Consider the following 61,592-nt stretch of genomic DNA (forward strand, 5'->3'; position numbering starts at 1 on the left):
CAACATGCCTTGCATGTTATGTTGCATTTTTCAGTTTTTCTTCTAATTACATATGCATGCAATTGCATGCTGAGTGTTAATTTGCTGGGACCACCGGGCCTAGGGAGGTGTCCTACAGTACGAGATATTTGGCCCACCTGTAGATACGTGGCAAGGTATAAACCCTAAGAGCTTGAATTGAACCAACTATCATGACTGTTCAAACACTTGCTAAAGTTTGAGAGCATGCAATACTGGAGGCTACAAAAACAACATCTCTTGAATTAGCTAAAGGCGTCTTAAGCATGAGTTAACCACCACCTCAAAATTCAATTGTTTTATATAAAAGAAAGAACGTATGAAAAGGAAATGGAAAAGGAAAACCAAAAGATAATGTTGTTTTGGTACGTTGCTTCGGTTCTTCTTGTTTATTGAAAATGTGACTTTATCCCTTTAAATTTAAATTTTTTTACATAAAATTCACAATAATATATTTTTCTAACATAAACCTGATGACTCTCCACCTAAGCAAATTACCTAATTGAGATTGTGCGCCATATTTAATATTATTTGGATTCCCCAAATTACCCACAATTAAGTCATTATAGCATTTTATGTTGATATCAAAATTAAAATGGAAAGCTTTTTTATTTTCTTGTAACGTGTGTAATGACTTTGAAATTTTAATTGACGTAGGAATAAAAATTCAAAACGTTTTGAATTCAACAATAAATTTTCAGATTAATGTACCCTATTGATTTAATAAAAACCATGTTTTTGATTTCTTTAAAACAAAAAGGGTAAAAAATGAAGTGTCTAGTATGTTTTGTTTTATTTTTCGAATATCAATGTACCTATTTTTTTGGTTTTGAAAAGATTAGTGTACCTCCTTAGTACTAATAGTTTTGGTCATTTTGAAAAATAATGCACCTGTTATCAAAATTTTGAATCTAGAAAATATAGGTAAATTAGTATAAGATTTCATACATGTTTATCATGGATCCTGAGCCTCTATTAGGTGGCATATTGTTAATATTTCTCATTTAAATTAGTGAATCTACAAAATATAAGTAAATTAGTATAATATTTCATACATGTTTATCATGCATTCCGAACCTCTATTAGTAGGCATATTATCGATATTTCTCATATAAATATACTTATTAACCATACTATTGATATTTCTCAGATAAATATACTTATTATTTAATCTACAAAATATAGGTAAATTTGTTGGTATAATATATTAATAGTATAGGGGCTTGTTGCTCATCATAATTAGGGTGAGTTATGATAACCTTTATTGACTTAATTAAGGAGTTGTGGGATAAGTTGTAAATATATTGTAATAATAGGTCACTTATTTGCCTACGTGTCAGTTTATTTGAAAATTGGATTCTACTTGGAGATTTAAATTTATGTGGGTTTTTGTTTATGAAATGCAACTTGTCCGGACTATCTAAAGAACCCTTTTGTTTATGCATGTAGTTTTTGCTTGTTTGGTGAGAAAGTAACGGAATAGGATTTTGATGTGATAAAATGGAGGGTGAAACAATAGAACCAACTAGCTCCATCGAGTTCTAACCGAGAAATTAAAACAACAAATTGAACAATTTTAAAAAGGCATTCAATATATATAGGAATATGCCGGTTATTCTTTTCACTAAGGCTCTTCATTAGCCTCGTCATTGACTCAATTAATCTGTAATCTATTAGGAAAAGTATTTTCCATTGATTAAATGAATAACATTACACTTTGGGTATTTATACAAGAGCTGTTAAAGCTAACAGAAAATAAAACCTCCAAAACTAACTGAGATTTCTTATCCTCTTAAGTAATATCTCTTGTAAGTCTAATTACTTTTTTGTCCTTAATATCCCCCCCCCCCCCCCCCAAAAAAAACGAAACTGTGGAACTCACAGTTGACGTTTGTGTCTCAGAAGCAAGAACCTGGACTTGGATAGAGACTTGGTACAAATATCAGCTATTTGACCCTGTGTACAAATAAAATGCACATAGACTTGATTGGCCAAAACCTTTTCACGAATGTAATGATAATCGATCTCAACATGCTTGGTCCGAGTATGAAAGATAGGATTCTTGGCTAAGTAGATTGCAGAGACATTATCACACCGTAACTGTGGAGAACAAGGCAGATGATAAGCAATATCAACAAGTAATTTGCATATCCAAGTAATTTCAGCAGCTGTATTTGCAAGGGATCAATATTCATCTTCGGTTGATGATCTAGCAACAGTTGATTGCTTCTTAGCACGTGAACTCCCAAAAAATATGCAGTAACCACCAATGGATCTTATGTCCCAAGAACACCCTGCCTAATCAGCATATGAAAAAGCTTGAATAGAAAGAGCTTTGGAACACTTGGAGAACCATAAACCAAGATCAAGGGAACCATTGAGATATCTAAAGATGCGTTTAACAACTTGCATGTGTGAAACTCGAGGACTGTGCATGAACTGAGACACCAAGTTGACTACAAAACTGAGATCAGGTCTTGTCTAGGTTAGATATTGAAGAGCTCAAACTAATGATCGATATTCAGAAGCATTTTCAAGAAGATGAGATGAGTCATCAAGCTTGGTTATACTAAAAGGAGTGCTGCAAGGTTTAGCTCCTTCCATTTTTGCTTTTGTTAAGAGATCCAAGATGTACTTGGTTTGAGATATAAAGAAACATGAGGAAGATCTTTTGACTTCAATGCTAAGAAAATAATGAAGTGCTCTAAGATCCTTAATGGGAAATAGAGCACTGAGTTGTGCTATAACTTCTTGATAAGCTGCAAGGGATGAACCAGTTACCAATATGTCATCAACATAAACTAGGATGAATACCAAAGTGGGAGATCTCTTCACAAACAAGGAATGATCACTTTGAGAATCTGTGAACCCAAGAGAGTGCAAAGCATTATGAAGCTTGTCATACCAAGCTCGAGGAGCTTGTTTTAAACCATAGAAGGATTTGTGAAGTTGACAAACATGATGGGGTTTATCTGGATCTTCAAAGCTAGGTGGTTGTTGCATAAACACTGATTCAATAAGTGTCACATGTAAAAAAGCATCGCTGACATCTAATTGATTTAGGAACCAATCAAATTGAGCTACAAGAGTGAGAATGAGTCTAATGGTGACAGGTTTTGCAACTGGACTGAAGGTTTCAATGTAGGCCAAGCCCTCTTGTTGGTGAAACCCTTTTGCTACCAATCGAGCTTTATACCTGTTAATGGAGCCATCTGGTTTTCGTTTTAGCATAAAAACCCACTTACATCCCACAAGATTGTGAGAAAAAGAAGGGGGTACAAAAGACCAAGTACCAGTATTAGGCATGCATTAAACTCCTTTTGCATTACTGTGTGCCAATGAGAATGTTTTGAAGCTTGTAAGTAGGTTGTAGAGACATAGTCAACTGCAAAATGAGAAGGAATAAGGTGTTTAGTTGTAGGTAGGGCTTTATGTTTGAAAATGCCTAACTTGGATTGTGTTTGCATTGGGTGAATATTGATAGGAAAGGAAAACTGTGAAGAGGGTGAATGTATTGCAGGAGTTGATAAGGTTGCAAAATTTGATGGATCTGATGTGGGAATGGAATTGGATGTGAAGACAGTATTTGAGGGAGCTAGTGGAATTATAGGTTTAGATATAGGTACAGGGTTTGGGGGAAAGTATGAAAAGTTAGGGAAGATGGAATAAGAGATTGGGATAATGGTGAGGCAACATGTTGTGATAGTAAAGGTTGCAAGGTATGAAAGGGAAATGTCAACTCATCAAATAGCACATGCCTTGAGATATACATTATGTGAATAGCTAGATGTAGACACAAATAGCCCTTGTGATTTAAGCTATACCCCAAGAAGACACAGGGCTTGCTTTTGGTATCCAATTAGGAAGTTGTATATGGCTTTAACCAAGGGAAACAACTGCAGCCAAAAACCTTGAGTGATTTATAATATGGACTTTCTTGAAGAGAGACTGCCAAGGAGAAGATCTAGAAATAGTGGGTAATCTGTTGATAAGGTAAACTGAGGTAGCAAAAGCTTCAACCCAATAAGCACGAGGCACCTTAGATGTTGTCAAAAGTGTTCGAGCAATCTCAACTATATGCCTGTGCTTGCATTCTGCACACCCATTTTGCTCTGGCATGTGAGGATAAGTAAGCTGATGTTGAATTCCATGTGCATCTAAGAACTTAGAGAAAGCAATACTCATAAATTCTCCACCAGAATCAGACCTTAGTGCAACAATTTTAGTACTAAGAGAATTTTCAACAAGTGATTTCCATTGCATAAAAGTAGAGAGTACATCAGATTTACACTTTAAGGGATAGAACCAACAATATATGGTATAGTCATCTATGAAAATGACATAATACCGAAAGCCATGGTGAGAAACTACTGTGATGGTCCCCAGACATCCGTATGGACAAGTTTTAAAAGCTTGCTTGTAGTACAAGTAGAACTAGAAAATGGAAGTTTAGAACATTTCCCTATTGCACAATATGAACAAAAAGTTTTATTTGATCCATTAACAACAGAAATACAAGATTGAGAGTTCAACGTATTTATGATCTTAACATAAGGGTGGCCCAATCTTTGATGCCAAAGATGCATTGAAGCTTTGACAGTTGCAGTGAATGCTTGATGAGAATTAGCACAAGAGGATGATGAATGAAAATGACAGAAGCCATGTTTAACTGGACCTTTAAAAAGCATCATCCCCAAAGAAAGATCCTTCATAGTGAAGTGAAAAGGATAAAGATGCATGGAACACCAATTGTCAAGGAGAAATTGATTTGCAGATAAAAGATTATGCTTTAAATCAGGGACATGTAAGACATGCTTCAGAGCAAAAGTATTATGTGAAGTATGTAAAGATGATGAACCTGAGTGGAGAATAGGTAAACCTTTGCCATCTCCAATATATACTTGCTTATGACCATTGTATGCTTCTGGATTCTGAAGATTTGCATAGGAGTTCGTCATATGCGAGCTTGCACCAGAGTCAACAATCCAAGTAGGTGTCGAATTGGAAGTGCTGGTAACCGTAGCATAATGAGAAGATTTACCACTGTAGTTTTGATCCATGCAATGAGGACAATCACAAGCTTTATGATCGAGTTGGCGATAGATTTGGCAAGAAATCTTTCTATTTGAAGAGTAAGTATTGCGAGCTCTGCGATTGAATCTTTGATTGTTGTTACGAGAATAGTTGTTCCTGCCATTATTTTTGAATCTGTAGTTACCATGAGTTTGATAATTACCTCGATTGTGACTATGATAATTGCGTTCCCCAAGGCGACCTTGATTGTTGAAATTTGGAACATGCTGAGCAACAAAGGCTTTAGTATTAGGGTTTGTAGGTAAGGGAAAAATACTAGCAAAGGAATTATATGCTTGAAAAAGGGTAGCTGAAGTAGTTTTCTTCTGATTTGTGAGTTGAATCTCTTTGCTAAGAAGTAACCCATGCAATTCATCAATAGTCGTGGATCCAATGCGAAACTGAATAACGTCCACAACAAGAGTCAAATTCAGGGGGTAATCCATGGAGAGTGATTGAGATGAGTTCGGAATTGTCAACTAGAGCGCCGACACTAACAAGTGCATCTGCGATTTCGTCAAATTTTTGGAGATATTGAGTAGTAGCTATGTCACATTTAACAAGATTGCGAAGACGAGATCGAAGCTCATGAATGTGAGATTGAGAAGCAGTCGCAAGTCGCAATTCTAGTTTTGCCCAAAGCTCTCGAGCAGAGGTCACACCAACCGTGTAAGGGATGAGAGAGTAAAAAAATGTTGAATTGATCCAGATAAGAATGTTTTGATCATTCTCAAACCCGGTAACATAGGTTGGATTGAGAGTTGCAGTTCAATTTCTTAACGAATCAAGAAGAAATTTGGGCGGCACCGCCATAGTGTTGTTGATGAGTCTAGTGAGATTGTAACGACGGAAGATCGAAGAAAACAAAGCTCCATGTTAGGTAATTTGTAGTGGTGAGCTTGATTGGACCCATAGATCCAATATTCTGGATCGTGATTGAAGTAGAAATCGCAGAATTAGGGTTGGAAATTGCATCAGGAATTGGATGAATTTGAGAATCTGATCTTGAAGAATGAGATGCAGAGGTCGCCATAGCTGTAAGAAGAAGAAGATCTCGCGATCAAGAGCTTGGAAGCGATCGATTAATCGGAGAAGATGAAGAAGATTAGGAGGTGCAGAGAGAAGCAGGAAAAGAGGATCGAAGCATTGTCGTGAGACTATAGGCGGTTGATACCATATTAGGAAAAGTATTTTCCATTGATTAAATGAATAACATTACACTTTGGGTATTTATACAAGAGCTGTTTAAGCTAATAGAAAATAAAACCTCCAAAACTAACTAAGATTCCTTATCCTCTAAGTAATATCTCTTGTAGGTGTAATTACAATTTTGTCCTTATTAGAATCATTGCTGTAATTATTGTATGTACTATAGAAATGTAATTTTAAATTTTAATTGTAATTAATATTTTGTACTAATGAATACGAGCAGCCATATTTCTACTTATAGTATCCAAATATTAATTCCTTCAATTGTGTCGTTGTGTGGATTATGTTAATTTCATAACGGTCCGTATGTAGCTCAATTGATACGAATGAGATCAAACCTAACAATAAAATTGTTTAGACACACAAGTTATCAATGTTTGGTTGAAGTTGAGGTTTTACTTTAAAAACAACTGGCAGTATAGAGAGAGTAATTTAACTCCTTGTAAGGACTTTTAAAGTCTTTTAATTATTCGATCGAGGATTTACACTTTCAATACGTATTCTCACGTGTAAATTCACACTCTCGATACTATAAATAGTAACCATCCTAATTTTAATTTATAGATGCTTTGATATTTTCCCCATGTTAAGTTCGTCCACAGTCCACACCATAAAAGACCAAAGTTTGGAATCGTATATCTTAAAAACTGAGTAGATTAACTAAAATAGTATCCATATTGTGATAAGATTAGTGTTAATCAAATAAATAAGACTATACCAAATAGTAAGGGAACGATTCAAAGGGTGGGCAATAAAGTTGACTTGGATGGCACAAAATGGTGTGGTGACAAGATATGTTATTCGAGAATCGATATGGGAATTATTTAGAGGAGACATTTGGCTTAGCTTTTTAAAAAGATGTGTTTTGTGATGTGTTTTAGTGCAAATTTGATGTGACTCTGATTTGATAGTGCATACGTTTGTGCCTGCAGACTATTGACGTTGATATAGCTTAGCTAGCTAATTGCTTTGTTAAGTTCTAAGATTGGAGGAGAACGTTTAAAATCCTAACCTTAAACTAATTGTCTCCAATTTTTACAGTAGAAATGATAATCAATTTTGGGGAGAGTATTTTTTTTAAGGTAATAGAATTTATTAAGAAACAATTAAGAATGTACATAGGACATGCACGTCAAACGTAACCACGAGGTCACCCACGCTAAAAAAAACACCTCACAAATTCACAATTACAAACTCATCACGTATACAATACAATTTCCTAACCATCACGAAGGTCCACATTTAACCAACAAGAAAGATAACAACCTTGCAAGTCGTAGAACCACTGCAACAACATCATGAGGAAAAGATTGCACCACCTTTGATCTTGCAATTGTAAGCAAAGAAGCATTGCTATGAGTTACTTCTAACAAATGTAGAGCTTCTTCCTTGTATTCCTTTGTGTTAGAGTATAATGTTGTATGGTTGAGATCTTGCCATTTGTAATTAGATTAGGTGGTTTGTTAGATTAGTTAGTTTGTTAGGAAGTCTAATAGAGTGACTAGTTCACTATAAATACATACTTTTGTAATTACTTCAACATTAAGTAAACAATTTAGAAACCTCTTTTACCTTCTTACTTCTCTCTTTGTTCTCTGCTACTCTCTCTCTCATAACTATGGTTTCTATTTCTTCATATTAACATGGTATCAAGAGCCAAAGAAGCTTAATCGCAAAATTTCTTCGATCCTTTGTTCTTTGCTTCCGCTATCTACGATCTCTCTGGGATTTTTCCTCTGTGATTTCCTCAAATTGGCATTTATTTGAGGCTTGTAAGTTTCTTCTCGTACCTCCCTGTGTCCAAGTTCTGACTACTGCTGCTACTGTTCCCGCACTCATCCTCTGGCAAATCTCTTTCTTCTTGATGCCCATAATTTGTTTTTTAGGGATCTTGCTTCCGTTTCTGACTGACCATAAGGTATTGGTTGAGTCTTCTCTATTTTTCTGGGCATCTCCGATTGCCTATATCTACATTCTACATTCAACAAAGTTTGGCATACCAAGTGTTTGATCTTTTGCCTCAGTTAAATTTTCTGCAATTTCTTAACATGGTCGCTGCAAATTAGTTGCAAATCTTGCAATCACCAATTACTAGCTTGATTTCTTTGGTCTCTACATCCGTTTTTGTCAAGTTGGATGAGACCAATTACCTTCAATGGCATTTTCTGTTGCAGTTGATGCTTGAGGGCCATGGCATTATGGGATTCGTTGACAGATCAAATTTGTGTCCTCCTTAGTCTGTAGCAACCTCTGCACATTCTGTACTCACAAATGGGCCATCAGCTAGCCATGAATCAGATGAGTTTAAAGCATGGAAATCACAAGATTATGCTTTGATGTTGCTACTTACTGCAACTCTCTCTTCATCCGTTATTTCATGTGTAATTGGTAGCAAGAGTTCTCGAGAGATGTGAGTTCGTCTTCAAAACCAGTTTTTCTTACCAAGTATAAAAAGTAGTATAATCAAGCTACAAAGTGATCTTTACAACATGAAGAAAGGATCAAATTCAATTTCCCAATATCTTCGAAGGCTTAAAAAAGCAAGGGATGGACTTTATGTTCTTGGTGTCACATTTGATGATGAAGACTTTGTGATCATTGCATTGAATGGACTACCTGCAAAATACAACACATTCAACTGTGTAATCCGGGGGCATGAGAGTGTCATTTCACCCAAGGACTTTCGTGCATAATTGCTCGCTGAGGAAGCCATTATGGATTGTGCTTCTGTGACACCCCTTATGTCTGATGTGGTAACTCAATATGATAACTATGAAACACAAGGTTCTTTCTTTTCTCTCTCTAGCTCTCAGTTGCATGCTGGTTTTAATGATGGTTATCATGCTCAATACAAGTTTAGTTCATGCCAGTCAAGCTATGACAATATTGTTGATGGTTATAATAGTGTACAAAAACTTTCGATTCAAGAATCGTGGTAAAAGGAGGTTCCATTACGATAATGGTGCAACCTAAAAGTCTTTTCCTCATTTTTCACCTGGAATTCTTGGCTCCCCTCCATCTCCATATCATTGCCACTTGAAATTACTACATGTCAAATTTGTTCACAAAAGAGCCATCTTGCTACCCATTGTTCTGCTCAAATTACCAACTCATCAATTACTCGAGATACGAACTTGCAAGATCAGCTTCGAGTTTTTGATTCAATGGATTCTGTCGAGCAGGACTATGTTATGGTCAATTCCACAATGAAAATTGAGGAGCAGGCATCTAGTTTTAGTGCAAAAAGTTCACAAACTAGCGAATCAGCTAAATTACCAACATCTTGTGATTCAACTCCATTACTGGAAGTGCAAAAACTATCTATATTGCACCCTTCTACTAGGCTCCATCTGGTACATCAATTTGCAAAGGTTCTTATAGACATGTCACAGGAAAAGTATAATGCAGGATCCTTTCTTGAATTTTTTGTTCAACTTGTTGTTTTGGCCATATGGGAGAAATATATTCAAACTGTTGCACATTAATTCAGAGGATATTATGTGTCTTGCTTATGCAATGGTGGCGATATATTTGATATTCAATTGGGCTACCATATGGGCATTTGTGATAAGGGAGGTGGCACCAACAACCTCACTCTCCAACTGCAGGGAATACCACACTAATGTTCTTTGACAACATGATGAAATACTACATTTGTGATGATACTGCTTCAACCTCATGATTGGGCGCCCCAATCTTGAGTTTGAGGGGGATGTTAGAGTATAATGTTGTATGGATGAGATCTTGCCATTTGTAATTAGATTAGGTGGTTTGTTAGATTAGTTAGTTTGTTAGGAAGTCTGTTAGAATGACTAGTTCACTATAAATACATACTCTTGTAATTACTTCAACATTAAGTAAACAATTCAGAAACCTCTTTTACCTTCTTACTTCTCTCTCTGTTCTTTGTTACTCTCTCTCTCATTACTATGGTTTCTATTTCTTCATATTAACACTTTGACATGCACACAAACCAAAATCTAAACAAATGGAATCTGACCCAGCTATAACTCCAGCAAGAATAGGCTTTGGAGAATGAAAAGACGTATGTATAAAGTATAATACTCATTTCTTATGAACGGTTGGAATCCGAAAATAAATAGGCACATAGTGGCCATATTTTAGTAGCCAAGGTAAAAACAAAAGCCAACTTTAACTCTAAATGATAGCCGCTACTTAAAGATCTGAGTTTAATTCGTATGCCATAGCCATCACAAATGCTCTCCTCAACAAAGTAAAAAAGCGACCACAACAACGAAAACTCTTTTTGCCACAGTTAAAGAGCAACTTTAACTAGGAAAAAAAAAAACATGAAAAAAAATAGAACAACTAAGAGAGATTGTTGTCGATGGCGACTGAGGAATTTTTTTCTCTAGATAGCGGCTCTTTTCACATGAATAAGAGCTTGTTTGGAAGTGCTTTTAAAATGACTGAAAGTGCTTATGGTTAAAATATTTTTGGAAACAATCCTTAGTAAAAATACTAGTAAATCCTGGAAAAGCACTTAAAGTGCTTTTTGGAAGAACCACATAACTGGTGCTTCTTGTATAAAGCACTTAAAGTGTTTTTAGAACCCAAAAATATTTTATCTAAAAGCGCTTTTAGTCATTTAAAAAATACAACCAAACGAGCCCTAATTTTATGGAGAGTCATTATATGAAATGAAATATATGCATCTCTTTTTTTTCATGTATCATCTTCAATCTTTTCTTATACACCTTTCTTAATTTGTTGTGTTTAGATTTCAGGCAATCATGATGAACAAACAGTTTCCACCAACAAAATAAAAATACCACATACACCCTCCAGTTTCCCACTAACACCGAGGGAGTAACGCATCTTGACAAAAAATAAAAGTATCAAACGATAACCTTAATGCATAAGTGAATTGAAATTCACCAAAAATATGAGAACAACTCAAAGTTTATTGAAATGAATAATATGAAAGATAACAAACCCTAGTACCGTAATGGTTTGTTTATATAATGTCTCTAGCCCTAGACTTTCTAAGAGAACAAAAATGAGAAACAAATTAAGAAAATAACAATATACCGAAAATATTACAATATCTTAAATTTGCAAAACTTGAATTTTACTTCTAAATTTGTGCCTTTCAAGTTGTTCTTCGATCCACTCTACCATCTCATCTACATCAAAAGAGTCTACGTACTAGAATCAATCATCTACACAAAACCTTATTGTAAATTAAATGTGAACTTTACATGCATCAAACAACTCATAATCTTTATGAAGACCACGTAACCTAGCACATCTCTTATTGACAACTCTGACCAGATTGTATCTGGCCAGCAATAACTCAGTTCAGCTTTTGCTTCCTTGGTTCTCCTTCTATATCCATTACTTTCCATTTTTCAACAATGTCATTGGATGGTTAGACGAATATGGGGTATGACTTGTGTCACAATTCACAAATGGCTGGCCATAATTCCATGTCTTTTTGGATGACGGGTACATATACAATGCCTAGGTACATATATATAGGTAGAGACCCCAGTCGGATATCCACAGATAGACCTACATACTGCATGGCTGGCCCTAATTTCCTTGTACATTTGGACATGCATGAATATGATTAGGCAGAGGGAGGACCTACTGCGTCTTTTAACACAAAACCATGTTACCATTGTCCGTTGAAACGGGGATCGTCTTTTGCCATGTGAGTTTGTCTAACATTATTATAAGCACTACTCTTTAAAATATCACGATCAAATTATACAACACCTTGCTAGCTAGCTAGTAGCTTAGTTTTTTTTATGTTTTCAATAAATAGTTTCTCCAATGTATATATAAGTTGTTCTTTCATTTGAATGCCACGTTCGAATGACATGTCATAATCAATGGCGGTTTTTTGAGAAGTGAAACGTGCAATTGCACGGGCCCCAAATTTAAAAGGGCTCCGAAAAAATTTTGCCATCTAATATTTATACGTTTTGCCAAAATCACCCACATGTATTATATATTTCCTTACCCACTTTTTCTTGAAATTTTAATAACATAATTTTCCTTTTATAAAATACTTCTAAGCCCTAATAAAAAACCATAAGAATAAAATGAAAAAGAAAATAGAAAAAAAATGAAGAGCCCAAAACCTCTAATCTTCCTTCCCCTCTACTCTCTCTTTCACCCGCTACTCTCTCTTCCCTTCTTTCCAAATCATTTTATCCCTATGACTGATAGCTACGGGAAAGATTTGCAACGGATATGGTGAGGGGCTTCAATTTTTTACAATAATCTCCAAAAGTTTGAAATCTCATAGTTCTTGATATCGATGGTCTTTATATTTGTATCTAGTAAGGGGAGAGAGAAAGAGAGAAGAAGAGAAAGGGAGAAAAAAATTTGGGCAGGGCGAGGAGAGAAAGTGCATTGGTGAGTTTGGTTGCTTTTGGCTAATGAGTTGCAATGCTACGACGCTATATGACTGTTGAATTTGTGCTTTTTTCTTCATTCAGTTTTTGTTTTAAATTTTAAAAATAAGAATATTTTAGGACTAACAGTGGGCGGGAAATGAGGATTATGTTTCTTGCACTTTTTGTGGTGGGCGGTGATATAATATGGGTGGAGAAGTAAGACAAATGTATAAAAATTTGGAGTGAACTATGAGATATTTGGAGTGCCAATAACACTTTTTTTTTATAATTTTATTATATAATAATGCTATATATTCAAGTGGAACTTTATAATTAGAGCTTTTGAAGCTTTTTTTTCCTTATTTGGTCGTTTAAGATTAAACTGATTTTGATTATTTAGTGAATGTTATGTTTGTAACTCTTTTTACTTATTGTTTAAAGACATTTTGTAAACTTATAATCAGTGTATCCTAAAGTTTGTTTCTTTTTTTTAACAAACTGTATTATCTCACTAAAGGGGAGGGGTTGGGCTAAGTCTCACAATGAGCTAGCAATAATGTGGTTCAAATTCACATTTGGCGAGAATTAAACCTAAGACCTCTCACTTACAAATGAAGAGAAATACCACTATAAGTAGTACTAAGTGGCAGCACTGGCGGATCCATTAAGAAGGGGTCAGCTGACCCCCCGAACTTCGGTGAACGTCCATAGATACCTTAGGTGTCAATCCTCCAAACTTCGGTGAATGTCCATGGATACCTTGAGTGCTACCCTTTTAAAGATTAGAGTTGGCTTCATACATGCCTTCCAACCAACTTCAGGCCTACCAAAACCTGATGAATGTCCATGAATACCTTGGGTGATGCCCCTTGCATACATTAACAGGTGTGTAGTATGCATTTCCAAATAACTTCAGACCTACTAAGACTCAATGAAATGGCAATAACATGCTATTTCTGGTATAAAAAAATTTGCGCGCTGCGCACACTATTCTTACTGACCCCCCTAATATTATTTCCTTGATCCACCACTGAATAGCAGTCCTAAAGTTTGTTTTGATTTAAGTTATTTGTTTTTAGCATCAATACATTGTCCTATTTGTTTTTTTTTTTTATGAAAAATTACGATCTTAAGAAGGGACCTTTTTAAAAAAATTTGTACAAGCCCCTGAAATCTCATAAACAACCTTGGTCATAATCTTTCTTATCTTTTGGACATGTAGAAGACAAATAATATATGCCCAACCAAATAATTATTAGAAACCAACCATTTCTCTATCCCCGACTCTCTCCCCCCAAAACCAAACCCTAATTGAAATTTCAAGCGTGCGCCGCCCTTACTCTGACTTAGGTTGGTGGCTGCCTCTTCTTTCATCTCCTCATCTTAGCCTCTCTCTCACATTCCCAACACCTCTATTTCTCGTCCCCCTTCTCACACTTCCTTCAACCATCTCCCCTCCCCGACCTTTTTTTATGGCTAATCTTTGTCTTCTCCTTTCAAAGGTGCTACCCAACACATCCTCTCCTCCATCTTCAACCACTTTTCATGGCTTTATTGGAACCTTTGCCTGTTAGAACCCAAATCTCAAACCCTAACTTAAACCTTAACTATTGCACATAGAAGAGAAGGAAGGAGGAAGATAGAAGGAGTAGAGCTCCAATATTTTTGTATCGATTTGTTTTGTAAAATTATGTTCTAACTTTTACATCCAAAGCATGAGCTTATATATCAGTTTCCACTAAAATAAATTGCCAGCTGGCAATAACTAATCACTCCCTAATACTCATATTTAGTCTGCTATTACATCACTAATTGTGATCGAAATATAGGATCATAACAATACTTCCCCCTTGAAGAACAACCTTGTCCTTAAGGTTGAAAATTGAAAAACTTATTTGAACGAGCAGATGAGTCTTGCAATAGAAGGGAAGCTGCAGAGACTGCAAATACAATCTGTAGGTACCTCACAACTTGAGGAGATGAGCCTGACAACACCCCTGAACTGGTTATGGAAGCTCCCCACAACTTGGTAAGTGAGCACTTGTTACCTGTAGCTTCTTCATAAATTTTAACCCACGATATCATTTTAATTTCCATGCTAGTTGCCAAAAAACATTTAGCAGCATCAAATGGAAAGAATGGGCCAACTCTCAGGGAACTTGCCAGAAGATTTTCAACCAATGCAGCTACTATAGCAATTGGACCATTGCTAAGAATTATAGCCTTAGAGATGGTTCTGAGCTTGATATCCTCAAGAGCAGGACGAGTAGTCTGATTGAGAAGAGACTGCCGAAGATTAACTATCCTCTTCTTAGGCCCAACATACCATTCATTGCTCCGAATGTAGCCATCCTTCACCACGCCATAGTAGGAGAAGCCACCCATGGGAGTGATGTCTTTCTCAGTCATCTTCCCTTCGTGGAAGCACATCTCATAGCTTTTTTCAATGATACTGGGACCACCTAATGTCTGATTGTCGTAAAACTCCATTTTCTAAAATAAGCTGATGGATGGGACTAGCCTATATTGGATATTGAAAACTGCAATTCTTTCTGAATCATTGAAATCATTGAACTTTAAACCGTCATAAGCAACACCAATATTATGAATGGAAGATTTAGAGGACCTGAGCAAACACAAAGCTTCAACCATGTCCTTCATCACCTCTGTTAAGGTGTATGGTTGGCATTTGAATACATAAGGTGGCTGAGTAGTATCAAGTTCCAAAAATTTAAACAGCTCATTTTGCCAACTTACACTTACGGTAAGACAAATATGCAAAGACCATGCAAAGACAAATATGATGGACATCCTTCCTGAAGAATAGGCAAAGAAATAACACCAGCAGCAACCAAATGAAATAACACCAGTAGCAACCAATACTTTGCAGATACGTCCATAATCGTACAACCATGCATAAACACTAGCACCATCAACTCTTAGATTTGGCCTGAATACTATTACCTCTTCACTACCAAAAGTGAGCATCTGAATACTTCTGCCGGTTTTCTTATGATGCAACTCTAGCTCTACCAAAATCCATCTTTTACCAATCACATAAGAAAAAACTTGATGACTAACACAATGCTGCTCAGGTACAGTCACATATGGTGTTGTCCGAGATTTCCATTGCTCCTTGAAATGCATTCCATAAACCAAGAAAAATAAGATTGAAGCAGTAATTGTTCCATCCTGCAAAAGAATCTTAAAGTCAATCTCTAAATTCAAGAGACTTGTTAGACTGTTGGTAACCATGGAAATGATTTCCTTGATTTTGAGAGGATCATTTCGATGTTTATGGCTAAGCATTGCAAACACTTCCTCTTCTTGTCTGAAATGTCCATCTTGAAGCCCTTTCAAGTTAGCATATTTTTCCAAGAGCCTGATCATGGTTGTATCGGAGAACGAGTGCACCAACAAGAGCACAATTTGACCAAAAACATGATTGTTACATGCTTCTGTAATATTTGTAACAAGTTCCAGACCCTTGTAGCAGACCACTTCCTGAGACAACGCAGGGTTTAGAGTGTTAGAAAAGATATGGAGCCTATTATCATTCTTACTTTTCTGAACAAATATCGATACATATAGGTCCTTCCCTTTACTGATTGTATCATTAAGAGCACTAGCAGCAGCCACAGTTGAGTCCTCTTTGTCAAAATGAACAAACCTAAAACCCTTTCTCTTCCCATTTTCTTCTACTACCTTGAAAGAGAGGAGAATACAGGGCCTCTCCATCAACCATATTGCATAATTCCTCTTATTGAACTTGTTCCTCTGATTGAAGACAACCATTTGATAAGATATATTGTCACAAGGATCAGTTAGAGTGTGACACCAACCCGGTTGCTGGAAAATCTGGTCATTAGCTACGCAATTAGGAAAGAAAATAGCATCAAGATGTATATCAACCCTATGACACAATTCCTGATTCAATTTCGATAACAAGTTGGTGAAAATAAAATAGTCAAGCTAGGAAATGGCCTTGATTGTGAACGCACAGATGTGTAACAGTGATAAGCAGAAGAACTACTTGATAGCATTGATATGACCCAAAGTCCCATTCTCCTCAGTAAAACTAGCTGCAAGATCTTTAGGTAAATAACGACAAACAAGTACAACAATATCCAAAGCTTCTAGGTTGTTACTCAATGACATATTCTCCTTATTATGCCTCTTAGACATATCATCAAACAGATGCAATGCATATAAATTTTTCTTCACAAATTTACCCACAAGATACCAATTAACCCATCCAAATTTATCTTTTAGGTATGCACCATAGTAAGCAGTCAAAAGAGAAGGGAATTTAGCCTCCGGAGTTGCTGAAATGATACTCAAATTAAGAACTACCTCAGGTCCATTTTTCGTAGTATCAGAGAACGAGTGCTCATGGAGTAGCCGCAGAGCAGAGGTCATCGTTAAAGCATGAATCCCTGTTTTCGATCTCAGAAGCAAAACTGTAGCTACAGCGGAGTTTTTCGAGTGTGGCTTGACGGCCGAAGTTGTAAGTGCATGCAACAACGGTGAAGATGAGAGCAGCAATGGAGCTTAGACTGCTGACGGACTAAGCTGCGATTGGGCTCCTTCAGCACAGATTGGGCTCCGAGTTAGATGGGTCAGATTAATTACAGGAGAACCATGATGATCGCCCGCAAGAGGGTCAGAGATACCTTCCTCGACACCTCGAAAGAACATGTCACGACAAAATTATGTAAGAGAGTCGGCGAATGCCTGGTCGATCGTAGCGGTGATGAGGGAAGGTAAAGCAGTGACGCAAGCCTCCAAGGAAGCAAGACGGGATTCCAAGGCAGCGTCGCAAGTAGCAGCGGATTGGCGGGTGTGCACATAAGGGAATCCAGGAATCGATATGGGTGATACCATTATTAGAACCCAAATCTCAAACCCTAACTCAAACCTTAACTATTGCACGTAGAAGAGAATGAAAGAGGAAGATAGAAGGAGCAAAGCTCCAATATTTTTGTATTGATTTGTTTTGTAAAATTCAGTTCTAACTTTTACATCCAAAGCATGAGCTTATATATAAGCTTCCACTAAAACAAATTGCCAACTGGCAATAACTAATCACTCCCTAATACTCATATTTAGTCTGCTATTACATCACTAATTGTGATCGAAATATAGGATCATAACATCGCCCAAAGTGGAATATGCCCTCCTCCTAAGACCTTGTCCTTTGATTTGGAGCTAGATTTATTATTTTGGGGTGATTCTTAGCTATTAGTGGGTCGAATCCGCCTTGATTTGCTCTAAACCACAGTGGTGATAACTTCAATCGACTTGTTTGTGTAGTTGCACTGCTTTACGCTCTGAGATTAGATGGTTGATCACCTTTGGGTGATCGAATTTGAAGATTTCGCCTCCCTAGGCAACGAGACTTGGTGTTTGCGGGTGACCAGATCTTTCATTTCCGCCATCTTAGGCATTCAAAAATGGGGGCCCTGCTGTTGTGTGCCTCGATCTAATGGCTGATTGCCTTAGTGATCAAACTTAATATTCGCGTTGCCCTCAACAACATGATCTAACGCTTATATTGCCTTTTGTGACCAAATCTGTTTATTTCGCTGCCTTAGTCATGTCAGTTATGGTGGTCCCGCCATGTCGAGTTTCAGATTGGTTGAGCGGTGATGTTGCTGGTAGTTGTGGATTGATGAGCTAACTGGTGAGTCTATTCTAGGCGTAGGGTAGTTTTGTTGTCTCGCCTGCTACTGTTGTGGGTGTGTTATAAATGATAATGATGGCTAGATGTGATTTTTACCTTAGCAACGAGTTATGTGGTTTTGTCTACCAACGATGACTTTATGTGGTTTTGATTGTCCACAATGACTTTATGTGGCCTTGCATATAGGTGGCTTTAAAAAAAATGACAATACCTCACACGATTCACTCATTTATAGCATTGCAAGAAAATGCTACCATCAAGTGCCCCAACACATATAAAGTAATATTGTTAATGCATGTGAACCACATTATAGGCCAGTTTGAGGTTGTTTTGCTTCAGTTGAATTGATATATTTTTCAAGAAAATAATGGATAAGATTGGGCTCCAACGTTCAGGAAATAGCATAACTCTTCCCGAGGCCCCGCCGACGTCTCCGGACTCCCTAACGTTGCTTTCAACCACCACGTCCCGGTTCAAGAATTTTAACCCGATTCCCTTTTGAAGTTCGCACAAGACGCGCTATCAGATGGGCTTTCCCCGTCTCTTAGGATCGACTAACCCATGTGCTCTCAAGAGTCTCAACTCTTTTGGCCCGAAAACTTCATCTTATTAGGGGTTTTTTTTTTCTTTAGAATATTTTCATAGTAACTATCACATTATTTGTCACATCTATATATGTAAATTCAATTCTTTAGCTAAAGAATACTAGCGAGATTCTTGTTATTTTTTTCTCTATTTCAGTCCTCTTTATCTTGCAATGTTAAATGATGATGTAAATTGTCTATTTTATAGGTCACCTTTTAAAGATCAAATATGTCAAGAATTAACTAAATCTAAAATATTATTCAATAAATAGACAAATTATGTTATTTACTTACATATATTAAAAATTTGACCATTTCTGATTTAGTTGATATTTAAAGGCTGAACTAGAAAGTCGACCATAAGATGAGAAAAAGAATCAAGAAGTTTGAACAAGAAAGTCCAACTAAGACGGTCAGTAGGATCCACTCATTACATGACATTTGCGTACAATTGATACATATTGTATAATGTTATGCAAATGTTCAAAAATCCAATGCATCGAGATTCAGAGCAGGGGCGGAGCCACCAAGGGACTAGGGTAAGTCTCCGCCCATCCTGACTTCATCTGAGGTGTGAACCTCATGGAAGAAGATGAAGCAAACGACGTCATTAAACTGTTTTGATTTTAAATCTTTTCAGCTGTCTAATGAAACGATAAGTTTGGCAGGGGAGTTTTAAAATAGATGTGCAATTTTAAATGGACAAAGCAATCCCACTTCTGTTTCGATTCTCTCACCTAACAGTAATATAAACCCTATAATTTTCTAAAGCAACCCACCTTCTTTATTTGCAGACCTCTCCCTCTTTTCCTTCTTTTTCTACTTCTTTGTATTTTCTTTAGCCTTCCACAACCTACCTCTTACTTGGTTGTCTGGGTTTTTACATTTTTTTTCTTCTTAGTATTGAATTTAAGAGAATTTTTTTAGTTTTGTGAGGATTACACAAATTGTAAATGTCAACATGTTATGAATTCAACTTTTTACACACACTCATATATATATATATATATATATATATATATTTGTGAAAGGCCCCTCTTCATTCAGAATTCTGGCTCCGCCACTGATTCAGAGACTAAATTCGTACCGGTAATAAGTTAATAACACAGCTTTTTAAAGATGCTGAATGGCAATGTGTTCGAGGAAAGCCTAACAAATATTACTGTAATGCATGTGTTGGAGGAGATTGCAAATGTATATGGTTACATGCATGCACCAATCTATATTGTGAGTTAAACAGGTAAGGTATTGGAGATTCTACAAAACACAAGCTTTTACGTACCCATAACAGACAGACATGATGATGCACCATCTCATCAAAGTACTTGATTGTTCACTAAAATTTTAAACAAAATTCGGATGTGATTCATTGCCCATACCCATGCTCCATGCATGGAACTTAGATCTTCACCGGATTTCTCTGTCCGGAACTATTGAATTCAGATATTTGGACCACTCAGTTTAAATTAGACTCCCCTATTTGTCCATTCCATTTCCACCACACACAAACAAGCGTTTGGATCTCTCTCTTCCTTAAACGACCTGGATCTCTAGATCTGCTGGCTCCGGACTTCGAGATCCGAAGAGGATCTCCGTATCCATGCATGAATAGTGAATACCTACCATTGTGATCTATTGTCTACAATCCTTGTAACATAGAATCTCCTATAAAAACAACACTTTTTCAACATGTATGTGTGTGTATATATTATGTCTTTTACTCATAAAATCAATCTAATTGGACAAATTTAACTTAAATGTTACTTCGTCCCTTAAGGAATGAAATGCTGAGGTAGCAAGAAAATTCGGTTTTTGCCTTTGTCTTGTCGTTTGGAGATTCGCTAAGAAAGCTTAATATGATAACCTACCATGGGTTAAGAAAATCCAGTTATTAATTTTCTGTAGCAAATGGTAGCTTTAGAGTCTTGTTTACCCTTGTAACTATTAGCCCGATTCACATCGTGAGTCGTGGCTACTCAGTTTTTTTTTTTTTTGGTCGAAAGAGTCGTGAGTACTCAGTTTAGTTTATGAAAATTTTGTATTCTTCAACTTTTACCATTGTAAGATAATCTCCAACCCTTGGCCTAAAACTTAAAATTTTTAGCCCAGAAACAGTTTTTCTGCTCCAATCCTTCTAGCCTAAAATTTTAGCCCCAAATTATTAAAGAATGAATTTAGGCTAATTTTTTTCTTAAATTAACATTTTTTTTAAATAAATTATGTAGACTATTGTAAATTAATTTTATGAACATTTTAATCAAAAAATATTTAAATTCCTATAAATATTGAAAAAAATCACTAAATCGATACATGAAACTCATGAAACATTATGGAAAAATATGAAAATCATGATAGAACAAATTTGGAAATGGGAAGAAATGGTAGAAACAAATATTGGAAGAATTGTAGGAGAAAAATGAGGTTTTTGTGGATGTTTGAACAAATACATAGGTATTTATAGAGTTTTTTTTGGTGAATTTTGAGTTAAATAAATTTTTGTAATTATTTTAGCCGTTGAATTTAAATTTCAACCGTTAACTTTTTGTTTACCGTTAGATTTGATTATATTCGATCTCAACCGTTGGATTCAATGTATTTTAAAATTAGATTTTTTTATAAAATAAAATTTGAATCTAGACCATTGTATCAACCAACGGTCCAAATATATCAGTCGTTGGGCTCTTGATGGTGGTCAACAACTTCCTTGACAGTGGGTCCCACCATGTCGAGCGCTCAAGGCTTCAGCTTGCGTGGGGAGAGTGGCGCACGTCCACGGGCAGAGACTGAGCTGGGTTTGGGCGAGTCCACGTGCATCTAGGCTAAATCATGGATGATATTTAGCCCTCTTTTGAGTTTTAGCTTTTTGCCCACATTTTTAGCTTGGGTTAGGTTGGGTTTTGGGGGAGAAAAAAAGCTAAAATTTAACTTTTAGCCCAAGGTTGGGTTTGATCTAAAGGGCAAAAACCTCTAATAGCGCTGTTAGTATTCACTTTGGTCGAGTAATGTAAGAGTTGAAGACTATAGCTTAAGAATTTATTAAGACACTATTGGGTTGTTGGAAAACCATTTTTATTTTTGTTGGAAAACTTAGAACCCTATGTAGAAGACAACCAATACTACTCAATGTACATTGTTGCAATGGGGTTATGAATTTGTAAGCTCCCTTATTAACTTTATTTGGGCCTATGCCCTTCAACAAGTGACTTTCGGTTTTTTGACGTCTTCTTTTTTTATTTAGGCTTTTCATTGCAAAGCATTTTTGAAATTAACCTCTTATCATTTTGTGAAGATGAAGATCGACTAATATCATCTTTAAAATTGACTATTGCATATCAATGTCGTCATTCTGTTTTAAATTCCGCTTTATTAGAATTAACATGTTTAGGTTTTTTTTCGATGTACTTGATTGTATTCTACGAGCATCGTTGAAGTAAATGGATTCGTATGTGTGTTTACTTATCGATTTTATAACTTTTTTTTTGCACTGGATTCATAGTACCATAATATGTGTAGTAGCTCAAGTAACTTCATCAGCTGAAATTAGGGGTGCGCTTTCCTTCTCTAACGCAAAACGTAACTTATTTAGTTGTCCATTAATTCAAATAATGATCTTAGAATCCATTGTATAGAGGAGTCTTTTCTTTATTAGCGAGCGAAGTATGTAGACCATGTGAGAAAGAGGTAGAGTAGTCAAGCATGGGTTTATAGACTGTAGACCCATTATGTGTGCATGGTTTTTTAAACTAAAGAAGTTGCACGCAACGAGGTGTTTATTCATTTTTCTTTGTTTTTCTCTTCATATAATAAGTTAGTTTGACCATAAAACCATACACGTGTGATTAACATGTTTGATTACATAGTTGAATGACATGTTGATATTTCATCGATTGGTAACTCCACGTGATTTTGTAATAGGATATCATCACAGTAACAAAAATGATATATGCAAGTTTTTATCTACAGCCAAGTTTATTTCGTGTTTTTTTTTTCAAGGAGTGAATTGCCACGTGTTAGCTCGAACATTAACGGTTGCCTATCAGTTGTAACTCATATACTTCTATTGTCACGAGAAAATATATGTCCTAAAAGGCACAAATAGAAAACGCTCCCACCATACTAGCCTGGTTGAAGAGTTTAATGTAACCTCCACTCTTTTCATTCACCTTTTCAACCAAACCCTACGCTCCTCCCTACTATAAATTCTCCATCCCCTCCATTAAAATTACAGACCATCAAACCTCTTTCTTTTTGCCTAAATATTCTCAGAGATGGAGCAGCTGCGTGATCTGAAAGATGACCTAGACATTGTGATCCCAACCATCAGAAACCTTGATTTCTTGGAGATGTGGAGGCCTTTCTTCCAGCCTACCACCTCATCATCGTCCAAGATGGCGACCCCTCCAACACCATCGCCATCCCTGATGGCTTCGACTACGAGCTCTACAACCGCAAGGATGTGAACAAGGTCCTAGGTCCCAAGGCTAGCTGCATTTCTTTCAAGGACTCCGCTTGTCATTGCTTCGGTTTCTTGGTTTCCAAGAAAAATTACATCTTCACCATCGATGACGATTGCTTTGTAAGTCTTGCGCTCCTTAACAATGTTCCTCTCCGTGATTTATCAAATGACGTGTTTGTATTCATTTAACGATATATTGTATTAACTTTTTTGTTGTTGAGAATTAAAGGTGGCGAAGGAGCCTAGTGGGAAGCAGATAAATGCTTTGGCACAGCACATTAAGAACCTGCTGACACCTTCAACTCCATTTTTCTTCAACACTCTCTACGACCCGTTTGCAAACGGGGCAGACTTTGTTCGCGGGTATCCGTTTAGCTTAAGAGAAGGTGTGCCCACTGCTATTTGTCAGGGCCTTTGGCTCAATATCCCTGACTATGATGCCCCAACTCAGCTAGTCAAGCCTCTTGAGCGCAACACCAGGTTACCATAACCCATCCATTTTCATGCATTCAAATATTTCAATCTCTTAGATTTAATTTAGATTTTAGAGACATAAAATTAATTACATTGTTGATGGCAATTGACCATTTACCACAGTGGTAGAAAGGTGTTGAGCCCTTGCATGACGGCATAAGTTCAAACTCTGTCGGTAGCTAATCTAACATCTAATCTAACAAAATCTATCATTTGACAAAAAAAAAACTACATTATTGATGCATTTTTAAATACGAATTAATCCAACATAAAATAATAGGGCTTATTTAAAAAAAAAAGTGTATCAACAATGCTTTTGATCGATTTTATGTCTAAATAACATTACTGATTAGATTTTGGATTTGGTTTAAAATAATTGAGGATTGAGTTTTTTTAGCTCATGTAGGTATGTGGATGCTGTGATGACGATCCCCAAAGGCACCCTTTTCCAAATGTGTGGGATGAACCTGGCTTTCAATAGGGCGTTGATAGGCCCAGCCATGTACTTTGGGCTCATGGGTGATGGCCAACCCGTTTGTAGATATTATGACATGTGGGCTGGCTGGTGTGCCAAGGTAAATCAATCCCATCTCATTTTAGTCTTTTGAGTTTTGACATGTTTTTATTTATACAAACGATATATTTACATTAACAGGGTTGAAGAATAAATTAATATAAAAAATATGTTTTAATTTTTTAAACTCAAGACATCTCACTTGTAAATGAAGAGATCACTAAATTGTAATACTAAATGATGAATCTTGACATGTTTATTTAACAAATAATTTAACTCATAAACATGGGAAGTAAAAAAATGTGAACTGCATCAACTACTCACACACTTGATCCTTTTTTCCATTTTTTTTTTGGAGATTATGAAAACTGAATTTAAGGTAGGACTCACATATTTCTTGCTAATTCTTGTGTGTTAATAAACGTTGGAGTTAGGAATTGGAATGACCTTCTTCTTCTTAATTATACTCCTCGTTGATAATTAATAAATAAACATGCATTAGTGTTTGAGATAAAAGTGTTTAGGGTTTGAATTGTGTGTTTATTCTTCTCTCTAGGAGGTAAATATATAGTTGTACAATATCTCACATAACAGGAAATAAGAATCCCAATTATACAAGTAATAAATTATAGGATTACATTCCTAAACTAAATGGTTGACTCACACTAACAATCCCCCTCAAGTTGGTGCATAGATGTCTCATAAGCCCAACTTGTCAAGTGAGTCTTGAAACACCCTTGCTAAAACCGCATGAGTTAACACATCTGCTAATTGTTCTTCAGACCTCACGTATGGAATATCAATCAATTTGACATCTAACTTCTCTTTGATGAAGTGTCTATCTACCTACACATGCTTTGTACGATCATGCTGAACGGGATTATTGGCTATTTCTCTCGCAGCTTGATTGTCGCAATATAATAACATAGCTCCCTGAGGCTTGAACCCAATCTCAATGAGAAGAATCCTGAGCCATAACAATTCACAAATTCCATGTGCCATCCCTCTTTACTCTGCCTCGGCCGTGGATCTAGCCACTACATTTTGCTTCTTGCTTCTCCAAGTTACCATATTTCCTGCTACGAATGTGATGTAGCCTGATGTGGAGCAACGATTCCTGCCCAATCAGCATAAGTATACCCTTTTACCTCCATATGTCCATGCTTCCTGAAGATCAGTCCTCTACCCGGTGTACCTTTCAGATAACTCAGTATACGCATCACTGCTGCCATGTGATCCTAACTAGGAGCATGCATGAATTGACTTACAACACTAACTGCATACGCAATGTCCGGATGTGTAAGTCATAAGAAAATCAATCGTCCTACTAATCTCTGATATCTTTCTTTATTGGTAGGGACTTGATCATGGTATATCGCCAGGTGATGATTCTGCACAATGGGAGTTTCAATTGGCTTACAAGCCAACATTCCAGTTTCAGAGAGAAGATCAAGAACATACTTCCGCTGAGACAAGTAAATACCATCACGAGAATGAGCAACTTCAATGCCCAAGAAGTATTTCAAGCCTTTTAGATCCTTCATCTCAAATTATAATGAAAGATACCCCTGCAGCCTTTTTATCTCTTCTGTGTCATCACCAGTAACTACCATATCATCCACATAGATAATCAACAAAGTAACTTTACCTCCCATGTGTTTGATGGTATGGTCCGCATTTCCCTGTTTATAGCCGTACTTTTTCATTGCTTCAGTGAACCTTCCAAACCATGCTCTGCGTGATTGTTTGAGTCCGTAGAGAGCCTTTCGGAGTCTACATACTTTCCCTGCTTCATTCGGTGTTTCATATCATGGTGGAAGATCCATGTATACTTCTTCTTCTAGATTTCCATGTAAGAAAGCATTCTTCACATCGAACTGTTTCAAAGGCCAGTCTAGGTTAGCTGCTAAAGATTAAATGACTCGAAAAGTATTCATTTTTTGCGACCGGAGCAAATGTTTCTTGGTAGTCAACCCCACATGTTTGTGTGTACCCTTTAGCTACCAATCTTGCCTTGTATCTGTCAATGGATCCATCCGCCTTGTGCTTTATGGTGAACACCCATTTACATCCCACTGGTCTCTTCCCTTGTGGTAGTGACACTACATTCCACGTTCCGTTTCTTTGTAAGGCTTCCATTTCTACTCTCTTGGCTTCTACCCAATGGGGATCTCGCAAAGCCTCTTCCACTTTTGTTGGAATTTTATTCCCCACCATTTGATTCACCATGGCTTGGTACTTGGGTGATAGTCGATGAGTGGACACATACTGTGCAATTGAATATCTCACTTTTCCTTCCGGAGAAAACCTATCATGGTGGTTTCCCATGGTTTTGCCTAGGAGGTAAAGTATAGGAATTTTCAACAATATCTGGAGTATGAGAACGTACCTCTTGGATATCCATAGGGACATGAGCGTGTACTAGTGGAGGAGAATGAGGGTTATTTTCTGTTTGCACAGTCTCAGTATCACTCGCGGCATTACCTTCTACTGATTCCATAAATGGTGTAGGCCTACTATTTGACGCTGCATGAGCTATCTCTTGGTCAGGGGTTTCACAATCAAGATCCACTAGGCTTTGGCTTGTTGTATCACGACCCGCTAGTAAGGCACGATCATGTAGGTTGCTCATAACACCTAAGTCTTCAGTCTCGATCTCGCCTGTATTACTAGGACCATGCCAACTGTCTCGTTCATGTGGAACATCAAACCAACTGTAATCTTTGTCTTTACTATATTCAACTCCCCTTGAAGAGTACCGTGGGTTTAATTAGAGATGAAAAACATCTCGGTTTCAGAAAACGTGACATCTATGGTGACATAGAAATGCTTAGTAGGTGAATGGTAACATCGATATCCCTTCTGTTGGCTATTAACTCCCAGAAATACACAACGAATAGCACACGGATCTAATTTACTCCGTTGATTCTTGTGAAGATGCACATAAGTCACACATCCAAATATGTGAGGTGATAAGTGAAGAGAAGATGGTAGAGTGACATAATTCGTCAAGACTTCCATGGGAGTTTGGAAGTTGTGAACTCGAGATGGCATTCGATTAAGAAGATAAATGGAATACGTAATTGCATCCGCCTAATAGGCATGAGAAGCATGAGCCTCAATTAGAAGAGCCCGTGTAGTTTCCAAGATATGTCTGTCCTTACATACTGCCACACCATTTTGTTGAGGAGTTTGAGGACAAGTAGTCTCATGAAGTATGCCATGCTCTGTGAAAAATTGTGATAGTTCAGAATTAAGATATTCTCCACCATTATCGGATCTCAGGACTTTGATAGGAAGAGAAAATTGATTTCCAATCATTCGATAAAACTCTTGAAAAATTTGCCCAACGTCACTCTTATGTTTCATGGTATAGAGCCAAGTCATTTTGGTGCAATCATCTACAAAGGTAACAAACCACCGAATATCGTGGCCCGTCGCTATTGGTGAAAGACCTCATACATCGAAGTGAATTAACTCAAAGGGCACTGATCTTTTATTGAGACTCAAATGGTAAGAAGTACGATGACTTTTTGCAAGAATGCAATCCTGATACTGAAAATCAGAGTCTTAAACGCCATTAAATAAAGACGGAAGTAATTTTCTTAATAACCAAAAGATGCATGTCCTAGTCGACGATGCCATAACCAGATTCTCTTAACCTTGTTGTTGTGACCACTGCTCACTTGGTTGACTCGGCCCGATACCACATTATCCACATAATATAACCCTCTCCTCTTAGTACCACGTCCAAAGATCACCCGTGTCTGGATATTCTGTAGTAGGCAAAAAGTGGGAAACATGAGTACAAAACACAGTCTATTTGTTCCGTAACTTGACCAACAGAATCGACAATGAAGGAACAAGAAAAGTGTTATGCAGAGATAGAGAGGGAGTAAGTGCGATGGAACCCGCTCCTGTAACTGGAGCAATTTCATCGTTTGCTATGATAAGATTCTCCTTGGTTGGCACGGTTAAGTGGTGAAACAAGGATTCATCATATGTCATATGATCCGTAGCCCCGGAGTCAATTATCCAACCAGAATCTCGTTTAGTGGATGTTGTGAATGCAGTGCCAATTTTACTTGGATCATCGGATTGTTCTTGGGACGAAATCAAATTCAATAATGAAAGCTACGGGCCCAGATTGTTTGGCTCGGGGTCTAATTCCTGGTGGTTTTTCGTTGGTGGGTTAAGTGGGTCGGTTCCATCAATGTTGCTAACACCAGTACCTGCTGGTGGATTTGAATTGTTTTGGGCTTCAAAACTTAGCAGCCCATTTTTCGAGTTTCCTCCATGCGGTGCAACAGAGCTCTTGACAGACGCGTATGAGGTGGGCATCGATCCCACGAGGGAGAACATGACTTGGCTATCTGCCATTAAAGCAGGAAGTTGTTGGTTTCAATTTTGATATTCTGGGTTTAGGACTTGGATTGCCGGAAAGGTTTCTTACTTCGAAGCCTTTGAATCTAGTGGTTTTTTTTTCCTTTTTGGATTGTGATAAAGTGAGGTTTCTTGCTTCGAATCCTTTTGAACTTGAATTCTGGTTGCTGGTTGCAGACAGCAGCCAACAATGGAATCCTAGAGTCAGCAGTGGGTGAACTTAGGGTTTAGAGGAAGAGACAGGCTGAAACCTGCTATGATGCAAGATAAAAGTGTTTAGGGTTTGAATTGTGTGTTTATTCTTCTCTCTATGAGGTAAATATATAGTTGTACAATATCTCACATAACAGGAAATAAGAATCTCAATTATACAAGGAATCAATTATAGGATTACATTCCTAAACTAAATGGTTGACTCACGCCAACAGTTTGGAGGAATTCTAGGCTTTTAGAGGCCACACAAGCGTGGTTGAATGTGAGCCATTAATGCATATAAGTCTTTTTATGCTTCAAAAACTCTCAGTCACCTAGGCGTGAACGGACGACTGATCTTAGCATTATTTTCATTAGCCATTTTGACGTCATTATGTGACATACATCCATTTGCATAAGACCTTGGACAATGATATATGTTTCTTTTTTAGGTGATATGTGACCATTTAGGTCTAGGGGTTAAGACAGGACTGCCATGGCATAGCAAGGCGAGCAATCCACTCGTGAACTTGAAGAAAGAGTACAAGGGGATTTACTGGCAGGAAGATATGATTCCATTTTTCCAACAGATTGTGCTCCCAAAAGAGTGCAAAACTGTCCAAGATTGCTGCATTGAGCTTGCCAACAAGGTCAACGAAAAGCTTGGCCCTCTTGATCCCTACTTTGAGAAGCTTGGGGATGCCATGGTTACTTGGATTGAAGCCTCGAATGAGCTCAACCCACCACCACAAACAGCCAACTAACTTGGCTCAATCAAATGGTTTTATATGAAAAATCATCCAAATTGCCAAATTTACTATTGAGTTGTTATGAACTTTTACTGCATTAGTAAGGTAGTGATTTTCATATTTCTCATTTTATTGTACTAAAATTGTTCTTACAAAGTTGTTTCAGCTGAAAGAGCATACCTTCGTGCGTGGTTAGAAATTTTCATAATTATTTAAGACTATGACTTCACACTCTAGTTTTCTTCTCCTCGATCTACTCAATCCGTTATTTGTACCTCGATTCTTTAAGAGATTTTTTTTTTTTTTTTGCAGTGTGTCGGAAACACGTATCGGTACACGAAGCGTCATAATACAATTGTTTGAAATTTTTTTTTTCAAGTGTCCAACCAATTAGATTATTACACTTGATATATCAAACCGTGATTCCGACATACTGAAAATTAAATTCTCATCTAAGAGGAGTGCGAATATCTCTTTCCTTGTTAGCATCTAATGTAGCAATCTTTTTTACAGGTGGGCTGGTGATGGTTGTTTAGATTGGTCTAAAGTTTCTCTTACTCTTCATTTTCACCGCGGAAGTAATATTTCTTTACTTTACTGCTGAGTTAAGAACAATTCCATTCTCTTAAGAATTGCCCAAAATTCTCATGCAACATGGATTTTTAGCTTTCCAATCTCATGTGACAACCAAGTGAAATTAAACTTTTACTTGGTCCCTATCCAAGATAATGACTAGGGTTTGAGGGTGAGGAATTTTATGACCATAAGTTACATAACATATCATATTCAAATTCCTTAATGTTGGTATTGTTACATCCCAGCCCGGGTCCCACCACATCCCGGGCTCGACTCTGCCGTAGCACGATATTATCCGCTTTGGGCTCCGGCCACGCCCTCACAGTTTTGTTTCTGGGAACTCACACGAAAACTTTTTAGTAGGTCACCCATCTTGGGATTGCTCTAGCGCGAACTCGCTTAACTTCGGAGTTCCGATAGAACCCGAAACCAGTGAACTCCCAAAAGGTCTCGTGCTAGGAAAAGATGAAAATATACATATAAGGCTTACAGGATCCACTTCCCTGAATGATGTGGGATGTTACAATCAGAAAGAAAAATTACACGCGTGACAAAAACACCATTTGAGTATGACATAAAAGAATACGTGCCGACATAACTTTCCTTCATATTTTAGTGACAATGTACGTTGGCTCTGGCCACTGAGCCGCCCACAGTGTTCTACATGTTTCACGTTTTAATGTCAGAATAAATACGTATACACTACACTTCTAGTCATAAATTTTCCTCTCAGATGGATCACAACAACCAAATATTCTTCCTTGGTTCATCAGCATCCTCATCAGCTTCTCCTGTTTTTTCATCGAGTCAGTCAAGTTTTCCACTTTGTCTCGGTGACAGAAATGCAGGCATGATGAAGTCAGGAAGAAAAGAAGGTGATAAGGTGAACAAGAAGCAGAAATATGCATTTCAAACAAGGAGCCAGGTTGACATACTTGACGACGGGTACCGGTGGCGAAAATACGGGCAAAAAGTTGTTAAGAACAATAAGTTTCCTAGGTTAGTAGCACTATCTCCTGGCTATTATCAAATAATTTTTTAATTTTGAATTTTCTTGGGAATTTGGTATTATAACCTGAATTTATCAGGTTTTTTGATATCTTGGTTCTTTATATTTGCTCTAGTACGGAATATACTGGATATTATATTTGTAGATTTTATACCTAAAATGGTAAAAAAAAACGTCTAGTTCGTACTATTTTTCGGTTACGAAAGTACTCTAGTTAAATGGTTTACCTAATGCTTGAAAATTCCTTAATTCTTTATTATGTGTTCTTCGTCTTGTTCTGCCTGTAACTGGATTTTTGTTTGACTATTTATGCAGAAGTTACTATAAGTGTACGCATCAAGGGTGCATGGTGAAGAAACAAATCCAACGCCTTTCGAAGGACGAAGGGATTGTGGTAACGACATACGATGGAATCCATACGCATCGGATTGATGAGTATTCTGCCGAAAATCTTGAGCAGATAATTAGGCATATGCAAGCATCTACTGTGCCTAATAATTAAAGCTTCTGGAGATATTTCCACCATGTAACATATAGTTTGTAGGGTCTTCCAATGAAGATCGTTTTTAAGGACCCTTGTTTTTATGCTCAAATTTACTTTATAAGATAAATCTGCTCACTCTACTTTAGAAAATTACCATTTTCTGGATTCTAAGTATTATTTTCACTACACGACTGCTAAAAAAAGATATGAAAATTCACTTCATAATAGTGATTGGAAAAAGAAAAAAAAACAAAGGCTCATCGACATCCATGGAGAAGACGATCAAACAAAATAGCGAAAACGAACTAAGATGATTGAGAGACCAAATGATGGTTAGACCAGTTGGCCAGAGCATTGTGTGCACCCTTTGCAGCTAAATTTGATTCTCCCTCCCCATAGATAATAGTAGTTTAGAATATCGCTCGTCAGAAAAACCAAGATGATTGAGAGACACAACATCATGTTGGGACTAGTATCACCTCGTTTTCATTTCCATATCCAGCAAAGCCTCTGATAAAGCAAATTCCAAATACAATTGAAGCAACAGCAACCACACGCATCGCCATAACAATGCACCTTCCTCCATTATTACCACCTTCATTTCTATCAACCTTTTTCACTCCTTCCTCCATCTTCAAATTCTCATCAGCCAAAGAAGAAGAAGAACCCAAAGATTTCGCTCTTGAGCACCGCTGAAAACAAACGCCAATCTCTTTGCTCTTACCGGACTCATCGTCACCATCCTCACCATCAGAACTACCATCAAAAGACACTGATCTCACCTCACTCTCTTGAGCCAAACCATTATTCCAACCACCACACCATGTCCCCTCCTCTTTTCCTCCAAAACCCATCTCCCTTTCGCAATCCTCCGCCTCGAAAAGCCTCCTCCCCTTCAACCTGCCGCTCTCAATGGCAGCCCTTCTCTCTCTCCTTATCTCCTCCACCGCCCAATCATTACTCGTCACCTTCCACTCTCCTCCCTCAGAAGGAGAAACCCTATGATGTTGAAGTGAACACATGAGATGCCTTGGAGAAGAATCAAGCAGTTGGTCAAGATTTTTCACCATTGAAAACTTTGAGGAGTAATTTGTTGAGTGTCTTCTCTTGGTTTTAGGGTTTGAGTTTTTGTAAGAGTCCCAGTCCTGCTGCAGACTCATGAACTGCTTCTGCAGTTTGGCCTCTAATCTCTCCTCTTTTTCTTCTGCTTGGTGAGTTTTCATGGTGGGGTCTTCCTTCATGGTGGGGTCCGCTGAAAATTATAAATTGTTTTGTTTTTGAATCCTTTTGATTGATTAGTGTGAAGGGATAATCTGGATTAGAGAGAATTTGGTGGGTTAATTTTGAATTTAAAAGTCGGTCAAAAATGATTTAACTTGGATGAGAACTGCCCACGTTCTAATTATCATTTGTGAGTTTTGATCTTACAGTACACTACTGTTAATCTGGACCGTTAAATCACTAATCAGGTTTTACAGCTTCCCTTTTGTGGTCTTAGGATCCGATTCTTTCCGTCGTTTTCTTTTTTGCTTTTAATTACTTTTATTGCAGTCCATTGTGAGATTTATCTCACTCACGCTTTTAATGTAGATAATATCATTTGTAAAAAATATTTATAAAAAATAAAAATAAAAAAAATAAAAATAAAAAAAAACCACGGTTAGGCTGTTAGCTCTTGCTCAAGTAGCAGAGGGCATCCCAAGTTGGATTCCTGCTCAGTTATCAAAAAACGAAAAAAAATTCTCCTTTCGTGAAAAAGAGGAAACATTTCTCAAAAATATAGAAACAAAAGATTTTTAGTTTGGAAGTAAATCACGCTAGTGCAAAAATAGTCTTTCTAAAATGTCAATAACAACTGCTAGTTAAATCTTTTTAAAATAGTCTTTTTGAATAGCAGTTGCTTGATCACGAAAAACTCTCGATTTTGAATAGCAATTTTCTTGTGAATTTGATGATGAAAATTTGTTACAGGCTTACAGTAATATTCTTAACCAAACAATTTTTCGTGTTTTTCCAAAAAAAAAAAAAAAAAAAAAAAAAACAGTTTTTCGTGATCAAATTCACAAGAAAATTGTTATTCAAAATTGAGAGTTTTGTCTCACCGCACATTTTTAGTTAAATCTCAATCATTCACTCATGCAAAAACATGTGAATTTCCATCAAATGTAACAATGATCCTAATTTCACTTTATAACAATCATGATCCTAATGATCTTAAAAGAAAATGAAAACATAAAAAAAGTCCAAAAAGCCGATTTTTATTATAAAGGAAAATTAATAAAAAGAGATTGAAAACTTTGAATTTTAATGATAAGGACAAAATAAAAGATAAAGTGAATAGTACCAGGTTTGACTTTTTAGTGTAAAAATGTGATTTTTCGTTAAAGTGAACAGTACCGTGAGCTTTTCGTTAAAACTTCCTTTTATTATTTTGTTCATGGAATCAATAAGCAGCTATAATGATATTAACTTTTTCATTCCCTTTTCCTTCTTTAACTTTACCATACACAATTGATTGCTCCTTCCATATCCCCACTACCCATATGACCTGATTCCTGATGACTAACTCCAGGTCCCTACCCTCATTCTATATAGCTCCACTCTTGAATTTTCAATTTTCCCTTCAAAAGCTACAGCACCAAAAAAGCTACGCTCCATCGACTCGACTTTGTAGGGTCTGAAAATTTGGCTAATCAAATAAACAAACAAGTGAAAACATACATCCGAATCATTCAACGTAGAATACGTTTGAAACTACGTTATACGCAAGATCAGTATCCATGAAAAGGGGTCAACTCTCTTAAAATTCTATCACAGTATCACTAACAACCTGTTGCTGTATGATTGCAATTAGGTAGTCTCGTACTTCCCATGCTCTTTGAAATATCAAAGCTTTTCCTCTGCAAGGCTTCAAGGGTTCCCTGATACGTCCTCGATTATGCCCTTTCCATCCATAGCATCGAAGAAGAAGAAATTCTTGACAGGGTCTCCTTTCTCTGATATTGTCTTAATTACCTCCTGAGAAGTTAAATAACAAGATGTCAATATAAGGTAACCAACACTTCCACTGTAATTTTTTATGGGAAAGAAAATGGATAGGCGCAGCACCTGCCCAAGAATCCCTCCAATGATGGGACAAACCGGAGGAAACTCTCTTGTATCCGTCACCAATCTTTCCAGGAGCGCATTTGGAATATGAGACTCATTCAGTGACTGCAAATTTGTCACGAAAGCAAGCATAAGAAAATGCACAACACACAAACAATAACAATTCTAAGTACCCATACCTGTGCTTCACACAGTTCTTTTTTCAGCTTCAGAACAGCAGGAAGATCTGCAATCGATAACTCTCCAGGTTTACGTTGCTCGGCTTCTTCAAACCTTTCAATTACTGCAAGAAAGGTGAGGATAGTCTTGGTCAGTCTATTTATAAACGGATGGTAACCTATTCACACAAGATTTATAATGGATTAAGGGAAAAATCTTCTTAATGGGAAAATTCAAAATCATTTAACGTTAACCAATTTGTACAAGGTGTAGTAGAAGTAGAACCGCAACATCAAAGTGAGACTAATAAGAAAGCAGCAAATACAATGCACCCTATGAATGAGGCATTCCGGTGGTATTAAAATGATATCTGCATCACTCATCCCTTCAATAAAACATTGATCTCTGTTCAAGTTCAAAGTTAATCCTCTTTATCTTCACCATTTTGGTAATCATAATTCTTTTTAAATGTAATAATTTCACTTCTCATATAGCAAATTATAGCTTTGAAAACTTCATGGAAGTAGTCTCCAAGGCACCATCCCGCTTCCCTTTAGTAAAACAAAGAGTTTTCTTACCTACCTCTTATTGTATTGTTATATTTCTTTTACACAACTTCTTTCATAACAAGTAAAAATAATTAAATAACAATAATTAAACACACCTCGCATAGCAAAGTATTGCTTTGAGAATCTCCTGGGAAATGATTTCCAAGGTACCGAAATTGATTCCTGTAATGTAAGTTCCATATTATATGTCACGATTAGTACGCTAAATAATTACGATGCACACTACAGCACAATTTACATAAAAACAAATTATCGTTACCTTATGGGACATTGGTCAATATAATAAGCTATATTAGACAGATGGCAATCCTAAATACATGTTGTATGAACAAGGGTTAATACCACCGGAAAATATTAATCTTGTGGTCTTAATTTGATCAATCTTCTAAGAAGGTCCTATACTTAATTATCGCCAGATGGGAGGTAGGCATGAGCATGATATGAAATCTAAAAGAACATCATAAGAAAGAACATTGACCAACTAGTCATACCTCAAAGCTTGGATAATGTAGTTCGCATTCGATTGTTTCCTCATTTTTTTTCTGTCAAGAAAAACAAGAAAAAATTTACTCATGCTTCTGTCGTTACAGGTAGAGAATATAGGCTGGCAATGCTATACTTCTCCATGTACATGCAATCTAAAATTTCATAGCCCTTAGAAACCTTCTTGAAGTTCTAGCAATGATTCTATCAACTCATTAGACATAAAATGAACAATAAAACTGAGCAACTAAAAATAATGACATTAGAAAAGTCTGAGAAATCAAATAAGATGATCACCTTCGAATATTTATGGTGTTGCAGATCAACAAATATTTCACCACAGGAATCTCTACAATCAACTGTATAAAACGCTACACGCTTCGAGGACTTTCGGCATTTTTCATTGATCAATTTCTGCAAAAGAAGAATTGAGATGGAAAATAAGAATATGAATTCATTAACAACGGATGTTTCAAGAAGTTAAAATTAAACATCAAAGAGAAAGGGTATATGTAGTACCTTAGTTGTGAAGGAGCAACAGCTGACAACTACGACATCAAATTTACCATAGAACTCTGACCCAAAGCTTGACAAGTCACCTGTGAGATCAAGATGAAGTATATTCTTAATTTCTGTTCTCGCTTAACTTGGACGACTTATTACAAAGCATTATTTAACTAGTCAGCCTTAAGTGGGATAAAATTTCAAAGTCATGCAACTCAAACAAGATGTTGAGCTACACTATTAACCATTGGATTGCAATAACGGCGAACCAATAATATCGGGAAACAGTGGCATTAGAGGGCAACCTTTTTCAACAGAAACACGAACCATTGGATTGAAATCTTTCAGAGAATCACGGCAAAGCTCAGTCAGAGTTTTCCCAGCATACACATTTTCATCAGAAGGTATCAAAAAGTTGGCAGAAAGTGCGTCTTCGGTCACTACCCGATCATCCACCAGTGTCAAACTACCAACTCCGGCTAGGACAATGTTCTTGCAAAACTACCCACAAGAGAATAACAAGGTAACAAACATCACCACCCAAAGACAAATATATATATATGTGTGTGTGTGTGTGTGTGTGTGTGTGTAAAGGTGTTGAATTTACCTCGGCAATAGTTCCAGTAATTCCACAGACCAATACATGAGCTTTGCTAAGCCTAAAAAAATAGGGGGGAAAAGTTCAAGGCAAACAGTAGCTAAAAATTCTGAAGAAAAAAAAAATTAATTCATAACAATTATTCATGAAATACATATAAAAAAAAATGCTTACCTTCTTTGGGCACCAGCGCCCCAAACCCTAATTTGGCGATCGTAAAGTGCAGTCTCCTGCTCAGTCAACTCCTCGCCATCCATTCCCAAACACAACCTGAAATTTTGAAAATCAACAAAATAAAGTCCACATTTCTAACTCGAAAACTTCAGAGGAGAGAGAGAGAGAGAGAGAGAGAGAGAAACCCTAGAAAAACTGAGAATTTGAATTGCACAGAACAGTGACGAGTGGCCTCCGAAGCGAAACCCTAGAAAAACTGAGAATTTGAATTGCACAGAAGGACAGTGACGAGGGGCTTCCGATTGAACTTCGGGAATTTTGATTTTCGAGGCATATATTGGGACTTTTTTCGCTTTATTTTGACCCAACTTGGATTGGGCCTTTTCATTCGTCTTAGATTGGGCCCCATTTTTGGGTTCGTATGAAGTTACCCGTAAGATTTTGGTAGCCCAAACCGTTTGCTGGGGCCGACGAATTGGAGAGATTTGTCATGTCATCCGCTTTATAAGTGTGTATGTATCTCTCATCACGTGTCTGTGTGACAGATCCTTTTCAAAGGCAAGAGATTTTTCTTGACACTGTGGAAACAGATACAAGAAGAACAAGGATAGCTTGACCAGCTGGATAACTAGGAATTGTCACATAAAAAATATTTACGTAGTATCCGACTTCACGTAAGTACAATTTTTGAACCGCGCAACCAATTTTCTGTGTTAGGCAACCCCACTAAAATTTATTTCGCATAAAACATTTAATGAGATATGCAGATGCATGAATACACTCATATTTGGCATGCAAGATTTTCTCCAAAAACTCACATGTAAACAAAAACCAATAATGTTTGGTCACATCCATTTATTGTCCCATTTATTTTTTCCATTGGAAACTGACGATCATAGAAGAAAGTCTTTCATGTTATAGCATTAAATGCTACAAGTATTTGATGATCTAAATTGGTCTAAATTATTGTTTTTATTGCAGTCCAGTAAATTCAAATCATCTAATGCTCATAATATTTAACGCTACGTAACATGAAAGTTGAACCCGATAATACAGAGTATATGTTAAAGAAATTTTCTCTCCTGCACATGGGATGCACACATTCAAATTGATCATTGATTCATTGCACATACGAACTAATTTGAGTGGATTCATAACAAAACATGTTAGTCTCTGTCACACAGCGTTACAAGATAAGTTGTGGATTACATGCCTGTAAACATGGGAATTAGTAACAACTCCCTTGAAACAATATGATTCGTCTTTGCTTCCTCCACAGTGCACAATAGCTCCTTCAGTCCAGCTCCTGCAGCAAAACTACTGTTCGGGAAAATTCAAATCGAAACCTGCTGTGAATTTGTGAATATACAGCACTTGCTTCCTCCAAAATGCACGACAGTGCTTTTAGTCCCACTCCTGCAGTAAATTGTTCACGTAAAGCTGTGAATAGTTCCAAACTGCTGGTCGTGATCACAGTGAATGATGATAACTCAAAAAAATTTCACCTTGTTGGGTAAAATTACTGAATTATAATTACCTGCATATTGGTTAAAAACTTGCTTTGGGTTTCTTGGCATGGCGAGTGCCCTAATATATAGCTACCTCCTCGGTCGTCCAAGCACAAAATCCAGTGAAAAAAATGGAGAACTATGATCACATATATTTATTGATCAGAATTTCTAAGGGTTATTAAGGTATATCATGCGAAGTGTACATAGACCATGCATGATGCATGTATGGATACAAAAATATGATCAGCCAATGTTTATATTAATTCAGGTGTTATACATGGGGCTTTGAGTCCAAGAAACCTAAATAGTTTGTGTACCTTCCCATATTAAAGACTCGAGCTTTGTTCCGAATAACATGTTACGTGATTGGTTTGAAATGTGTATTCGTGGTATCCATATTTTTATTTATTTATTATTTTATCAAACAATAGAAGGGAGTTATTAATCAAGTCGAATAGCAATATTTACATCGATAGTTAGAATATTAAATAGAAAATCAGGAAACAATAACCCTCATCTATGAGATAACCCCTCTTCTGATTGACATACAAAGCCACCGAGTGATTGCAAGTGTGGGGCACAAAGGTAAACTCAATGGCATCCATTCGAGAAGCTAGTTTACAAATATCGAATAGGATGCACTCAACCATAGCTTCAGAGACCACAACTAGTTATTTTTCTTTTCTTATACAAACGATATTAGTTGAAAGATGGTAAAACTTTGAATACAGTAATAACGCTCTCTATTACTTGAATTACAAATTTCATGCATGGTATAGAGCCATGGGTATGAACGTGGCTCGGTCAATTCAACAATCACCAATCCTTATAATTGCAAAAGAATATTAACTAGGTTTAGAATGGTATGAAACATAAGTGGAGAAAAACGATTCCAATTAAGAATGTATGAACAACATCTATTTTGAAGGCATTGTTAAAACTAAAACCACTTTTTTGTTTTTTATCCTTCAAAAATTAAAAACCTTTTGCAAGCCGTGTTTAAAATATCCACGAAATTGTTGATATTTTTGTCGATATGAAAAGGGGTGAAATGCAAACTTCACCCTATGTCGGCAAAATTTAGGAAACTCAATGAATATCAACTAAATCTGAATAAGTTGATATACCCACCCCATTGCAAATTTTTTATAATTTCAGTAGAAGGCAACCGATATCAATATATACATCAATATTTTCATAAATTGCATATCAAATATTTTCACTTGTTTCTAAGTTGGTTGTAACTCAACTGATTAAGAGCATGCACTTTGCACCAGATTTTTTGTGTTTGAATCTCCCTTTTTAAATATATTTAGTCTTAGATTATCATATCGTTTGTACAAAAAAAAAAACTATAAATCTTTCGGTGTTATTAGCACTCCAAAATTTTTATTGTACACTCCAAACTTAGAAAGAAAAATACACTCGTGAGTAGTGTCCAATTAAATCTCCAAAATACAGATAACAATTTCCGAAAATAAAGAATTTTAAAAGGAGGTGTCATGACACAAATTTAGACGTTGGATCTTTAAAATGAAAATAAAATAAAAATTACACAGTATACTGGTGGTTTATTCCTATCTCATTCTCTATGTCCTTCATAACATATTCCTCAGATTTCAAAGATTTTGGCCCTAAAAACAAATAGTAAGCAAGAAATTCCGAAATTGAGTTGTCCACATATGACGGATAATATGAGCATGTCGACGTCGAGCTAGCTAATATACATTTTTTATGTTAAAAAATTTAGCATTTGCTAATTAGTGAAATGACATCTTGTACCGGCTCTAGAATTCACGACGAAACTTGACACACAAAATTTTATGTGACTCACGAATCCTATGCTGTCTGTCTAAATCCGGAATCTCGCCAAATCTTCTTTGTGAGGATTTTAAGAATTTGTAAATCGTGTTCGGTCATCGTATATTGTGCAGTCAAAAATTATTTTAAATATTTTTATTTAAAATTCAACACAAACCGTACCTGACAAAAACATATTATACGATGTACGATAAACGGACACGATTTACGAATTTTCAAAATTCTCATAAAAAAACTGAAGATAATCCTGTTGGGGTCCGTCAAGATTTTCGTATAAATGTGTCAATCATGTTCGTGTAGATGATGTACTTTGAGATTGGTGACAAAATCAATATGACTTCATGGTAGCATGGCACGCCATGGTGCCGACAACTGAAAACTACACTTCAGAATTGTTTTTTCTTCGAGGTGATGGGAGGTAGAGAAGGAAATGGAATTACTTTACGTTCTTTGATACATTACCGTGTCATTTTAAATTAACAAAATTAATGTAATTTGACGTTTATTGGTTTAAGATGCTACGATTGCATACTAAAAGAATCTCTCTCAAGCGAGCGTTATGTGACATCTTAATCAAATAATATAGTACGACTACGTTGAACACGTTTCATACCAGTTGCTTTCCTCTAAAAAGGAAGGTGGGTAAGGCGACGCATGACGAGTAATTTTCAGCCTACTCTCTAATATCTATGAAGAAACCATTTCACCAGAAAAATCTCGATGAAGAAACCTTTCTTCTCCTACTGACAAAGAGTTTGGACCCACGGACAGTGTCAATACAGCTGCCCACACTGACTTTTTTGGTTGTTGCAGATTTAAAGGATTTGTCTCGCTGCTAGAGCATGACTTTTTCACCCTTCAATAATTTACACATATCACACCTTTTTTCATTCGAGTCATGATGCTGGTAATTTTTTTTTTATAAATCATTTGTAAAAATCATAAAAATTGTATTAGAACTCCCACTATAAGTTTTTAAAGAGACTTATCGTATATTCTGACTCTCGAAGCCTCCCCTCATTCTAAACTTTTTTGTACCGAAAAAAATTTATTAACTCCTTATTGGCCTTTCTTTAAATTAATAAATAAAAAGAAAAAAATCACTTAGTACTACAATTACCGATTTTTTTTTTTACTTATAAGTGAAATGTTTAAAATTCAAATATGATTAATGACGATATTTATTTTTATTTGTAAGTAAAGGGTTTAGAGTAGATACATTGTTGTACAAGTATGATATACCTCCAATTATTATACTAATGTTGCTTTCCCGGGGAAAAATTGTATGGTGATGAATATTCCACAAATCATATATTTTCATCTTCACACTTAAACAGTTACGCATGTAGCAATTTACTCTTTTACATCTAAGTTTTTTCTTACATTTTTTGTTCTATATTTAAGATATTTTTTTATTTAAATAAACTAAAGAAATAAGGGAAGAAAAAACTACCCAGGTAGTTTTACATCTAAATTTTTTCTTGCATTTTTTGTTTTATATTTAGAATTTTATTAATTAAAATTGTTATATATATTTTTTATATTTAATATATATATATATATAGTCAGACAAAAAAGGTAAAACATTCATAATTTCAAAATTACCCCTCTCTAATTAAATTTTTATAAAATTAGACTATAATCATATTTCTCAAATTAGCCATATTGCTCAAATTATTTCATAAAATTAGACTATTATCAAACTATACCTGGTCATACTTCTATTTTTCATGAAATTAGCAAAAATAGTAAATCAGATTGACATAACTCATAGAAATTTGAAATCAATATGAGTGGTTCCTGACACCATCAATCATTTTGGTTATTCTGTGAAAATTTCTGTTAAATAAGGACCAAAATGACAAAATACCTCAATTTAATAAACAATGCGCCAAAATAATTTGACAAAAATTGAGTATTTTTATCATTTCACCCTTATTTAACGAATATTTTTTACGGAATTACCAAAATAATTAATGATGAACAAACTAATAAACTAGTACTATCGATTTTAAATCTCAATTTCTAAAATAAGAAATCATAACAATTTCAGGACTGCTGTACCTAAAAAAAAATCGAGAAATTTAGGTCAGGAGTTATATTTTGGGCCATGAAAATCAAAGTTGGAGGTGAAGTTTTTGGAGTCCGACTCTGACAGCGCCTACCTTCCCTTCTCTCTTTCCTTCCATGGGCCTTCAAAGATGCACAATGATTACATTTATATTTAAGTCTCACGCGCTCGGCTAGCAAGAAGCGAAACTCCTCAAAAGTCCAAGGACCTAATATTTCTAGCTATTTGGTTGTCAAATTTCCAAGGACCACAACCATTACCATGTTTGAAATTTCGAAGACAAAGAGTAATAGGAACATAACGAGAAAAATATGTTATTTACATCACATTGTAACGCCTCTTTCTTATATAAAAATTTTGAGAATCACAGCGTGTGGCCGGATAATACTCAAATGCATTGAGACTTGTTTCTTTATGAGAGTGTTGATTATCCAACTCGTATTAGTGAACAATGGCAATACATCTATTAAAAGGTGTTCCAATATGCGGTTCAAAAATGTGTTCGCTTTAGCGGTCTGCGATAATGGAAATTAACCTAAGCGATCAGGTTGAGTAAGAAAATATGTTATGATTGCACGGAAATTAGTTGATTTTAATTTATCAATTAGATACCAAAGTCTCAAAAAGCCCAAAATTATTCATGTCCATGGAATCCATTACATTGGTGAAATTCTTCATTGTCAATTTTGTCAATATGAATGCAACAAACCCAACCATTCGATATCATTGGTATGGCACACACAAATAGACAAAGAGAATTTGAATATTATACCTTTGGCTAATTGACTCCCTGACCTGAAATTGATGTAAAGTACTAATGTAGTTAATCAAATTCAATTGGAAATGTGATTCATGCCCAAAACTTGTCCCACATTTTGCATGTTTTGCTCTCGATGTCTTACTCCTAAATCTTTCTCCTCTTATTCGAGAGATTTTTTAGTGTGCTCGGAACACGGGTAGACCAATTATATAAAGACATATGATGTTTCATCCTACTTTATAGACTCATTGAAAAATCTCTCCTCTTATTCTTCTTCTTCACCACTTAACATAACATGGAAAGCCCCTTCCCTTAATGTCCCAAGACAGGTCGATACTAATCTAGTTATTTTATGGGAATCTTAACGAAAAACTCTCGGTACTGTTAACTTTAACGAAAAACCACATTTCTATACTAAAAATCAATCATGGTACTATTCACTTTACCCTATATTTTGTCCTTGTAGTTAAAATCAAAGTTTTTAAACAATTTTCATTAATTTTCCTTTATTTTATTTATGTTTTGGTAATTAAGGTAGACAATTATTAATCCAAGCTATTAAGGGACCCATTTATCACAACCCTAGCGACAGACAGCCCAGCAAAAGTCTTGCATAAATTTTTCTAAAGTTTCAATTCAAATGAAAGCAAAGCATTGGAATTTTAGTGCTTTAGGCTTCATCTTGAGAGACTTACTTGGATCAGGTACGTAACTGGAATAGTATTTCAAGATAATATCGTATAGTTGTGTAAGAAAGTAAAAGCGTACGACTAATGTTATTACCTTAAGAATATTAAGACAACGATGTATCCGCTGTAATTAAACCTTGAACGAAAAAGTTGAATGTGGGGTGTGAGTTTCCCACTCGCCATGAGAGGGGCGTGGGGTGCACAAGAGGGGTTTGAACTTTGAAGTAAAAGGAACCCAAAAGGAAGGACATGCCATGAAATGTGAAACACAATGCCACATGGGTTGTCCTGAGCATCCATCCTTGTACTTCTTTTTCTTTGGTTTGTGAAAGTCTGAAAGCTACAAGCAAACTGTCGCTATTTTCTCTTCTCTCCTCCCTCACCAAAATTTCATACAAACCCTAAAATGGACAAAAAGAAATATTTTAATAAAGCTCAAGTGAGACTGGCCCCTTCTTTGTAGTGCCTCTCTCTCTCTCTCTCTCTCTCTCTCTACTTTCTCTTCAGTGTGTGTTGTGCAGCAGATACCTCCAATGGTATTTTGCAGACGGGTACAATAAGTGATTCTTCACTTCCTAACTACACACTCCCAACTAATCAATTTTTAAGCTTTAGCTTTATATTTTATTTCCTTTACTACCCACTTTATTGGTTATTAATGCAATCCATGTCAGTGAATAAATGGCTGGAAAACCATACTTCTTCTGCACCACTTATCTGTAAGTTTACTCTCTCTCTCCTCCTCCTCTCTCACTCTCTCTTTGTTCGTTTGTTTTTATTTATTTGTTTAATAATGGTCTAAAATAGTAAAGTTTTCCATCTTCTTAGCTTCCCAAATTCTTGGGAAAACACTGCTTCCATATCATTAATTTATTGGAAAGAACAGAAGTCTCTGACTTTCTAGTCTGGGGTTCTAAAAAATTGCAATGTCCAGAGCTGCATTTCTTGCTTTCCTTCTTTGTGTTTTCTTTGTTAAGTAGTCAATTCTTCTTAATTCTGCATGTTGCTGTTTTATATGATGTAATACATTAATACCCTTTTGAATTTGAGAGTCCATAAGCTAATCCGGAACTAAATCTTTGCATAATTTGATTTCTGATGTGGTTAATTTTGGTAATTTTAATCTGTTCATGTTGTTTGTTGTGTGAATTTTTGAAATTGCATTCTTATTAAAGGTGTTACAATTACAAACAGCAAGATAGAAGCTTAATTGAGGGGGGTTGAGGGAGGGAGGGTGGGGAAAGCAAAAAGGAGTAGTCAGAACAAGCAGCTTTTGAAATAAGTGCTTTTATGGACTGGAACTTGAAAGCAGCTTCTTGGGATTTGCCTGAACTAGAACAAGGAACCTTTTCTAACTTAGACACTACAGTTGATGGGTCTAGCAGCTTTGGAGATCATAGGACTTTCAAAGGCAGCAACTTTTCGGTTGATTTGAAGCTTGGTCAGTTGGGTGGCTCTGGGAATAATGAGCTGGTGGGTATGCTGGAGGAGCCAGGTGGTCTGAAAACTACCTCATCATCTCCTTCTGGACCATTAAAGAGGTCTAGAGCGGCTTACGGTGGATCTCAGATGGTTTCATGCCTCGTTGATGGATGCAATTCGGACCTTAGTACTTGTAGGGATTACCATCGGCGGCATAAGGTCTGTGAGCTACATTCAAAGACTCCTCAGGTCACTATTAACGGTAACAAGCAACGATTTTGCCAGCAGTGTAGCAGGTATGAGATTTGATGAATGTTTCATTTGCATATTTTGAATAACGATCATCCGAAATTATTCTCAATTGGAGTTTGTTCATCCATCTTGCATTCTGCTGCCTTAATGGATCATCATGTAGTTTTGTTTAGTGCTATAATTGTGGAGACATCACATAAAAAGTGCATATTTAAGGCCATCTTATGTTTCCGCAATGCTTCATTGAATTCGTTTAGTGCGCCGATCCCTGTTACTTATGAGATAAAGGTTAAGCTAGTTGATCAGTGTTGTTTCGAAGGATCCTCATACAGAATTGCCACTATACTGAGCTGAAATTTTCTTTCCAGCCACTTACTTGCTTCGATTTAGAACAAATTGCACATCCTTTTTGTTAACTCCAAATTTTAGCTGGACTCTTGTATTGTGTGTATTATTTTTTTTATGGAACTTCAGTGATAAGCTAGCAAATGTTTCAACTTATATGTGCGTATTCGATAGCTTCATTCGCATGAGTTATTCCCTCTGTTTTGAGCCAGGATCCTGGCAAGATCAAGTCCCTTACGTGAGCTTTTTTTTTTTTTCTTTCTGAAGGTTCCATGCTCCGGAGGAATTTGATGAGGGAAAGAGAAGTTGCAGGAAACGTCTTGATGGACACAACCGGCGGCGAAGGAAGCCTCAACCAGAACCCTTGTCACGCCCGGGAAGTTTTCTGTCCAGTTACCAAGGTTAGCTGCAACCTTTGTTTGTGGGGAAGTAGTTTATCAAAATTAAAGCTGTGAAAGCAGGCATTTTATTTGAACATCCACTTGGTTGAGTGCTTCATCAACTATGTGTGGTGGTCCTGCCACAGTTGATGATCTAGTGGCCACTAGCAGATCCTTCTCTTCAAATCATTTTTTTTAAGATTCTTCGGAACTATTAATCTTCCTGTCAGGTGCTGCTTAATTTCTCTGCTGTCACTAAACTGATCATAAATCACAACCTTGTATGAGTGTTTAAATTGAACTTTCGCACGAACGGATGCTGAGAGGGTAAGCTGAGAAAAAACCAATGTGGATTTATTGCACTAAAATTTGATTTTCCACTTGTTGCAGGTACACAATTGTTACCATTCTCTAGTTCACTTGTATACCCCTCCACCAATGTCATAAACCCTACCTGGGCCACCGGCATTGTCAAAACTGAGCCAGATCCCGGGGTTCATAACCTCCAACTGCCATTGATCGATAAGCAAAACATGTTCCTTGGGTCCTCAGTCAGCACTAGCAGCAGCGGTTACAAGGGAGGAAAGCAGTTCTCACTCTTCCAGAGCAGCAACAGCTCTCCACTCCACCACAACCACCAAACCTCTCATCATCATGGCACTTCTGTCTGCCAACCCCTTCTCAACACCATTTCATTCTCCGAAACTGCTAGTGGTGGTGGTGGGACAACAAAGAGCAAGATGTTTTGTGACGGGTTAACAACTCAAATCCATGATTCGGACTGTGCTCTCTCTCTTCTGTCATCACCGCAGACGCAGCAGACATCTGAAATAGGTTTGAGACACACAGTGCAGCAGCCTAATTCAATCTCTCTGATGCAACAACGACTAGGCCCCAACGGTCTACGCAGAAACAACAGTTCCATGGAGCCCATGGATTCAGTTATGGTCTCCAATGGAAGTGGTGATGCAAATGTCCATTGCCCTGGAATGTTTCGGTTAATCTCTGATGGTTCTCAGGGCAATGGGAATCAACACCATCAATCCCCTCAAACACTTCCTTTTCATTGGCAGTAGCAAAAATTATTTGCAGGATTTCCAGATCAGTTGTTGCAGAGTGGAAGTTAGAACCTCTTTGTATGATTTTAGATGCCTTTTCTTTTGTTCGTGTAAACATAAGTATACCATTTATTTATACACTCTTCAACTATGATTAATTATATGGGCTCCTTATTAATCGTGATGGACAAAAATGCTTTTGCATTCACAATTTCTTAACCTTGCAATCACTGTTGTGCAAAATTTAAATGGTGGTTTTTTTAAAGGGAGGCGTTATTGGCATTTAAAAACAAAAATCAAGAGACTAATTTTAAGAATATTTTCTTTCTTATATTTCTAGAGAAATGATAAACACGCATCATTTTTTTCTTTTTATACTAATCATATCCGTTGTTTTCTTTGATTTATTCACTCCAATGGTTAGAAATAAAGAGAGGTGTATAAGATGTTAAAAATAATTGTGAAAATTTCTAGATGCCTTGAGTGAATAGTTGTTGCCATTAATGTGTTTATTTAGTAATATGATTGAGTAAACTTAGAGTAGGGTCCCAATAGGTTTTGGAGATCAAACCTTTATAGAGTTTGTATTACTTTTAAGGCAAGAATGCCCATCATGATTAGTATAAATAAAGGTAAAACATCAGGGGGTGACCATACAATTCTCAAACACCTTGGCCCTTCTTTCTCTCGGTCGTCCTTGTCTCTCACCCTTCTCAAAGTTAGTATTACAACACGTTATCAGGATGAAATGTCTCTCTTTGCGAGAAGGAGAGATCCCCGAAAGAAACCTCACGAAAGCTTTTCACCATCTTCATCAACATCCAAGAAATTATAAACCCTATCTCTTTGGTTTCAAGTTATTTTAGGCTATGAATACTATGATTATTGTTCTACGCTATATGCATTTTATATGTTGATCTAGATGTGTGGGTATATCAAAAAATAAAATAAAGAAAAGGATTCCTAAACCCTAAATTGCAGAAGTTGATAAAAACATGCCAAGTCCAAATCTTAAATGCCTAAAGCACATAAATCATTCATAATACACCTAAGGAAGCTCCAATAATTACATGTTTTTAGAATTTCGTTATTGTAATTCGCAATGGTTGTGCTATTAGCACTTAAATATCATGTAATTACATTTATGTTCAAATCTTAAGCATAATATGAGCTTAAAATTAAATTATTTGTGTGGAACAAAGGATTTAAACACAAGTCTAAAAGAACAATTACTATTTAACTAGGTTTTAACATTTCTGTCAAAACCGACATACGAGTTAAAAACAACTCAGTGAGTCTAGATTCAATTATTACGTTATCAGACGTCCGTGACGAAAAAGACAGACGACTTTTTAAAGAATTCAATATGACCAGATACGGATTAATTGTGTTTCTAATATTTAGGTAAAAACCGACAAACTATTTTAAGACAAAATTTGCCATAATTGAATATAGATATGATTATAGTAGAATCACAGGTAAACACCGCATTGGAGCGCACAATCTGAATTGTACATCAATGTAGGCTTCACATGAATGTACGACTAAGATTAACTCTATAACACGCTGACGACGCTCATTCGTAACGTACTGCTCACACCGAAATGGTAAATTCAGAGAATCCAAAACCCCATTAAATTTATGCTTTTCCTTGTTGGCTCCACATGTAATAGAATGTTTTCTTGGATTGATCTCTTTCCCAGAGTAGATAGAAAAGTCTCTGGTGTTCATGCAAAAAAGAACCACCTTTTGATGATTAACTCAAAATAAAACGCCTATAAAGAGGATGTCCCTCTACCACTATCACCACAGAACAGAGCTACTCAAAACAAAATCATGTTCTGTTCTCATAGACAAAGCAGAGGTGGTAAGGGTAATTCGATGGCGGTTGAACAACTGAAAATTGGTCGTGAACAAGGAGTGTTTTCTCGGGTCGACGACGAAATTTTGCAGAGCATTCTGGGGAGGCTACCGGGGGTTGAGTTCTCATCAGCAGTCGGCGTCAACACAAATTGGAACAAGAACTTTGGCCAAATGCTCTCTCGACCCAAATTTTCTTCTGCCCTTTCTCTTAACCCCGACCTGCACGTATGTCTTTAAATACTCTGTTTTACTAAATGCTCTGTTTTCCTTAAATACTCTGTTTTCTTAAAATTCTTTGTTTCCTTAAATGCTCTGTTTTTTTAAACCCTGGTTGTTCATTTTTGAAGAATGCGATAGATGAAGTTCTTGACGAGGTTTTCTCTAAAGCCAATTTGATTGGACTTCATTGTCGCATACATTGGAACAAATTTCAGCTTGGAAGAAACTCAGCAACTTGTAAATTTTAGTTTTTTTTAGCCTTTTTTTTTTGTTAGTTTTTTTTTAATTTTTTTTAATTTTTTATTAATTGTTATGGCATCAACAAGCAGATCACTGAGAAAATAGGTTGTGGAGTTCCAATCATTACCAACAGAACTATGGGATTAATCGGCACTGATGTCCAAGCTCATAATCTGAACGAGGCATGTTCTTAATTTTATGAAAATTTTAAAGTTTGGTTAATAACATTTGGGCACCAATTAAGATCATGTTGTTGAACATTGTAATGTTTGTGTAGGTGAACTGGGCTCAGGGTAATTCTGCACGGAACGCAGAAACGATCCACCGAGGCATTGTCGTCTCGGTTGGATATGTGCCCGGCTTGAGAGTTGAAGTATTCCCCCAACCGAGTCCAAGACATGTGAGCTTTGTTGCAATGCTAAGATCAATGTTTCTTTTTATTCAATCCAATTGTTAGAAATAAAGTGAGGTGTATAAGATGTTAAAAATAATTGTGAAAATTTCTAGATGTCTTGAGTGAAGAATTGTTGTCATTAATGTGTTTATTTAGTAATATGATTGTGTAAACTTAGAGTAGGGTCCCAATAGGCTTTGGAGATCAAATCTTTATAGAGTTTGTATTACTTTTAAGGCAAGAATGCCCATCATGATTAGTGTAAATAAAGGTAAAACATCATGGGGTGACCATACAATTCTCAAACACCTTGGCCCTTCTTTCTCTCGGTCGTCCTTGTCTCTCACCCTTCTCAAAGTTAGTATTACAACACGTTATCAACACGAAATGTCTCTCTTTGCGAGAAGGAGAGATCTCTGAAAGAAACCTTGCGAAAGCTTTTGACCATCTTCATCAACATCCAAGAAATACTAAACCCTAATCTCTTTGGTTTCAAGTTATTTTATGCTATGAATACTATGATTATTGCTCCACGCTATATGCATTTTATATGTTGATCTATATGTGTGGGTATATCAAAAAAGAAAAAAGAAAAGGATTCCAAAACACTAAATTGCAGAAGTTGATAAAAACATGCCAATTCCAAATCTTAAATGCCTAAAGCACATAAATCATTCATAATACACCTAAGTAAGCTCCAATAATCACATGTTTTTAGAGTTTCTTTTTTGTAATTCGAAATGATTGTGCTATTAACACTTAAGTATCATGTAATTACGTTTATTTTCAAATCTTAAGCATAATATGAGCTTAAAATTAAATTATTTGTGTGGAACAAAGGATTTAAACACAAGCCTATAAGAACAATTACTATTTAACTGGGTTTTAACAATTCTGTCAAAACCAACATATGAGTTAAAAACAACTCAATGAGTCTAGATTCGATTATTACGTTATCAAACATCCGTGACTAACAACACTTAAGTATCATGTAATTACGTTTATGTTCAAATTTTAAGCCTAATATGAGCTTAAAATTAAATTATTTGTGTGGAACAATTTGAACCGTACTTCAATCGGCACTGATGTTGAAACTCATAATCTGAACGAGGCATGTTCTTAATTTTATGAAAATTTTAAAGTTTGGTTAATAACATTTGGGCACCAATTAAGATCATGTTGTTGAACATTGTAATGTTTGTGTAGGTGAACTGGGCTCAGGGTAATTCTGCACGGAACGCAGAAACGATCCACCGAGGCATTGTCGTCTCGGTTGGATATGTGCCCAACTTGAGAGTTGAAGTATTCCCCCAACCAAGTCCAAGACATGTGAGCTTTGTTGCAATGCTAAGATCAATGTTTCTTTTTATTCAATCCAATTGTTAGAAATAAAGTGAGGTGTATAAGATGTTAAAAATAATTGTGAAAATTTCTAGATGTCTTGAGTGAAGAATTGTTGTCATTAATGTGTTTATTTAGTAATATGATTGTGTAAACTTATAGTAGGGTCCCAATAGGCTTTGGAGATCAAATCTTTATAGAGTTTGTATTACTTTTAAGGCAAGAATGCCCATCATGATTAGTGTAAATAAAGGTAAAACATCAGGGGGTGACCATACAATTCTTAAACACCTTGGCCCTTCTTTCTCTCGGTCGTCCTTGTCTCTCACCCTTCTCAAAGTTAGTATTACAACACGTTATCAACACAAAATGTCTCTCTTTGCGAGAAGGAGAGATCTCTGAAAGAAACCTTGCGAAAGCTTTTCACCATCTTCATCAACATCCAAGAAATACTAAACCCTAATCTCTTTGGTTTCAAGTTATTTTATGCTATGAATACTATGATTATTGCTCCACGCTATATGCATTTTATATGTTGATCTATATGTGTGGGTATATCAAAAAAGAAAAAAGAAAAGGATTCCAAAACACTAAATTGCAGAAGTTGATAAAAACATGCCAATTCCAAATCTTAAATGCCTAAAGCACATAAATCATTCATAATACACCTAAGTAAGCTCCAATAATCACATGTTTTTAGAGTTTCTTTTTTGTAATTCGAAATGATTGTGCTATTAACACTTAAGTATCATGTAATTACGTTTATGTTCAAATCTTAAGCATAATATGAGCTTAAAATTAAATTATTTGTGTGGAACAAAGGATTTAAACACAAGCCTATAAGAACAATTACTATTTAACTGGGTTTTAACAATTCTGTCAAAACCAACATATGAGTTAAAAACAACTCAGTGAGTCTAGATTCGATTATTACGTTATCAAACATCCGTGACTAACAACACTTAAGTATCATGTAATTACGTTTATGTTCAAATTTTAAGCATAATATGAGCTTAAAATTAAATTATTTGTGTGGAACAATCTGAACCGTACATCAATCGACACTGATGTTGAAACTCATAATTTGAACGAGGCATGTTCTTAATTTTATGAAAATTTTAAAGTTTGGTTAATAACATTTGGGCACCAATTAAGATCATGTTGTTGAACATTGTAATGTTTGTGTAGGTGAACTGGGCTCAGGGTAATTCTGCACGGAACGCATAAACGATCCATCGAGGAATTGTCGTCTCGGTTGGATATGTGCCCGGCTTGAGAGTTGAAGTATTCCCCCAACCGAGTCCAAGACATGTGAGCTTTGTTGCAATGCTAAGATCAATGTTTCTTTTTATTCAATCCAATTGTTAGAAATAAAGTGAGGTGTATAAGATGTTAAAAATAATTGTGAAAATTTCTAGATGTCTTGAGTGAAGAATTGTTGTCATTAATGTGTTTATGTAGTAATATGATTGTGTAAACTTAGAGTAGGGTCCCAATAGGCTTTGGAGATCAAATCTTTATAGAGTTTGTAATACTTTTAAGGCAAGAATGCCCATCATGATTAGTGTAAATAAAGGTAAAACATCAGGGGGTGACCATACAATTCTCAAACACCTTGGCCCTTCTTTCTCTCGGTCGTCCTTGTCTCTCACCCTTCTCAAAGTTAGTATTACAACACGTTATCAACACGAAATGTCTCTCTTTGCGAGAAGGAGAGATCTTCGAAAGAAAACTTGCGAAAGCTTTTCACCATCTTCATCAACATCCAAGAAATACTAAACCCTAATCTCTTTGGTTTCAAGTTATTTTATGCTATGAATACTATGATTATTGTTCTACGCTATATGCATTTTATATGTTGATCTATATGTGTGGGTATATCAAAAAAGAAAAAAGAAAAGGATTCCAAAACACTAAATTGCAGAAGTTGATAAAAACATGCCAATTCCAAATCTTAAATGCCTAAAGCACATAAATCATTCATAATACACCTAAATAAGCTCCAATAATCACATGTTTTTAGAGTTTCTTTTTTGTAATTCGAAATGATTGTGCTATTAACACTTAAGTATCATGTAATTACGTTTATGTTCAAATCTTAAGCATAATATGAGCTTAAAATTAAATTATTTGTGTGGAACAAAGGATTTAAACACAAGCCTATAAGAACAATTACTATTTAACTGGGTTTTAACAATTCTGTCAAAACCAACATATGAGTTAAAAACAACTCAGTGAGTCTAGATTCGATTATTACGTTATCAAACATCCGTGACTAACAACACTTAAGTATCATGTAATTACATTTATGTTCAAATTTTAAGCATAATATGAGCTTAAAATTAAATTATTTGTGTGGAACAATCTGAACCGTACATCAATCGACACTGATGTCGAAACTCATAATCTGAACGAGGCATGTTCTTAATTTTATGAAAATTTTAAAGTTTGGTTAATAACATTTGGGCACCAATTAAGATCATGTTGTTGAACATTGTAATGTTTGTGTAGGTGAACTGGGCTCAGGGTAATTCTGCACGGAACACAGAAACGATCCACCGAGGCATTGTCGTCTCGGTTGGATATGTGCCCTGCTTGAAAGTTGAAGTATTCCCCCTACCGAGTCCAGGACATGTGAGCTTTGTTGCAATGCTAAGATCAGTGTTTCCTTTTATTCCATTTTTTCAATTTGTTTTGTGAAGAGCAATTGCATGACATGGAGAGTGTTTGCTACTCAGGCGCCGCACTTGCTTATGATGGAGCATTTTGTGAGGGATATTCAGAACTATTCCGCCTTCATGTATGATGATGTTCGGGGTAAGTTGGTATTCTGTCATCTGGTTTTTATAGGCTAAAAATGCACAACTTGGTTATCTTTTCTTTCTTTGAACTCGGTTTCTTCCTTTCCATTGATGATTTTTGACACGGTTGATCTAGGATAAAAATGTTGACATGAACTTGGTTGTCACAGCACTCGGTGAGTACTTTTTTCTTCTCTGATACCGCTATTGGATGTGAAAATAAAGAACCTAGAATAATAAGTTTCGAAAAGAAAAACGAAGTTGCAGCTGAGAGAGCTCGAGTTTTTGCTGCAAAATCGTGAAGTATCCATCTGTGCATCATGCATTTTAATGTGTCGAAGACTTATGGCGAATAGCTTTCCTTATGTTGCAGATACTATTATGCCTGAGAAGACAGCCATCGTCGGTGATGCAAGTGCCTCCTTGATGTGCACTCGGAGAAATGAAACCGGAAATTACAGTAGGGATTTGTTCAACTTTGCCACAGCAACACTCGTTTTTGTCAAGGATCAGCACAGACCTGATTGTATGTCTATGTAACCACACACATACACACCTATTGTCCTATATTTTCTCGATTCCAAGTTCTGCTTCTAACAAATAATCAATTTTATGAGCAGGCATAGGGGAGATTGAGTTCCATGTCACATTGTCGCCGGGTTTCATTCCATTCCGTCCTCATATCAAGACAATATCATCTTCTCAGTTCGTGGATTTCCGCTGTGATGTCAGGGTTCGAAGGTGTCTTCATTGATTCCCACACTATTCTAAGGGAGCTTCAAAGCCAGGTGCGTCAACATGAGTTCCTACCTGAACTCGTAAAATAACATAGATATACCTAGACTGCTATATTGTCAAGTTGTCAATCCGCCATAGAAAAATGGACTAGACATCCACCGGATTAGTACTGTCGATTCACAACTGTCAACCTAACACGCTAGACTGTTAACCTCGAGACAGACTAATTTCGTTATGAGAAAAATCCGTGTTGGTGCAGTTGGGCATGTCGGACATTTACATTGGGGTCACGAAAACAAGACAATACTACAATGGAGCAAGTCCACCAGTCTCCATGACAACCTTGAATTTTCATGAAGTTAGAGGGTAAGTCATACAAATCCTTTCCTACTTATGTTTTTGCCTTTGAATTTTTTCAGACATAAATTTACACCATGGCTGTCTCTAAGATTTCGGTGGCCCTGTATGAAATTTATAAAAAGACTCATCCTCCTTCAAATAGTCTTCTAAAAAAAGTAGGATAATGTATTGATACTAGAAAACAATAACTTAAATCAAAACAAATTTTAGGACTCACCGATTGTAAGTTTACAAATATCATAAATAATAAATAAAAAGAGCTACAAACATAACATTCACTAAATAATCAAAAGCATTTCTGACACACCCCGACCCGGGAGGTCCACTAGGACTCCGAATCGAGTTGTGCTAGCCGACACCTGAAGGGTGACGAAGCCATAAAGTGTGATGATGCGGAAAAATGTGAATAAATTTAAGCCTAAGAGTGCCTAAGTACCAGAATGCGATGGTGAGCGGGAATGAACCCACTTCACACGTGACGTTAGTGCATAAGCAAGTACAGTAGAGTGAATTAAGAATCGTACCCTCGAAATAATCTCCAATACTAAAAATCGCCACGAAACTTCGACGATAAGAAAACTCAGCTAATAAAATTTGGAGTCACCTATGGTGACCTGTACGACTTACCCATATCTCATCACATATGCTAGCTCATAACATTTTCATCAAATATGCTAGCTCATCACATATTTCCAAGGTTCTAAAAAACACTAGGCGTTAGTCGGGCAGTGGCCTAGCGCCTAGGCGGCTAGGCGGGGTCTAGGCGGATTTAGATAAATTTATTGTGTATCTTGTAAATAAGTGCATATTGACAGTTATAAAAAATTATACTGGTATGAAATTCATGGATAAGATAATAAAAGAATGATAAATTTACTATATAATAAATATATAATATGTCTTTTCTTTTAAAATAATATATGCAATGTTTGGGTTTAAATACATACTAATGTAAATGGTCTTAAAAGAAAAAAGAATAATAAAACAATAGATATTTACTAGTTTATGTAAATGGTCTTAAAAGAAATAAAAGAATAAAAAATTGGTAAAGGGAGTTTATTGGAACCAAGACCCGTGCAATAAAAAAAGAGGACATGGTGGGACCATAAATAATTCACCCACCCGTCCGTTTAAACTTTAAATTGAAAGTTGATATGATGATCCCCACCCGTTCATCATCTTCTTCTTTCTCGGGCCTGCAACATCATTTTTCCAGAAATATTTTCAGATCCTGGTATTTTCTCATACGCCCTCTTAGGCCCACCTAGCTTCCGCCCAGCCCCTCCCAGACTCGTATAGCTCCACCTAGACCCGTCTAATCTCACCTAGGCGTTCGCCTAATACATTTTCCGATTTTGCAACTGATTAACAGTTAATCGGAGCGGTCGGTCACCGTCCAGCCCCTAGGAAACAGCCTAGGCCGATTTTTAGAACACTGCATATTTCATCATATATGCTAGCTTATCACATATTTCATCACATATGTTAGCTCATCACATATTTCATCATATATGTTGGCTCATAACATTTTCATCACATATGCTAGCTCATCACATATTTCATCACATATGCTAGCTCATAACATTTTCATCACATATGCTAGCTCATCACATATTTCATCATATATGCTAGCTTATCACATATTTCATCATATATGCTAGTTCATCACATATTTCATCACATATGCTGACTCATCACATATTCATCACATATGCTAGCTCATAACATTTTCATCACATATGTTAGCTCATCACATATTTCATCACATATGCTAGCTCATCACATATTTCATCATATATGCTAGCTCATAACATTTTCATCACATATGATAGCTCATAACATTTTCATCACATATGCTAGCTCATCACATATTTCATCACATATGTTAGCTCATCACATATTTCATCATATATGCTAGCTTATCACATATTTCATCACATATGCTGGCTCATCACATATTTCATCACATATGTTAGCCCATCACAAATTCATCACATATGCTAACTCATAACATTTTCATCACATATGCTAGCTCATAAGTTGGAGTCACCTCTAGTGACCTGTATGACTTATCCATAGCTCAATAAGTATACCTGCACACGAGTCGGAACCACCGAAAATGGTCTGTACGACAAGATTTAGTGTAAATAAATACGCTCCTCAAGTGCTACGATCACGTGAAGACTGTGCGAATAATCGCGGGTCACCTACGAGTCGGAACCACCTAAAGTGGTCTGTACGACAGGACTGTGCACCTACCTTGGATCCAAGGTGAGCGTAAGGTGCGGGAGGTGAACATCACGTGAAGGACTGTGCCCTGGCCACGGGCGGGAGCACTAACACCGGGGTGCAGGTTTATAAGCTCTCAATGTATCTCAACATAACATGTACGACTCATGGGCAACCCGTACGACAGTGTCGAAGTTGCTTAAAATATGCATGTAGTCATGTTATACCTTCATCATTTCAACTAATACCATAAACTTACCTGAACTTACCTGGATATCCTGCGTTCACCTTGCATTTCAAGGCGTTCATAATAATTGTGCTCAATAATATACTTATGGACATGCCTTGATGCAATTCAAAACTTAACCATATAACCATATTGTAGTGCTACCAAATACACACACACACACACACACACACACACACACACACACACACACACACACACACACACACACATACATTTTTGAACAATGACCCTCACCTTGCACAATTTCCCAAACAAGGCTATTGTCTCAATTATTTAATCTCATTTACGTTATGGCGTTAGACTGCCTACGTACCCTAAATAGGGATCAAGCCATTCGTAGTTCGTAATAATTATTTCAAAACATTCATAGTAATCGTAAGCAATAATCAATTTATAAACGTTTATGGAATTATCAATCATATATATATATATAATGTATATACAATAGAAAGGAAAAGACTTACTCACCTGGAGTTTACGCTACAGCTCCCTGACACACACATAGAGGTGTCACGAACGATCGGCGCGTAGAACAATTATCAAATCACATCTAAGAATTCTTATCGATATAATACATAATTTACATAAAACACACCCCTAAGATTTGATCCGGAAGATCCGCATCCCAGATTTCCGATCCGTTACTTCCAAAGATTCACATTATGCTTCTAGAACAACATCCTAAAATTTCATTACGATCCAATGGTCGAATCTCCGCCAATTGCCGAAAACCAAGTGGCGGTCAACATTTTATTTTATGAACTTACAAATCCAATTCGGGAAGATCCTTATGTTGGATTCCCAATCCGTAAGTTTCTATGGTCCTTAAATATTATGTACTATAATGCATTAAAGTTTGGTGACGATCCAACAGTCAGATCGTCGATTCACATTTTACCAAGTAGCGTATCGTAAGGGATCTAGGTTCAAACGATCAACCTACGTTATACAATTACCAAAACTGAACTTAAGGCATCTAATTTAGCCTAAAAATGACATTGACGGTCCCCTGGCCACGCGCCGTCGCGGGTGGCAGTCGGCCGTCCCGACTTTCCGGAAAATCCAACTATTTTAAAAAATTACCAAAATTTACAAAAAATGAAGATCTCAATTAGTAGAGTAACTTTCATACCTGCGGTCAAGTCTAATTTGGCCTGGAAGAGCCCCAATTTTTCTAAAACCCATCGGAAACCCTAGTTTTGGGTGCTCTTAATTCGGCTCCATAGCAACTTCGACACCCCCAAACTTGTTCGGGCTTTGTTCCTAAGCTTCATAAGAGTATTTTGGTGGTGGTAATTTGAGGGTTTTGTTTCAGAATTTGAACGATGGCCACCACAAACCCTTAACCCTGTCGTCGACTCTTTGATGAATTTACACCCAAATTCCTTCAAATTCTAGGTGGATATGGAAGAGGGAAGACTAGGGAGTAGTTTCTAGGTAGTGGTTCGCTTTAATTCATCGAAAAATGGCCAAATTTGGTTGTGGCTCTCTTCGGGTCACGTGGGTCATGGGATGACCCGTTTTCCCCTTTCCTTTTCTCTTTTCCTCTTTTCCCTCCTTTCTTCTCTTTCTGATTTGGCAGTTTCTTCCTCTCCCATCTCCCAATTCGTCCATCTCCCTCATGTGCTCTCTTCATCCCCTTTCCTTTCTTCCTTCCTTTTCAAAAACTCATTGGTTCTTCCTCCCACAAGATGGGAGTTCCATTTAATTAACACTAAACTTAAAATAACCAATTTCGAATGTTCGTAACTATAGCGATATAAACTGGACTTGCAAACAGCTTTCGTCTATTTGTTTGTACCAACGAATACTACACAAATACGCTAAAGGAATAAGTCTTACGTTTCTCTAGACAATGGTCAATGCAAGTCAAAGTCCTTACCTCTAAGGTATTTTCGTAAATTCATGCTTTTAAAATTAATAAAAATGTACAATTAGGGACGGGTTGTCACAATTTCAATCTTAAACAAACAAACAAGAAAAAAAAACTTCAAAAACTCTAATTTTAAAGTTTCATTTGAATATATAGCATTATTAAATAATAAAATTGAAAAAAAAAGAAACCTTTTTTCAACGTGTTGTCATTGACACTCCATGTATCTCATTATGCATTCCAAATTTTAATACTTAGAAAGAAAAGAATTTACACGTATAAAAAGTACACAATGATATTTTAAAGTGCTAATAAAAGTAATTTTTTTAATATATAGAACTATTACATATAAATATTAGATGACAAAAATTTAGAGGTCCTTTAAAATTGAGGCATGTGTGATTGCACTTTTTGCTCGCTCCAATGCCCCCTTTGATTTACACACACACCCATCTATGTTTATGTTTGAAATTTGTAACAGGGGATATGGGGACTTCATTCTTGTTGATGGTGTGGGAATCCAACCCGACGACGTCTTCTTCTTCTTCTACCATTCAGATGCTGCAACTGCATTGAACACCATTGATTATGCATTTGACAACCTTCAAACTTTTGTCCACAATGATTCCGAAATCCAGCCAGAGATGTTCGGAGGGTTTATCTTCTCCAGCAAGAAACGCGGCGCGTCGATGTTCAATAGACCTAATGTTGATTGTAAGCCGTTTGCTGACAACTTCCCAGGAGTTCCGGTAGCCGGAATGTTTGGCAACAAGGAGATCGCGTGTAGTGGTTTGCTTGGTGAAGAAGAAGATCAAAAACTCGGTCATCCTCGTTATGTCCATACTTGTAGCTCTATGTACTTGGCCATGACTTATGTTCCTCCCCAAGCTCCATATTACTTGAAGGAGTATATGTTTGGTCAGTTTTCTCCCATTGAAAAAGAATAAAGTTCGTTGTTTTTGTTGGGGTATTGGGCAGAAGTTTGTGTTGTCATATGTTGTAAGTGTTAGATCCCACATCGTTCAGGGAAGTGGATCCTCTATGCCTTATATGTACATGCCCATCTCTTCCTAATATGAGGCATTTTGGGAACTCACTGACTTCGAGTTCTATCGGAACTCTGAAGTTAAGCGAGTTTGGGTGAGAGTGGTCCTATGATGGGTGACCCATTAGGAAATTATGTTTGCGTGAGTTCTCTGGATCCCAGGTCGGGATGTAATAATTTGGTATCAGAGCCAATCCATGGACGGCCGAAAGTGTGCCAACGAGGACGTCGGGCCCCTAAGGGAGGTGGATTGTTAGATCCCACATCGCCTAGGAAGGTGGATCCTCTATGCCTTATATGTACATGCTCACCTCTTCCAAACACAAGGTCTTTTGGGAACTCATTGGTTTCGGGTTCCATCGGAACTCCGAAATTAAGCGAGTTCGGGTGAGAGCGGTCCTAGGATAGGTGGTCCACTGAGAAGTTCTGCTCGCGTGAGTCCCAGAAACAAAATCATGAGGGCGTGATCGGGGCTCAAAATGAACAATATTGTGTTATGACGGACAATAATGTGATGGAGCCCGGATCGGTATGTGACACTAAGTGTTTTGATTATGTACTAG

At 36.5% G+C, this 61,592-nt stretch overlaps 3 protein-coding genes and 2 pseudogenes across 10 annotated transcripts; 4 read left to right on the forward strand and 1 right to left on the reverse strand.

Moving 5' to 3' along the window:
* The first annotated feature begins 23,203 nt into the window (after positions 1-23,203).
* Positions 23,204-29,919, forward strand: LOC126625573 (UDP-arabinopyranose mutase 1-like; annotated as a pseudogene).
* Positions 29,920-30,984: 1,065 nt separating this feature from the next.
* Positions 30,985-31,922, forward strand: LOC126626895 (probable WRKY transcription factor 75). Its single transcript, XM_050296297.1, has 2 exons — positions 30,985-31,278; positions 31,604-31,922. The coding sequence occupies exons 1-2, from the start codon at positions 31,013-31,015 to the stop codon at positions 31,788-31,790; spliced, it is 453 nt and encodes a 150-aa protein (XP_050152254.1). The 5' UTR covers positions 30,985-31,012; the 3' UTR covers positions 31,791-31,922.
* A 2,517-nt stretch (positions 31,923-34,439) lies between these two features.
* Positions 34,440-37,874, reverse strand: LOC126626890 (SUMO-activating enzyme subunit 1A-like; annotated as a pseudogene).
* Positions 37,875-44,622: 6,748 nt separating this feature from the next.
* LOC126626889 (squamosa promoter-binding-like protein 13A) lies at positions 44,623-47,854 on the forward strand. Of its 2 annotated transcripts, none has more exons than XM_050296285.1 (4): positions 44,623-44,938; positions 45,395-45,937; positions 46,506-46,639; positions 47,009-47,854. In XM_050296285.1, the coding sequence occupies exons 2-4, from the start codon at positions 45,510-45,512 to the stop codon at positions 47,692-47,694; spliced, it is 1,248 nt and encodes a 415-aa protein (XP_050152242.1). In that variant the 5' UTR covers positions 44,623-44,938; positions 45,395-45,509; the 3' UTR covers positions 47,695-47,854. The 2 variants fall into 2 exon arrangements, with proteins under 2 accessions (XP_050152242.1, XP_050152243.1); XM_050296286.1 differs by having other exon boundaries at positions 45,414-45,937.
* A 1,504-nt stretch (positions 47,855-49,358) lies between these two features.
* On the forward strand, positions 49,359-54,272 carry LOC126626894 (F-box/LRR-repeat protein At5g63520-like). Of its 7 annotated transcripts, none has more exons than XM_050296296.1 (3): positions 49,359-49,764; positions 49,887-49,995; positions 54,245-54,272. In XM_050296296.1, exons 1-3 carry the CDS (start codon positions 49,513-49,515, stop codon positions 54,262-54,264), a joined length of 381 nt encoding a protein of 126 aa, XP_050152253.1. In that variant the 5' UTR covers positions 49,359-49,512; the 3' UTR covers positions 54,265-54,272. The 7 variants fall into 7 exon arrangements, 6 of the variants coding, with proteins under 6 accessions (XP_050152253.1, XP_050152252.1, XP_050152250.1 ...); XM_050296295.1 differs by lacking the exon at positions 54,245-54,272 and adding an exon at positions 52,922-53,181; XM_050296293.1 differs by lacking the exon at positions 54,245-54,272 and adding an exon at positions 51,599-51,670.
* Positions 54,273-61,592: the final 7,320 nt, after the last annotated feature.

The sequence above is a fragment of the Malus sylvestris genome, chromosome 6, assembly GCF_916048215.2.
Source record: "Malus sylvestris chromosome 6, drMalSylv7.2, whole genome shotgun sequence".
NCBI lineage: Eukaryota > Viridiplantae > Streptophyta > Magnoliopsida > Rosales > Rosaceae > Malus > Malus sylvestris.

Coding starts and splice junctions, on each gene's coding strand:
- LOC126626895 (XM_050296297.1), top strand. CDS start 31,013: ATGGATCACAACAACCAAATATTCTTCCTTGGTTCATCAGCATCCTCA. Junction 31,279..31,603: donor AAGAACAATAAGTTTCCTAG/GTTAGTAGCACT, acceptor CTATTTATGCAG/AAGTTACTATAAGTGTACGC.
- LOC126626889 (XM_050296285.1), top strand. CDS start 45,510: ATGGACTGGAACTTGAAAGCAGCTTCTTGGGATTTGCCTGAACTAGAA. Junction 45,938..46,505: donor TTTTGCCAGCAGTGTAGCAG/GTATGAGATTTG, acceptor TTCTTTCTGAAG/GTTCCATGCTCCGGAGGAAT. Junction 46,640..47,008: donor TTTTCTGTCCAGTTACCAAG/GTTAGCTGCAAC, acceptor CACTTGTTGCAG/GTACACAATTGTTACCATTC.
- LOC126626894 (XM_050296291.1), top strand. CDS start 49,513: ATGTTCTGTTCTCATAGACAAAGCAGAGGTGGTAAGGGTAATTCGATG. Junction 49,765..50,087: donor CTCTTAACCCCGACCTGCAC/GTATGTCTTTAA, acceptor ATCAACAAGCAG/ATCACTGAGAAAATAGGTTG. Junction 50,181..50,275: donor AAGCTCATAATCTGAACGAG/GCATGTTCTTAA, acceptor ATGTTTGTGTAG/GTGAACTGGGCTCAGGGTAA.